This window comes from Myotis yumanensis, unplaced genomic scaffold, assembly GCF_028538775.1.
Source record: "Myotis yumanensis isolate MYYU_CA2020_CCGP unplaced genomic scaffold, mMyoYum1.0.hap1 SCAF_16, whole genome shotgun sequence".
NCBI classification, from domain to species: domain Eukaryota; kingdom Metazoa; phylum Chordata; class Mammalia; order Chiroptera; family Vespertilionidae; genus Myotis; species Myotis yumanensis.
The window spans coordinates 52,809,306-52,870,253 of NW_027223767.1; the positions used below are offsets into that span (position 1 = coordinate 52,809,306).

General features: G+C 63.9%; 4 protein-coding genes across 6 annotated transcripts; 1 reads left to right on the forward strand and 3 right to left on the reverse strand.

Annotated features, from left to right (window-relative positions):
* Positions 1-3,037: 3,037 nt before the first annotated feature.
* Positions 3,038-5,695, reverse strand: ACTG1 (actin gamma 1). The gene is made up of 5 exons (XM_070395524.1): positions 5,603-5,695; positions 4,901-5,269; positions 4,185-4,623; positions 3,924-4,105; positions 3,038-3,832 (listed from the first exon to the last, which is right to left on the reverse strand). Exons 2-5 carry the CDS (start codon positions 5,261-5,263, stop codon positions 3,689-3,691), a joined length of 1,128 nt encoding a protein of 375 aa, XP_070251625.1. The 5' UTR covers positions 5,264-5,269; positions 5,603-5,695; the 3' UTR covers positions 3,038-3,688.
* Positions 5,696-17,013: 11,318 nt separating this feature from the next.
* Positions 17,014-21,871, forward strand: FSCN2 (fascin actin-bundling protein 2, retinal). Of its 2 annotated transcripts, none has more exons than XM_070393977.1 (5): positions 17,014-17,857; positions 20,025-20,181; positions 20,777-20,914; positions 21,157-21,386; positions 21,669-21,871. In XM_070393977.1, the coding sequence occupies exons 1-5, from the start codon at positions 17,032-17,034 to the stop codon at positions 21,869-21,871; spliced, it is 1,554 nt and encodes a 517-aa protein (XP_070250078.1). In that variant the 5' UTR covers positions 17,014-17,031. The 2 variants fall into 2 exon arrangements, with proteins under 2 accessions (XP_070250078.1, XP_070250079.1); XM_070393978.1 differs by having other exon boundaries at positions 20,777-20,898; positions 21,219-21,386.
* A 1,584-nt stretch (positions 21,872-23,455) lies between these two features.
* On the reverse strand, positions 23,456-29,335 carry FAAP100 (FA core complex associated protein 100). 2 transcript variants are annotated; one of them, XM_070395601.1, is made up of 10 exons: positions 29,122-29,335; positions 28,840-28,958; positions 27,828-28,759; positions 26,969-27,125; positions 25,727-26,490; positions 25,470-25,606; positions 25,071-25,187; positions 24,729-24,815; positions 24,255-24,390; positions 23,456-23,872 (listed from the first exon to the last, which is right to left on the reverse strand). In XM_070395601.1, the coding sequence occupies exons 1-9, from the start codon at positions 29,284-29,286 to the stop codon at positions 24,259-24,261; spliced, it is 2,610 nt and encodes an 869-aa protein (XP_070251702.1). In that variant the 5' UTR covers positions 29,287-29,335; the 3' UTR covers positions 23,456-23,872; positions 24,255-24,258. The 2 variants fall into 2 exon arrangements, with proteins under 2 accessions (XP_070251702.1, XP_070251701.1); XM_070395600.1 differs by having other exon boundaries at positions 23,456-23,955.
* A 2,590-nt stretch (positions 29,336-31,925) lies between these two features.
* On the reverse strand, positions 31,926-60,710 carry NPLOC4 (NPL4 homolog, ubiquitin recognition factor). The gene is made up of 17 exons (XM_070394939.1): positions 60,597-60,710; positions 57,939-58,019; positions 54,814-54,926; positions 53,260-53,436; positions 51,822-51,870; positions 51,073-51,167; positions 49,263-49,386; positions 47,757-47,936; positions 44,950-45,036; positions 43,252-43,323; positions 42,979-43,105; positions 41,394-41,554; positions 37,762-37,833; positions 35,369-35,464; positions 35,054-35,170; positions 33,973-34,075; positions 31,926-33,706 (listed from the first exon to the last, which is right to left on the reverse strand). Exons 1-17 carry the CDS (start codon positions 60,609-60,611, stop codon positions 33,549-33,551), a joined length of 1,827 nt encoding a protein of 608 aa, XP_070251040.1. The 5' UTR covers positions 60,612-60,710; the 3' UTR covers positions 31,926-33,548.
* Between the last annotated feature and the right edge of the window lie 238 nt (positions 60,711-60,948).

Here is a 60,948-nt window from a genome sequence, read left to right on the forward strand (position 1 = left end):
AAGAGAGAGGGAAAGACAGAGAGAAACATCAGTGTGAGAGGAACACATCGATGGGTTGCCTCCTGCACACGTCCCGACCAGGGCCGGGGCTGGGGAGGAGCCTGCAACCGAGGTGCCTGCCCTCGACCGGAATCAAACCCGGGACCCTTCGGTCCGCAAGCCGACGCTCCATCCACTGAGCCACCCTCTCCCTCCCTCTCTATCTAAAAATCAATAAAAACATATTTAGTAAAAATCAATTTAAAGAAAAGAAGCAACAGGAAAACACACACGATCTTCTCAACGATGCAGACAAAAATGTGACAACATTTGACACCCATTTATGATTTTTAAAAAAACTCTCAGCAAAATAGAAACAGAAGGACACGCCCTGACCCTGAGAAGGAGCCTGGAACCGCCACACCCGCCGCACTGCACGCCAGGCTGCCGGCCCGTCCAGCCGCGCCCGAGACGCCGGTACCAGGCCAACCCGAGGCCGACGTCAAAGGCAGATACAGGAGAGAAAGGAACGCGTTTCCGATTCACAGGTGTGATCCCGCCTGTGGAACACCTGCTTCTAGAAACTCGGCCGTGGAGACACCGGGGAAACACCCCGAGCCAGGTGACCGGGGCGCTGCACCAGGAGTCAGGCTGAGAACGTGACCCTTGACCTGACCGATGAGCCGGGCACTTTGCCTTCCTGGTTTTCCTCCCCCAAACCCAGGAGGCCAGATGACGAGAGAAACAAAGGTCACACAGACCCAGCAGAGGGCCAGTCTGCACACTCCCCGCCCAGCCCTCGGCACCGTCAAGGTCACCCCGGACCAGGGCAGGGAGAGGCGGCCACAGCCTGAGGGGCCTGCGGAGACTCCGGAGCAGAAAAGGAGCAGAGGTTAAAGCTGCGGAAAGGAAGTGCGGGCGGGGTGGTCGCAGGCGGAGCTGTAACCGCGGCACCTGCTCTGGGGGTGGCCGGGAGGCCTGGGAGCCCGGCTTGATGGGACTCTGTGCACCATCTTTGCAACTTTTCCAGAAACCCAACTGTTCTGAAATAAGATTGAGAAGAGAAGAGAGGAAGGCAGGGAGGGAGGGGAGGGAGGAAGAAGAAAGCGGTGTGAACCCCGGAGCACGGAGCGCAGGGAAAACGAAGCGGTTACCGCGGGCCACGGCCTGACCTGGGTGGCCCCGACCCTCCTTCCCCCACCTGCCCGTCTTCTCCGCGGCCCTTTGCCGGCAGACGCGATGCGCTGTTTTTTTCGTTTTATGTTTTTAAATATTTTTACTGATTTCAGAGAGGAAGAGAGAGATAGAAACATCGATGAAGAGAGAGAAGCATGGATGGGCTGCCTCCTGCACACCTCCCACGGGGGGCCTGTGCCCTGCCCGGGAATCGACCCCTGACCTCCTGGTTCCTAGGTCGAGCCCAGCGGCCAGCGGGATTTCCTTCTTGCTCAGGCCGCATCCGCCCAGCCTGCACTGATGCCCCTCAGGCCGCCGGCTGGAGGGCTGAGCCCGTCGTGAACGGTGTGGTCCCTGGGCAGAGGGAAGGCACGGTCCCCTCCTACTTCATGGTCTAAACCGCGTCCCAGGGCCCACCCACCGTGCCCCATGGTGGTCTCCCTGGAGGGCCCTGGGAGGGCCCCAGCAGGAGCTGAAAGGGAGAGAAGCCCCCGGGAAAGGTGGGAGGACTCAGAGCTGCACCACTGAACACTGCCCCCCTCGCCTGGGGGCTCCAGCTGCCTGTTGGTGGGCTGCTGGCCGAGTGACCCTCACTCACCCCACCATGGGGGTGGCTGGTGGCCGTGGGGGAGGTAGAGACCCCAGTACCCAGGACAGGCACAGCTCAGCAGAGGCACGGCTTCCGGAAGCTTCCGTGGGCTAAGCTAAGGGGAATTTGTGACGCTGGCAGCCTCTGAGGTCTCGTCTGCGTACGCTGTCGGTCTGCTTTCCTGTCACTTGGCCACAGTTTCCCGTTTCTTGACCTTCGGTTCTTAGTCTGAGGCCCAAACCGGTTTCCCGTGTGGCTGTGGGGGCTGCGCCCAGCAGAGGAGCGGCCACACGAGCTAGGTCGTGAGCAAGTTGTTTCCAAGTCATGGTGGCTCCGGCTGGTCTTTTTTGTTTAATATGTTTTTGTTGATTTCAGAGAGGATGGGAGAGGGAGATAGAAACCTCCATGATGAGAATCATGGATCAGCTGCCTCCCCCACGCCCCGCACTGGGCATCAGCCCGTAACCAGGCAGATGCCCTGACTCCCGGCATGTGCCCTGACAGAATTGAACTCTGACCTCCTGGTTCAGGGGTCAATACCCAACCCCTGAGCCACGCCCCATCTCCTGGTCCAGGCTCAGCGTTTGAGACAGGGCTGAGCTGCTGGGATGGGTGAGGTTTCCTGCAGGGCTGGGCTCCAGGGGTCACTGCGGGGCCTCCTTCTGGCAGCAAAGCCTTTGGCGGCCACAGGCCCAGGGCCAGGTGAGGCCTGGAGCAGCGCCTGGCACGGTGCCCACCACGCAGTGATTGGCTTTTGACATCTGCTGACTGTCCCAGGAGCCACAGGAAGGGCCAGTGTCTTCCTGCTACCACAGAAGTGGGGGGAGGGCTGTGTGACCCCTACATGTGCAGGCCTCAGTGACTCAGAGTCCAAGGTCCCTGTGGACACACCCACCAGCCCCAGCGCAGGGAAGGGTGGAGACAGGGCCCCCTGCACACACCCTGGCTCAGTCCAGGGCAGAGGGGAGCCTGAGCTGGGCAGGGTCCGCTTTCTGTGCAGAGGACTCTCCACACCCTCCCACCAAGGGCAGGGCGGCGGCTGGAAACCAGGCCTGCGGGGCAGCTCCCCACCCAGCCACCTTCACTTAAAACCTCCAAATCCTTGAGCTTTCCCACCTCCCTGAGCCCAGCCTGCCAGCCACACCCACCACTCAACCCCCTGGGCCTGAAGGCAGAACCTGCACCCCCCCACCCCACCCCCACCCCCACCCCCGGGGCCGACCCAGTGCAGCCAGCACCCAGGACCGGACAGACTGACTGCGGCGCTGGCCGGGAGAAACGAGGCAGCGGCACTTCTTACTGCAGCACTTTTATTTTCCTCACATTGACGTGTTGCTGGGGCCTAATATTCTCACATGACAGTAGAAAACCAAAATTTGTCATTTCTGAAAGAATCGCGTACAAAAACCTTACATAAATTAAAAGGACGAAGATTTACAGGTGGAAATGCAGACCGTTTTCCAACTCAAGGCAAGTAACAGCCCAGGAGTTCTGGCAGGAACATCAACTAAGAAAGGAAAGTGGGCCCCACCGCTCGGACCCTCGGTAGCGGGCAGGGCGCGGGCCACACTCAGAGCTCCTGGAAAGGGCAGCTCCCACAGGCCAGTGCCCCGCACCCACGAGGCCCTGCGGGGCCACTGTATTTTTCCTGCAGAAGAAACATGTTCTCGTCTCGGCCATCAGTGACCGACGCGTGTACAGGGGTTTAAATGAAAGGTATGTACAGGGCGTTAAACATGTACCAAGGGAACAGGTAACTTGAATACAGGTCAACATCAGCAACCAGGCCTACAATCCAGTGCTGAGCTCAGGTACAGGCTTCAAGGACAATTCTTTTTGAAGGCGTGTTCCAGTTTCGGGGCCAGCACGAGGCGTGCACCTGCCAGGGCAAACGGAGGCTCAGCCACTCGTGCAGCAAATGCTACACATCTGCCCGCAGTCCGTTTAGAAGCACTTGCGGTGGACGATGGAGGGGCCCGACTCGTCGTACTCCTGTTTGCTGATCCACATCTGCTGGAAGGTGGACAGCGAGGCCAGGATGGAGCCGCCGATCCACACCGAGTACTTGCGCTCCGGTGGGGCGATGATCTGCAAGAGGACAAGTGGCCTTAGCTCCTGCCACCACCTTCCCAGCAAAGCCTGCCCAGGCCCAGCCCAGGCCCAGCCCCACGGGACTCACCTTGATCTTCATCGTGCTGGGCGCCAGGGCGGTGATCTCCTTCTGCATCCTGTCGGCGATGCCCGGGTACATGGTGGTGCCGCCAGACAGCACCGTGTTGGCGTACAGGTCCTTCCGGATGTCCACGTCACACTTCATGATGGAGTTGAAGGTGGTCTCGTGGATGCCGCAGGACTCCATGCCTAAGGGACAAAGCTCGGTCAGCCCGGGCCTCCGGCTGGAGGTCAAGGGCCCCGCCTCCGCCGGGCGGCGGCCACCTACCCAGGAAGGAGGGCTGGAAGAGGGCCTCCGGACACCGGAACCGCTCGTTGCCGATGGTGATCACCTGCCCGTCGGGCAGCTCGTAGCTCTTCTCCAGGGAGGAGGAGGAGGCGGCCGTGGCCATCTCCTGCTCGAAGTCCAGGGCGACGTAGCACAGCTTCTCCTTGATGTCGCGCACGATCTCGCGCTCGGCCGTGGTGGTGAAGCTGTAGCCACGCTCGGTGAGGATCTTCATGAGGTAGTCGGTCAGGTCCCGGCCCGCCAGGTCCAGACGCAGGATGGCGTGGGGGAGGGCGTAGCCCTCGTAGATGGGCACCGTGTGCGTGACCCCGTCCCCAGAGTCCATGACGATGCCCGTGGTGCGGCCAGAGGCGTACAGGGACAGCACGGCCTGGATGGCCACGTACATGGCGGGAGTGTTGAAGGTCTCGAACATGATCTGGACGAGAGGCAAGGGCTCCCCTCAGAGGCGGGCGGGGGACCCAGGGCCCCCCCATGCTCACACCCGCATGCCAGCATGCCACAAATGTGATGTGTGGAGAAAGAAAAGAAAGCAGGCAAAAACACAACGAGAAACCTTGAGACTTCAGGGAGGAAATGCCAGGAGAGGAACAGAACCCTGGAAACATCGAAAGAAATACTTGAATTTCAGAAAACAAAGCTGAACAGAAAATGACTTGGGCGGCGGCGGGGAGGGCGGAGGCGCCGGCACTCACCTGAGTCATCTTCTCACGGTTGGCCTTGGGGTTCAGGGGGGCCTCGGTCAGCAGCACCGGGTGCTCCTCGGGGGCCACGCGCAGCTCGTTGTAGAAGGTGTGATGCCAGATCTTCTCCATGTCGTCCCAGTTGGTGACGATGCCGTGCTCGATGGGGTACTTGAGGGTCAGGATGCCGCGCTTGCTCTGGGCCTCGTCGCCCACGTAGCTGTCCTTCTGCCCCATGCCCACCATGACACCCTGGTGCCGGGGGCGCCCAACGATGGACGGGAACACGGCCCGGGGGGCGTCGTCCCCAGCGAAGCCGGCCTTGCACATGCCGGAGCCATTGTCGATGACCAGGGCGGCGATCTCTTCTTCCATGGCGACCTGCGTGCAGAGGCGACCGGCTCAGGCGGGCCCCGGAGCCCAGACAGGCCTCAGCGTCCAGTCCCGCCTGCCCCGGCGCCACCGGAGCAACCGCCTGGAACCCCGCCGGGCTCTGCAGTAACGACCCCCAGGGTCCCCCGCGGCAGCGCGGCCCGGACTCCCCGCACTGCGGCCGGCCCCGCCCTGCTCCCCTCCCCCCACCTCGGCGCCGGCCCGGCCGCCCTTTGTTCCGGGGACGCCGCGCCGGGGCTTCCCGAGCCGGGAGCGCCTAGGCCCGCAGGCAGGGCGCGGGGTCTCGGAGCGGGGCCGGGGCGCGTAGAGCCCACCGTTTACCTGGGAGGGCGGCGGGGCGCAGAGAGCAAGAGCGAGCTGAGCGGAGAGGAGCGGGGAGCTGGCGGCTGCAGCGACTGAGACCGAGCGCGGCCTCCCCCGCCGCTATTTAAGCGGAGCGGGGCGCGCGCGTGGGGCGGCGGCGCGCGCGGCCCCAGAACATGTCCATATATGGCGATCTTTCCGAACGCCGGGCGCCCATTGGCCGGCCTGGCAGGGGCACGTGGGGTCCCCGGCCGGGCCCCGCCCCCCGCCCGCACCGCCCCCAACGGCCCCGCCCGCGCCCGCTCGGCTCGCGGGACCCCGCGCCTGAAACCCCCTCGCCGCCCGCTCGGGTGGGGCTGGCGGGAGCCCCCGGGGCTGCCAGGGGTTGGGGGGGAGGATCCCGAGGGGCCCACCGGCCGGCCCCGCCCCGGGACTGCCGCGCGTCGTGGAGGAGGGCCCGGCTGCACCCCGAAACTGCCTGGCCCGGGGCGGGGTTGCGCCCCAAGTCGTGGTGTGTCACCCTAGTCTGGCCCCGCGCGCCCCTGCGAGTTCCCACGGAGGCTGGGCCGCGATGGCGGTTCCGGAGCCGGGGTCGGGCTGGGGAGGGGGGTCCCCAAAGGCCGCCCTATGGCCCGCGGCCCGGGCACCTCGGGGAGCCGTGAGCTCGCCGCTGTCACCGTCCCACCGGCAGCTGGGGCCGCGCAGGTCCCTCCGCCCGAGGAGGGGCGCCCTGCAGGGCCCCGGGGTGCACGGCGCAGGCCGAGCCCGCGCTTCCCACACGACACATCCGCCCCAAACCGCAGCCCTGATTGTCCCCAATCGCGGCTCCGCTCCGGATCTGCCCCCCGCGCCCGCTAGGGGGTGCGGGCTTTGTCTCCGCTCAGCCACCCGCGGGCATTACCGGGACACGGGCAGGGACGGGGTGACCTCCCCGCTGGACCGAGGGGCACCTGTGCGCTGGGAGAGGCCGGGCCTGGGGGTCCGAGCGCCCCGCCCCGGGAGCCGGCGCCGGGAGGCCTGTGGGCCCGGCCGCACCTGCCGGTGCCCGGGCTCGGGGGTTCGGCCCTGGGCCTCCTCCCGGCTGATGTGTGGCTCTGGAGCCGCCCGTGTGAGACCAGGCGCGAGGGCGCCCTTGGGAGGCAGGCAGGGCATTGTCCCCACATCAGCCGGACGGGCAGGTGCCTGAGGGCGGGGGGCGGGCGCCCCAGGAGCCTGGAAGGGCAGCTGGTGACACAGCTGCGCTCGCCTGCGGCTGCGGACCCCAGTGCTGAGGCCTGGCCCCCCCAGGGCCTCGCTAGGTCACCCCCCAGACTTCCCAGGTGCGGGAAGGCTGCTGTCCGTCAGGCACCTGCCCCCCGCGGGGTAACGGGGCGCCTGCACCCTCACTCACCCCGCGGGGCGGGTGGAGGCGGAGGAGGGGGACAGTTTCTAAGCCCTTCACCCGGGCCCCTGACTTGGGGGCGCGCCTGCCACCCACTCCCTCCCGCCCTCCTTTGTCTGGTGTTGCGGGAGGGGGTGCACCCGGCTGCGTTGGGGACGGACCGAGGGAGCCGGGCGCCGGCCCGTCTGCGCCTCCCGCCTCCTTTCTCCACCTGGGCCGCCAGGTGCGCGGCCGGAGTCGCGGGGAGGTGGCGGGGGGACCGGGATTCCGGGCCCCCCCCCCCTCGGTGGGTCGCGGATCCCGCACCCGCAGGGCTGGGATGCGGGGGGCAGGGGGGCGGGTTCCCTGCCCGCGGCTGTGCCCCCGGCGGGGGCGGGGCGGGGGTCCAGGTGCGGCCGCAGGTGGGCGGCGGGCGGGGCACCTGCGGGCGCGGATCGGCCTTATTTGGCGATTTCGGCGCCGCCCGGGAAACCGCGTCCCGGCCGCCCCGTCCCCGCCCGCCGCCGCCGGCCTGAGTCACTGGCCGGGAGGGGACGGAAGTAACGGACGGGGCGCCGGGCGCGCTCCTCGCCTTATTTAGTCACGGAGGCCGCCGATTGGCCTGCGGACCGAGGGGCGGTGGCGGGCGGGCGGCCGGCTGGCGGGGGCGGGGCCGGGGAGCCGCAGCTCCGGGCCGGGCCGAGGGGCCGGAGGGGTGTCTGACCCCTGGGGTCAGGGGGCCGCGGGTGGGGAGGTGCGGAGCCGGGAGGAGGGGACGCGACGGGCCGGGCGGCGGAGCGAGGCCCTGGGAGCGGCGGGAGCACCGCCTTCGGCACCGAGACTGTTCGTTCCGCAGCCGCGAGGCCTCGCCCAAGACCGCGGAGCGCTGCGGGCCGGCTCGGGGCCCCCTCTGGCGGGTGTGATCTCGGGGCCTCCTTCCGCCTCCATCCACATAAAGGCGGAGGAGCTGCGGCCCAGGGAGGTGGGCCCCTGGCGGGCGGGGAGCCGAGGCCTGTTTGGGGTCCTGGGCACCGCCCGGCTGCCCAGTCAGGGTCCTGCCCTTCTTCCTCCCTCGGACACCACGTCGTCACCCCGCTCCAGCCTCGGGGGCGCTCCCGATCTGGGTAACCACCTCCCCACCCCCTCCCTCCGGGAGGCCCCCCTGGCCTGTGCCGCTCCCACGCCACCTGCCAGCAGTGCCTTCCTCCCCCTGGGTGGGTCCTGGGACAGAAGACAGGCCGAGAGTGGACGAGCAGGCCAAGGCGGGAGGTGGTCCCCGAGTGACCGCCGCCGCCCCGATGAGGTTGCTGGGGGTGTGGACGAAAGGGGCCACATGCTGACCTGACAGGCTCAGGGGAGGCCTGCATGGCCGTCTTGCAAACTCGGAGACCTAAAGTCACCACAAAGGATGGTCTGACATTAAACTTTAACTAAAGCAGTGATGGTGGGCAGTTACGTCCTGGGCCAGTATCTTCACTGACAAAGGTCAACCTTTACCGTAACTGAGCCTGTCTGTCTTTTTGCATCTATGACAACACACCCTTGAAATGTCTGGGTAACTTGTAACCTCCCTTTTTCTGGAGCCCCTGGGGCACAACCAGGTGTGCTGGGTCCCAGGACAGAGACCACAGATTCCTTCATCATCATGTTAATTGTTCCTGCACCCACCTAAGTGTGTGTCCATCATTTTACTTTTTATCCAATCCCAGGGGTTTCCCTGCTTTGCTTTATCCCTCCTCCTTAGTCTGTCACCAATGAATTTCATGTAACCCACCTATGTTCCTCCTTTGATCGGATGTATAAATACAGATGTAACCCCGCCATTCTCCAGAGCACTATCTCAATTCGTTGAGGTTCTGCATCCCAGCCTATGTGGACAGTTTGGCTCAAATAAACTCACAAAAATTCTTTACAGGTTTCAATGGTTTTTTTTTAAATTTAATATATTTTATTGATTTTCTACAGAGAGGAAGGGAGAGAGATAGAGAGTTAGAAACATCGATGAGAGAGAAACATCAATCAGCCGCCCAGGCACATGCCCTTGACCGGAATCGAACCTGGGACCCCTCAGTCCGCAGGCCGACGCTCTATCCACTGAGCCAAACCGGTCTTGGCATTCAATGGTTTTTTACGTTAACAGGCGGAAGCTGCAGGTCTGAAGTCCTCTGGTCAAGACTTTATCTCAGGCCCCGGCCCTCAGCCACCGCCCTGTCTCCCTGGCCCAGGGCAGGTGCGATGCCCCCTAAGCCCCTCCGGGGTGTGGCTGTCTGCAGTGGCGACCCTGAGGGCCTCCCCGGCCCGGGGAGTCAGGGCCAGGCACCCCCACCCCAGCGTGGCCTGCCGGCCTCGGTTTCAGGTCAGAGGACAAGGTCAGGGCCACACGCTTCTGTCTCTGGTCTGGGGCCCTGTGGGGACTTGTTCTCCAGCTCAGCTCAGCCTGGGGCACAGGAGCCCACTGTTGGGGTCCACTGTCGGGGCTCGAGCCCCTCCCCTCGCCCAGCCCCTGGCGCTGTGGGCCCACTGTGCGTCACTGTGCTGAGTGAGGCGGTGCCTGGTCTTGGGCCAGCGTGCGGTGGCGGAACCTCGTGTGGTCCAGGTCTCACTGCCCTGGGACACGCAGGACCACGCCACTTCACAACAGGGAAACTGAGGCTCACTGTGCACCCCCATGTGAAGTTTGGGGGGTCAGGTGCACAGAGACCCAGGTCCAGGGTCCCGGAGCCCCTCCCCTCCTGCCCTCTGCCCATCACGGGGGGCTCAGGCCAGTGGAGGTTGGGCCCTGTGGGAGTTTGTGGGGTTCCCACGTCCCGACTGTGGGGCAGCAGGTCCCAGGGAGGCCCTGGAAGAGCACTGGGCAGGGAGTCAGGCCCCAGCCCCCAACTCCCCGTCCAAGCCCAGCTCAGTGAGGGCCGCGGCCCAGCAGAGGCTCCGAGGCTGGTGGCCCCGCACTGGACCGGAGGCCATGGGCTGGCCCAGCGACCCTTTCCTCCCAGCCTCACCCTGAGGGTTCCAGGCCTCTGGCCTCGCTCACCCAGCCCAGCCCCAGGGTCAGCTTCCTGGGAGGACTCCCAGGCCACACCCTCTGGCAGCTTGACAGCCACTGCCTGGGGTTGGCCTTGCGTTCCCCTCCCCTCAGTGGTTCTCGTCCACAGTCCTGTGCCTCCACGCGTGGCCAAAGCCAGAGCCAGGGTGCCCACCAGGCCTCAGCCCGCCCGGCACACCCTGGCCTGCTGTGGGGTCCCCCCCTCGTCCACCCACCTCCTGCCTCCCCACAATTGCTCCTAGTGCCACCCACGGCCTTGGCCTCGGATGGAGCCTGGGCCCCTTGCCTGGGCCTGTGGGTCTCTGGCCGGACCCTCCACCTCTGCAGCCTGTGGCCCTGCCTCCGGCCGCAGGCCAGCACCTGGCGGCCCTTGGCCTGGAAAGCTGCCTCCTCCAGGAAGGGTTCCAGGCCACCCTCTTCCCACCTGAATACTGTCAGGCTCCCCAGCGTGATGGGGAAGCCCAGGTCCCTGGGGCAGCGCCTGGGACCAACACCCCCAGAAAGCGTGGAGGGAGGTGGGGGGCGGAGAGGGAGGAGCCGCTGGGAGGCAGAATGGGGACAGGGGAAAGGCCGTCCGCTGTCACCCATCCCTGACCCCAGCGAGCCAAGGGGGACAGGCCCTAGGGCCAGAGGGGAGGAGCCCCACCGCCCAGGGACCCTCTCCCCACGCAGCTCAGGGCGGGACAGGAAGGTCCTAGAGGCGGCCCCTGGCAGGTGCACAGCACCCCCGCCTGCGCCTCCCACTCGGGCCGGACTGTGGGGAGGGCAGCCAGCCGTTCCGGGGCCAGAGGAGGTCTGGGGCCTGTGACCGCCACCGAGTCCCACGCAGAGGGCAGGAGGCGGTCCGAGAGGGGTACGGCCTGAGGCTGCTTCTCTGGGCGCTCTGTCCCCGCCCCCCCCCCCCCCTCGCGCCCGTGGGGTCCTGACCGGTCATCCGGTCATCCGGGCCTCAGCTGCCCTCCTTCCCGGGCGCAGACTCCGCGGGAAGGTGCCCCTCGGGCGCGTCTGCGCTCGGCCCCGCCCGGTCCCTGCAGGTCGGGAGTGAACCGCCCGGGGAGCGGGGCGCGGAGTGAACCCCGCGGGGCACCCCTCCCGGGCCCGGCCCAGGGCAGCGCGTCCCCATTGGGTCCGTACACCCAGCGGCGCCCCCACCCGCGGGAACCCGTCCCAGCGCGGGCTCGCCCTGCGCCCTTTGGGGACCGCGCCGGCCTCCGGGAGGGATGGGGTCCCGGGAGACGGGGTGGGCCCCGGCGGCGAAACCAGCTGGCGGCCCCCAAGCAGCACACCCTGGGGCCGGAGCCCGGGGACGCCCTGCCCCCCGCGGCCATTCTGCGCCCCCAATGTCAGCGGGTTCCAGACCCGGCGCCAGCGCCCCCTGCCCCCACCGCACCCCCATCTCCTCTGCCCCGCCGGGCACGGCCAGCGCGCGCCTCCCCGCCGGCACCGGGCAGCGACCTTGGCGGCCTGGCCGGGAGGGGGCGCCCTGGCCGGAGAGGCCGGTGCCGTGCCCACGTGGGCCGCCAGGGGGTCGCGCGGCCACCGGGCCCAGCCGGGAGTCCGGCCGCACCTGCCCGCCCCCCACCCCCACCCCGAACTCGGGGGGGGGGGGCCCTGGGTCTGGGGAGGTGCCGGCCGCCGCCTCCGGTGAGTCACCGCCCCCCGAGGTGACGCAGGCGGCCTGGGCGTGGCCGGTGACCTCGGCGGCGCTGACGCAGGAGCGAAGGCGGGACCCAGTCCAGCCCGCACTCAGGGCCACTGACCGAGAGCCAGCCCCCCACTGTGTGCAACCCCTTCTGTGCAGGGCGGACTGCACGCCGAGCTGGGGCTGCTCCTGGACTGATGTGTGTCTGGCCAGGACCCGGCAGCGCCCCAGTAATTCAGAGAAGGAAAGGGGGCTCAGAGAGGTCGGGCGGCTCCCAGGTCGCACAGCGGGAAGGTGCAGCAGAGGTGGGGGTGGGACTGTGAACACCCCCGCACCCCGGCTGTGCAACCCCCCCCCCCCCGGCTGTGGGGTGCAGGGTCGGGGACAGAGGGGCGTGGGCACCGTCAGAGTAGCCTCCGGGGTCTGCAGTCTTGCAGGGTCTTGGGGGCCTTGGGAGGCCCTGGGGGGCTGGGGAGAGGAGCAGAGGGCAGGAGGCAGGCGGGGCGGAGGGGCGGGGTCCTGCTGAGGAAGGACAGGAGACGCCCGTGGGCAGGTGGCCAGGCCGCACCTCCACCTGGGTGACAGGTGAGTCACCTCCGCCGTGTGTCCACCGGGGACTGTGGGCTGAGTCAGCACAGGGAGCGACCCAGGAGCAGCAGCACCTCCCCCTGGGCCGGCTGAGTGGCCGGGGGGGGGGGGGGGGCATCCAGCTGGGGAGGACAGGCTGGGCTGTCAGCAGGATTTAAAAAAATATATATATTTTATTGATTTTTTACAGAGAGGAATAGAGAGGGATAGAGAGTTAGAAACATTGATGAGAGAGAAACACCGATCAGCTGCCTCCTGCACGCCCCCCACTGGAGATGTGCCCGCAACCAGGGTACATGCCCCTGACCAGAATCAAACCTGGGACCCTTCAGTCCGCAGGCCGACGCTCTATCCACTGAGCCAAACCGGTTAGGGCAAGGATTTTTAAATATATTTTTATTATTGATTTCAGGGAGGAAGGGAGAGGGAGAGAGAGAGAAACATCCATGATGAGAGAGAATCATGGGTCGGCTGCCTCCTGCACGACCCCCACTGGGGATCAAGCCCACAATCCGGCCTGTGCCCTGAGGCATTCCCGTGTCCTAGGTATGTGCAAAGGTCCTGGGGTTTGGGTGTGAGCGATCTCGGATTGCTGGGGCCTCAGGCCTGGCCTCCTGTCTTTCGTGTCTTTCGGAGCCTCTGGCCTCACTGTCACCTACAAGGTGCCCCTCCTGATGGTTCTACAGGAGACAAAGCTGTGAACCTGCCCACCTTCCCACCCTGACAGCCCCGGCCGCCTCCTGCCCAGCACAGCTCTGTCTGTGTTTAGGCAGGAGGATCCACAAAAGCCAATATTTCAAGGGGCTGCCCTGCCGAGTCCAGGGAAGGGGGTGGGACATAGGGTCCTGGGGGTGGGGGTGGGGGTGAACGGGCATAGGGGGCAGAGGGTGGGCGAGGGGAGGGTCTTGGAGGTGGGGGTGGGGGTGGGTTTTCACGTGGAGCAGACAGGAGGTGCAGGCTGGGAACCCCCAGGGTTTGTGCCCATTGAGGCCTGGGGCCCCTCCCCACACAGCTCATCTCAGCACTGCCCCCCGCCTGCCGAGGGGAGCTGTTACCCTAAACCGCCCGCAGGCCTCCGTAAACCAACCCCCCAGGCTGGAGTAAGAGAAGGCGCCCCGCCCGCGTGTAAGTGGAACGAGCTCGCCATGAAAAAATCATGAGGTAACCCAGCAGGCCGCGCAGGAACAATGCAGGAGGCGGGGCCTGGGCGCCCGCCAGGGGGGACCCCGGGAGCAGGCCATGGCCCAGCACCCAGGCCAGCAGGGCAAAGGCCCCGGCCTCGGGGCAGAGGCACAGGGGTGTAGGTCGGGAGGCCTGGCCTGGGGGGCAGAGAGTCGGGCAGGGCAGCACCCAAGTGCCCGGAGCAGCAGGGGCCGGGGCCGGGGCCGGGGCCGAGGGGCTCTGGAAAGGGGGGTGGCGTTGGGCTTGTGCTGGTGGTGGCACCCAGATCGGGGCCACGACCCGGGTCAGGGACGCTGTGACCGTGGAGGCCCTTCAGCCTGTGGCCGCGGGGCTCTGTCCTGGGCCCCTTCCCAGTTTCCAGGGCCCCGGGCCAGCCGAGGCGGGAACCCCCACCGCCCGCCCCCACCCGCACACCCAGGCCTGTGCCAGCTCACACCACCGGCATCAGCGTTGCCCGGGCACCCGGCCTAGCGCACGCGCCGGTCGCCATGGCAGCAAGCAGCATGCTGGCAGGAGCCCAGGCTGGCGCTGGCATCCAGGGCGGGTGGTCTAGACCGCCCAAGGCAGGGGTCCTTTCTCTGGTGGCCAGAAGGGCCTGCCTGGGGGGAGCAGGAGAGGGACCTTCTGGGGGGCCAGGCCTGCACATCCCCCCGCTTCCCGGGAAAGGAGCTGTTTCCCCAGCACGGCCCTGTCTGCTCCGGCCCATTGGGTGCTCCTGAGAGGGGCTGGGGCCGAGGGCCAGCCCGGCCTTGTCTGCTGGGGCTCCCAGCAGCTGAGAGAACCCCTGCCTCCGGGCGCAGGGTGGCCATGGGGGTCCCCCGGCCGTGTCCATCCACCGTGGTCACTCCCTGGGGCAGGGGCCAGGGTGCTGCTCACTAGACAGCCTCTCGGGGCCTCGGGGCCTGAGGTCCGGCCCAGCAGCTGAGGGGGCAGCCCGGGCAGTGGGCACACGCTGGTTACACGCCAGGCCCCGGGAGGGGACTGTCAGCTCAGCGGTCAGCGGGGCTGGGTGAATGGACTCCCGGGGGGGCAGGTGGACAGGACGCGGGCGGCATGTTTGTGCGCCCGAGGGAGCGGCTATGTGGGCCCCTGGGTCAGAGCCAGGGCTCCCACAGGTCCCACGAGTGGATGCTGCACGTGGCCTCGGAGATGGGAGGGGCGGGGGCGGCCCCAGCCTGGGAAGCAGGTGCCTCGGGGGCCCTGAGCAGCCCCCCTAGTGCGGTGCACGGCCTGTCCGTGTGTATTCACACAGGCATGTACACACGCATGCACATGTACACACGGGTACACACACGCACATGTACACACACATGCACACCCGGGCACACGCACACACGTGCACACACGCACGCACGTGTACACAAGGTACACACGCACATGTACACACACAAACACACATGTACATATGGGCACACACATGTACACACGGGCACACATGTACACGCGGGTACACACACATATACACACGGGTACACACGCGCACGCTAAGGCGGCCATCCTTGGGGACCTGTGGGGCCCAGCCCATCACACAAGAACCTCCCCATCAAACATTCACAGGGACTTACTAAGCACCTACTATGTGCCAGAACCTTGGAGGTCCAGGTAAGGGGTCCCAGGCAGCTGGGCTAGGGCCTCCGGTCCCGAGGGAGAGGCCCCCCTCCCAGAGTCCCCGGGGCCCGAAAGGCCACCCCAGGAGCCGCCCGCCTCCGCCCGGGACTGGGGGCCCAGGAGGGAGAGGCCGCCCGGAGCCAGGCCCGCTTAGCGCCTGGCAGCCGCTCCCTCCCAAGCACCTGCTGCCTCGGCACCTGCCAGCGCCAGTCACGCTAATGAGCCTCCTGCTCTCAGGTGCCCCTCCCGCGCCTGGCGGGGGTCAGGGTACGAGGAGCGGCCGCGGGCACCGCTACCCCGCGGGCCCCACGCACAGACTGGGGTGCGGACAGCACCACGGCCTGTACCCACGGCCCAGGGGCCTCTCTCTGCACGAGGCCTGGCTGGGTCCCTGGTCTGCTCCCCAGTCTGCATGTGCCAGGCTTGATGGCTGCCAAAAGCTGGGAGATGGAGGGAGGACTCCTGACCCTGGTCCACTCCTGACGGTGCCCCCTGTGCCCCCTGCCCGCCCCCCTGGGCTCACACATGCTCAGCCCAAGTCCATGTCGATCCGCTGGACCCCTGCCGGGGGCCCGTCACGGCCTGGGGAGGGGGCAGGCCTCAGGCCCCGAGAGGGAGCGAGACTCCAGAGCCGTGGCTGGAAGTGCCCCTGGTCCCGGGCGGGTCCTGGGGAGCCTGCGGGTCACACGCTGGGAAGGGGAAGAGGACGCCGGCTGGCCCAGGCCCAGGCCGGGCAGCTCTGGTTTCCCTCCTTGGCTCCCAGCCCCCGAGGCAGGTGCAGGAGACAGACAGGCACGGCCGGCCCGGCGCGCAGGCCCTGCAGGTCCCCCAGGACGCCGGGGGCTCCCAGGGAGGGGTGCAGGGGAGGCCTGGCCGCTGGCACTGGGAGGTGCCGGGTGTGGGGTGCCCTCTTGTGGCTCATCCCGATATGGCCCCCTGCACCGGGCCCACCAAGACCCCATTGTCAGGCCAGTTTCTCTGGCTGCGTGGGTGGCAGCTCGGGGGCCCCCAGGCCTCCCAGCAAGGCTGGCCGGAGCTGAGCTCCCCACGGAAGCGGGACGAGGGGGAGCCCGGGGCCCCTGAAGCGCTCGGGGCGCAGAGTCAGCTGGGAGCTGGGCCCCTGACCCGGGTCCCCCCTGCCGCCTCCCGTGTCCGCTCCCCTGTGCAGCCTCTAGCAGGTGTCGCTGCCTCCGTCACAGATGCCATTGCCCCTGGGACAGCGAGCAGCTGCCTCGGGTCTGGGTGCCTCGGGTCTGGGTGCCTCCGGTGCCAGGACGGGCGCCCGGCCTGCTCACGGCACCGACACCCCCACCTGCCACTCTCCAGCCGGCCCCCCACGGGAAGCACCAGGCCGCAGGCTGCAGGCCCGGCTGAGGGGCGGCCCTGGGGCACCTGACCGACGCAGGCTGCCGAGCGGGGGGCCTCGGGCTCCTGGCAGTGGGAATCAGAGAAGCGGTAACTGGATCTGCGGGCGCTGGCGGCGGCTCTGATCGGGTTGCCACTGCGCCGTTTTCCACCCGCGGCCTTTTCTACGCAGGGAACGAGCTGTGCTGGGCGGCGAGGCCGTGCTGGGGGTCTGGGGCCTGAGGTGGGGCTGCGAGGGGAGAGGCCACGAGGCGGGACACAGGGCCCGAGCCCGGGCCCCAGCAGCCCCGGGAAGAGGGGGGGCACGAAGGTGGTCAGGGCTTTGGCGGGGGCACCCCCGGCCCCGGGGCCCCGCTCCAGCCCCTGCAGCCCGGGAGTGGCTGAAATCCAAGCTGGGTAGCGACAGGCAGCCGCTGTCCCTAAGCCGGCCCAGCTCCGATCCGCCTCCCACCCGCCCTCTGCTGCCCGCTGGCCATGTAAGAGCGCCCGGGCCCACGGCCACGGGTCAGAGGCAGCACCTGAGCCGGCAGCGGGTCCATGACGCTGGCAGGGCCTGAGGGCCGCGGGCCAGCCCAGCCGTGCCGGGCACCCGGGGGCCGTCGGGGTTCGTGAACACAGAGCGCGCCGCCCAGGCTCCTGGCCGGCCGTCCCCCTCCGAGATGCCCACCAACGGCCTCCACCAGGTGCTGAAGATCCAGTTTGGTCTCCTCAACGACACCGACCGCTACCTGACGGCCGAGAGCTTCGGCTTCAAGGTCAACGCCTCGGCGCCCAGCCTCAAGCGGAAGCAGATCTGGGTGCTGGAGCCGGACCCCGGCCAGGGCCCCGCCGTGCTGTTCCGCAGCAGCCACCTGGGCCGCTACCTGTCGGCCGAGGAGGACGGGCGCGTGGCCTGCGAGGCGGAGCGGCCGGGCCGCGACTGCCGCTTCCTGGTCCTGCCGCAGCCCGACGGGCGCTGGGCGCTGCAGTCGGAGCCGCACGGCCGCTTCTTCGGCGGCACCGAGGACCAGCTGTCCTGCTTCGCCACCGCCGTCTCCCCGGCCGAGCTGTGGACCGTGCACCTGGCCATCCACCCGCAGGCCCACCTGCTGAGCGTGAGCCGGCGGCGCTACGTGCACCTGTGCCCGCAGGAGGACGAGATGGCGGCCGACAGCAACACGCCGTGGGGCGTGGACGCCCTCGTCACCCTCATCTTCCAGAACCGGCGCTACTGCCTCCGGGCCTGTGACGGCCGCTACCTGCGCAGCGACGGCCGCCTGGTCTGGGAGCCCGAGGCCCGCGCCCGCTACACGCTGGAGTTCAAGGCGGGCAAGCTGGCCTTCAAGGACTGCGACGGCCGCTACCTGGCGCCCGTGGGGCCCACGGGCATGCTCAGGGCCGGGCGCAACACGCGGCCGGGCAAGGACGAGCTGTTCGACCTGGAGGAGAGTCACCCGCAGGTGGTGCTGGTGGCTGCCAACCGCCGCTACGTGTCCGTGCGGCAAGGTGAGGCGCCTCCGCGAGAGGGTCGTGCGGTGGGGGGTGGGGGGGGGGCTCGTGTCTGGTGGTGAACACGTGTGTGGTGGTGCACGGGCTGTGGGCCACGTGTGGGGTCCCCGTGGAGGGCTGCTGGCTTTGGGGTCAGAAGGAAGGGGCTCTGGCCGGGCCAGCGCGGCTCAGGGGCTGAGCGTCCACCTATGACCCCGGAGGTCAGGGTTCGATCCCCGGTCAGGGCACAGGCCCGGGTTGCGGGCTCCATCCCCAGTGGGGGGCGTGCAGGAGGCAGCCGGTCCATGATTCTCTCATCGTTGATGTTTCTCTCTCTCTCTCCCTTCCTCTCGGAATCAGTAAAAATATAGAAAATACATATTAAAAGAAGCCAGAGGCTCTGCCTCCAGACAGCTGGGCGGCTGCTGAGAGCCACACGGGCAGTGCCCAGCGGGGTGTGGGCAAGGCCCCTGACCACTCACCACCCCACTTTCTGAACTTTAAAGGAGGTTGGGGAGGGGCCTCGGCCAGGGCAGGGAGCCAGCAGGACCAGAGTGAGGCAGAGCAGCGGTTCCCATGCCCCCGTGTGGCTGACCCGGGTCCTTGTCCAGCCCCAGGAGTGGGGAGGGGAGGGAGCCTGGGGTCCTTCCCGTCTGGGGGACGCAGGGAGCAGATGGTCCCTCCTGGCCTGTGCTCGTCGGGGGAAGGCACTGTCTGCCTGGTCGGTGTGGCCGGGCCCCGCGTGCCTCCTGAGCCTTGGCCACTGGCCTCATGTGAGGCCTTCCTCATGCCACCCCTGCCTGTGGTGGACGCTGAGGTCCTCGAGGGGCCCACGCTGCTCAGGCCCCCGGGCCCGGCCCCAGGCCAGCGGTCTCAGCTGCCTCCCCTGGGTTGGGCTCCTGGCTCTGTGCACCCAGGAGTGGCCGACACACCCTGACCTGGCACAATGCCACCCCCGTCCGGAGGGCAGAAGTCCAGCATGAGCGCCGGGAGGGTGCCCACTCGGGCTATAGGGGACCTGCCTGTAGTCAGGGCCCTCAGCCCATCCAGTGGGGGGAAGGCAGGGGATCCCGCAAACACCCTGTCACGGGTCCTGGCAGCGGCGGGTCCTGGCTCCAGCGGAGGGTGCACAGCCCTGTCCTGCCCAGCACAGGTCTGTGGTCCAGCTCCCCCGGCATCCGGCCTGGGCCAGGCCCCGGTGCTTGGTTTGTCAGCGAAATGCAGGTTAGAATGAGGAAAAGCTGCTTCTGGGTCAAAGGAGATGGTGGGCACAGCACCTGTGCATGTCCAGCTGTGAGCAGCCTCGTGGGGCGTGGGAGACGAGGTGGCCGCGCTGGTGGTGAGGGTGGCCGTGGTGACAGAGATGGTGCTGGGGGTCCTACCAGCAATTCTGGTGGTGTTGGTGTTAATAGTGATGATGGCGTTGGTGGTGATGATGGTGGTGGTGGTGTTGGTAGTGATGATGGTGTTGATGGTGGTGGTGTTGATGATGGCGTGGATGGTGGGGGGGTTGTTGGTGTTAATAGTGATGATGGCGTTGATGGTGGTGGGGTTGGTAGTGATGGTGGTGATGATGGTGGTGGTGGTGGTGTTGGTGTTGATGAGGTTGGCAGTGGTGTTGGTTTGGAGATGGTGAGGATGATGGTGGTGAGGAGTGGGCTGTATGGACCATTTTTCATTCACTGGCCACCCTTGATCTGAACCCCAGGCAGTGCTGTGGGTAGCCTTGCCCTCCCCTGGGACTCCTGGGAGACCCCACATGTGAGTGGGAGGCTGGGGAGGTGACACAGGTTCAGCCGCTGCCCAGTGAACCCCAGGCCTTGGCTGTGGCACTGGGAAGGGCAGGGACCTCAAGGGCTCGCATAGCAGCTTAAGGCCGAGATGTAAATAGAGGCGGGTGTGAGTGCTGGGCCGAGGGGGACGCAGATCACCTGCTGACTAGCCAGGCCCAGGATTTGCCGGCGGAAGGGCCTGGCTCCTGGGCTGCGGTCGGAGGTGTGTGGGCTCCACGTGCCCCTGTGGCCCTGGGGCAGAGCTCTCAGACCCTGGAGAGGTGCCTTCTGAACCCCCTCAGGTTCTCGATGAGCCGCTCTGGCTTCGGGGTTGCCCAGGAGCACGCTTCCCCACGTCTGCTCCCCGCCCGCCCAGGGAGAGGCGTGAGGGGCTTCCCATCTCCTCCCTGCAGGGGTCAACGTCTCAGCCAACCAAGATGAAGAGCTGGACCACGAGACCTTCCTGATGCAAATTGACCGGGAGACAAAGAAGTGCACCTTCTATTCCAGCACCGGGGGCTACTGGACCCTGGTCACCCATGGGGGCATCCAGGCCACAGCCACACAAGTGTGAGGGCACCATCCCCACCCCCACGTCCACCCCCACCTTCACTTCCATCTCTTCCACCTCCATCACCACTTCCTCCTCCACCTCCATCACCACCACCTCTACCTCCACCACCACCTCTACCTCCACCACCTCTACCTCCATCACCTCTACCTCCATCACCTCTACCTCCATCACTTCCACCTCCACTACCATCACCACCTCCATCACCTCCATCTCCACTACCATCACCACCTCCATCACCACCACCATCTCCACCTCCATCACCACCACCTCTACCTCCACCACCACCTCTACCTCCACCACCTCTACCTCCATCACCTCTACCTCCATCACCTCTACCTCCATCACTTCCACCTCCACTACCATCACCACCTCCATCACCTCCACCATCTCCACCTCCATCACCACCATCTCCATCACCAGGATATTGTGGCAGCCCAGACAGGGAGGAATGCCTACTGGGGTGGGGGACAGCTCTTCATGGAATGGGGTGGGCATCAGTGGAAGGCAAATGCCTGTCCCTCCCCTGGGGGGTGGTACTGGACTTGAGGGGGCTGGGAGCCCTGGCCCTGAGCCCCGTGTCCTGCCCCTCAGTTCGGCCAGCACCATGTTCGAGGTGGAGTGGCGAGGCCGGCGGGTGGCCCTCAAGGCCAGCAATGGGCGCTACGTGTGCATGAAGAAGAACGGACAGCTGGCGGCCATCAGCGACTTCGTGGGTGAGCGCTCCCCCGTGCTGGGACGCCGGGCTGGGCCCTCTGCCTGGGACAGTGCCTGCCCAGGGGCCCTGTGTCCACCATGAGCCCGCCTCCCCTCCCCGAGGGCGGGTGCTGTCCCTGGCACCTGCCACCCCTGCTGGCCCACATCATGGCTGCTGACGTCACAGCGCCCTTACCCCCCTGCACCCGCGGGAAGCCCAGGGCGCGGGCCCCTCGCCAGGTCACGTGGGACAGCAGGTCTGGGCCCACAAATCGGAGCCGAGTCTGCTGGGGGAGCCCTTCCGCCCGCGGCCAGGCCAGGACCGGACGGCTCCCCGCAGGCCAGGACGAGGAGTTCGTCCTCAAGCTCATCAACCGGCCCATCCTGGTGCTGCGCGGCCTGGACGGCTTCGTGTGCCACCGGCGCGGCTCCAGCCAGCTGGACACCAACCGCTCTGTCTACGACGTCTTCCACCTGAGCTTCAGCGACGGCGCCTACCAGATCCGAGGTGTGGGCCCGGGCGGGCGGGGCCTGCGAGCGCGTGAGGCTGGATTTGGGGGAGCCCGAGGGGCATGGGGGGCGCGTGGCCCCGGAGCCAGGGGAGCCCGAGGGGCGTGGGGGGCGCGCGGCCCCGGAGCCGGGGGAGCCCGAGGGGCGTGGGGGGCGCGCGGCCCCGGAGCCGGGGGAGCCCGAGGGGCGTGGGGGCGCGTGGCCCCGGAGCCGGGGGAGCCCGAGGGGCGTGGGGGGCGCGTGGCCCCGGAGCGCCCCACCCACGCGCGCTCGCCCGCAGGCCGCGGCGGGTTCTGGCGCACCGGCAGCCACGGCACCGTGTGCAGCGACGGCGAGCGGCCCGAGGACTTCCTCTTCGAGCTCCGCGAGCGCGGCCGCCTGGCCATCCGCGCCCGGAGCGGCAAGTACCTGCGCGGTGGCGCCTCGGGGCTGCTGCGCGCGGACGCGGACGCGCCTGTGGGGTTCGCACTCTGGGAGTACTGAGCTCTGGGGGTGCTGAGCTCTGGGAGTACTGAGCTCTGGGGGTGCTGGCACGCCCGCGTCCCATTAAACCGTCTGTCCAGCGGCTGGTGGCTCGAGGCAGCGGCGCGGATGGGCGGGAGGGTCTGCCCGGGGTGCCGGAAGCGGGGTCTGGGCCTCCTCCGTCCAGGATAAGGGTCCAGCCGGCACCCACCCCATCCTGCACAACCACAGCCCGGGGTCTCCTCTTGTCCCCAAACCCCGGGTAGAAGCCGCCCTCGGGTCTGAGGCCGCTGGGAGGCGCCGACAGGCAGGCCAGTGAGGGGCGGGGTGAGTGTGTCTCCAGCATCACTGCGCCCAGGCTGCGCAGGGTCTTGGGGATCCCGGAAACATCTGATGGACAAGCGACACCCACCCTCCCGCACTGCTGTTCCGGAAGCTCCCTCATTGCCACCCAGTCACCCCAACCCAGGAAAGGGGCTCTCGGGCCAAGCCCGTCCCACCTGTGCAGAAACCCCCGCCTGCTTCGCCCCGCACCTGGCTGCCCTGTGGCCCAGGGGGGTGACCCACGCCCGCCTGTGTGCCCCCCCAGCAGCTGTCGCCCAGAGCCCCCAGCTCACAAGGACACCACCCCCCCAGCCTTTGCCTGGGTGACATGGGACTTCCGAGGTGGGTCAGGTGGGAGGCTTGCCCCCGGGGTTGGTCAGGACCTTGAGGATGGGCGATGGGGGGTTGGGGGGCAGCCTGAGGCATGGCCCAGAGCCCAGAGGGAGGACAAGACCCCGGCAGGTGTCTTCACCTGAGATGCTCTCGCTGCCCTTCCCCTGGGGGACGGGGTAGAGTGGGTGCCGGGAGGTCAGACACATGGCCAGGGAGAAGGGAAGGACAGGGCGGGCTGGGAGGAGTCCTGGGGACAGAGGACCTGCTAGGTCACCCCCAGCCCCTACCCAAGGACCCTCTGGGCCCACTTCCCCCGTTAGGCCCGTTAACTAAGGGGGGGGACAGACTGTGCCCAGCTGCAGCCTGTGCTGCCCCCTGGTGGTGCTGGGAGGAGGCTGGGCCCACTGGCCAGAGCCTGGTGGCCTGGGAGAAGGTGGCACTAGGCCCGGACCCGTGTGCCACCCGCCTCGGCTGCAGACAATCGTAGAGGGGCCCCCGGCCTGGCTTCCCTGGGAGGAGGCTGGGACGGGGTGGAGACGCGAGGGCTGGGGCAGGAGCTGCAGGCAGGGCCTCAGCCACTCCGAGTGGAGGCCACAGTGGCCCAGGCAGGGGAGGGCTCGGTGCAGGTGGCTCCTGAGCAGCGTCCCCCTTCCTGGCTGTGCGGCCGCACCACCCTGCACTGGGCCCTCCGGGTGGTCCTGACCGGCAGGTCCTGTTCACGAGCTCACACGTCAATGTGGCTTGTGCCCATTTGTCCCGAGTGTCCTGCCTCTTCTCAGACGCGTTGTTTCTCCCCTTTATCCCACGTGTAGCTTGACCTCAGCCCCAGGGCACAAAGAGGCCAGGGCCGGGCTCACCGGGTGCGGAACGAGGGGTGGCAAGACCCGGGTCAGAGCCCCACCCGACGCGGGGGTGGGGGTGGAGGGTAACAAAGGGGCGGAGTCGAGGGCTCACAGGAAGGCCTGTTGTGGCCACAGAGAAGCACCAATGACATCTGGAGTCACCTCCCCACTGAGCATGCCCGCACCGGCCGGGCCCCCACCCACAGCCCGGGAGTGCGGAGCTGGGCGCTGGGCGGCCCCAGCCAGGGGCGCCGGGTGATGGGTGTCCAGGCGACCGGCCACCTGGGAGCACCCCCAGTCTTTGTGCTTTGGTCACAGGGAGCCCCCCCGGGGACTCCAGCGGTGCCGGGGCAGGGCCAAGGCTCCCGGGTGGGCGACGAGGCAGGTGGACGGGCAGTGCCCCCAGGAACAGCGACAGCCAGGGGGTCCCGCCCGGCCTGGTCCCGAGCCGGTTCCGTGGCCTCCAATAGCCGCTCAGGCAACGGCGCTCCTGCGCTGGGCCGGCCCTCGTCCTGTGCTGGACCTGAGTGGAGGGGACGAAGCTGACCCAGCCCCCGAGTCTGGGGAGGCTGCCAGCAGTGAAGGCTGAGGGCAAGCCCGCGGCAGCTGTGGAGGGAGAGGATGGATGGGCCGAGGCGCTGAACCCAGGACAGGACGGGCCGGGCTGGCGGGGGGCAGCCAGCAGGGGCGGGGCCAGCGTCCAGCTCGGCTAACCTGAGAAGGCGCTCTCTGACCCCTTCTCCCAGCACCTGCAGAGGCCAGGTGGCCATCGGGCAGGTGTCTGCGCCCTGCTGTCGGCAGCCGAGCCCACCCTGGCCTTCCACAGCCACAGGCAGCCGGCACCTGCGCCAGCTCAGGAGCTGGAAGCAGCCTTTTGTGGGTGGGAGGGGCGGGGCGGGGCCCACCTGCTCACAGCAGGAGGAGGCTGGGGCTGCGGAGCTGCTGGTACACCTGCAGGAGACGCTCGGCTGTGGCCTGGGAGCTGGCCTCGTCCTCCGTGCACAGCCGGTCCCGCAGGGCCTGCACCTCCCGCAGCAGCGTCTGCAATGGGGCCGGGGGGGGGGGGGCGCGGGATGAGTGACAACAGCTAGGCCCCCACGCTCCTGCCTGCCCGCCCCCAGGTCACCCACAGACCCCACTGGAGACGTGGGGGGCAGCCCAGGAAAACTCCTCTGTGGCCTCTAAGTGTGGGACAACCTGCCTCAGGACAGGAGGGCACAGCTGGGCTGAAGGGGGACCAGCCCCCAGGTGACAGGAGGGTCCTGGCCCACAGGTCGGAGCCGGGCCAGGGGCAGGAGGCCCGAGCCCACTCTGCCTCTGCGGGTCCTGAGGGCTGGGAGGCCCTGCAGGTCACACACTCGCCTGCCCAGAGGGCTCACCTCGTGGTTGGCCTGGATCTGGTGGAGGTACTGCACGCGGAGGTCCGGTGGGCTGGAGCCCCGGGCGGCCTGCTCCACCACCATCCTCTGGGGGACACGGGCAGTAAAGAAACCAGCTGCCTCGCAGGTGGTAAGAGGGGTGTCTCCCCTTAACCTCCTGGCCAGGCGGGTCCTGGGTGCCCACCAGGGGCCGCCGGAGGGTCAGCAGCAGGCCCCCCACCCCCCCACCCCCGGCTCACCTGCAAGACACGTGCGCTTGGAGGCAGAGAGGAGGTGGGGACTGGCCTGCCACCCCCATCAGGGAGCCCCAGACCCCGGGCGCGTCCCCCAGAGCGGACGCACCTGCATGCGCCCGACGACAGCGTGGTGGGCCCTGCACATGTTGGCCAGCGACGAACTCTCCACCTGGATCTCCACGGCCTGGACGGGCCCCGCCGGGCACAGGTCGGCCACCGCCACCTGCAGCACAGGAGGGATCTCGTGCCAGCTCTGGGCCGGCTGCCCCCCACCCTCCTGGGCAAAGCGGGTCTCTGCCCACCGGCAACTCCCCCCAAGAACCGGCCACCGACCAACAGCGTCTGCTCCCTGCTGGGGAAGAACCTGCTCCTGGGGCACTCGCTCTAGAACGAGGTGACGGCCGTGGCCTTGCCTGACACCCGCGCGGCCCACACGGGACAACCCAGGCCACCAGGGCACCCAGCGAGGCGGCTCCCCGGAGACAGGAGGGCCGGCTCTGCTTGCCTCGTGGACGATGAGGCGGATCTCGGTGCCGTCCGGGGCCACGGCCTGGACAGAGGTCAGGGCTCGGGCCCGCACAGCGTCCACGGCGGCGTTCTGGGCCAGCAGCCACTGCAGGGTGGCACAGCACAGGGACACGCCTGAGGGACAGAGGTGCCGGCCGTGAGTGTGGACGTGCCCTGGGGCAGTGAGGAGCCACGTCCACAGCCTGTGTGTCCACGGGGCCCCGAGGCCAGAGCCAAGTCACCAGCGCCACCAACCTGAGTAACTGTCCCCCAGGGCAGCTCTGAGCAGCTCTGCCGACACCCGGATGGCGGCCACGGACGGCGGCAGGTACTTGGCGCGCAGGGACTCGGGCCCCACTGGCTCGCTGCCCGGCCGCCAGCAGGTTTCCAGGAAGGTGCTCACGGGGTCGCCGGGAGGGTGGCAGGGCGCGGGGGCCTGCACGGGGGGCGCAGCCAGGCCCGGGAAGCGCAGGCCCTGCAGCATGTCCACTGTGTGCTCGCTCAGGGGCAGGCAGATGCCCCCCTGCTCCGGCAGGACGTCGGGGGGGCACCCGTCCAAGGAGGGGTCCTTGAAAGGGTCCGAGGGGGCCAGGGCCCCGCCCACGACCTCCCTGAGGCTGAGGAAGAGCGCGCAGGACACGGTCACGGGCAGGTCTAGCGCGCCGTCCGCCCCAGGGCCCAGGAGCAGCGTCACCTCCCGCCGATCGCCGGGGCCCAGCTGGTCCACGGGGACGGTGTAGGTCACGGCCGAGCCCGAGTCCGAGGCGTGGGAGCCGGGCAGCACCTGGACGCACAAGGCCCAGCCGCGGTCCAGGCGGAAGCCGCTGCTGTTCTCCAGCAGGCAGGTGGCGGTCAGCACGTCCTGCAGCTCCCGGCGGCTCCAGGCTGTGGTCGTGGTGCACGAGACGGGCCGGGCGCCCTCCCGGCTGGCCAGCAGGGCACAGCTCACGTTCATGGCCTCGTTCAGGCACGTCAGGGCCCTGTTGCGCTGGTCCACGGCCTTCTTCAGGGAGGACACTCTGGGGAGGGCCGACGGGCACCAGGGGGGAGTGGGGAGCGGGGAGCAGGGTCAGAAGGGACCAGGACTCTGTTCCTACAACCAATCGCGGAGCCCCGCCTCCTCGGGGAGCAACTTGCTTGTCCCGCCACGCTGTCCCGTCGTCCGGGCCTTGCCCACCAGGCCAGGGAGCCTGCCCGCCCCCCCGCCCCCAGGGAGGCCCAGCACTACGGACGGGCCCTGGTCCACAAGGGTCCGCAGCCTAGGGACGCGCCGGCGGGCACAGGAGGGCAGGTGAGGGCTCGGCCAGAGGAAAGGCTGCTGGTGGCCTCACTGAGCACGGAGTGGAGGGGTCTCCCACATCCCCTCCAGGGAAGAGGGGGGCAGTCTGAGAAAATGGTGGGGAGGAAGCCCCCTTTTCAGGTAGCTCTACATCTGGGGCTCTCGCTGGGACCACTGGCCACACCAGGCCGCGTCTCCCGGACACAGCCTCTGCTCACCTCTCAGAGACGGTGCCGATCCCACAGAGCAGGTCCTTGATCTTCCGGCCCGTGTCCGCTGCGGTCACCCGGGTGGGCCGAGGGGGCTCAGGGCTCAGGTCCAAGCGGCAGGTCATCAGGCGGCCTTTGGCCGACAGGGCCAGGAGCTCGGTGCCCCCTGCAGATGGACATGGGCCGGGCCCAGTCAGCAGGAGAGGGCGGCTGCTGGGGCAGCTCCCCCAGACCCCAGACAAGCGCCGGCAACAAGCCAGCAGCGAATGAGGACCCAGGACGACTGGAGAGCCGGGCCCGCGCCAGGGACCAACGCTCCTGCCTGTGTTCACGTGCACACATTGCACAGGGCCCTCCCCGGGAGGCACGGAGGTGGCAGCGCGGGGGCACAGGGTATGGGGACCGGACTACACGGGGCCAAACCAGGACCCTCCTGGTCACCATGTCTGTCGGGCCCCCCGTGGCCCGCTTTCCCTGCGTGGACAATGGCCTTTCCCCGTCAAAGCGTCTCTTTCACGTTAGAACACTGTGCGACAGGCCTCAGGCCGACACGTGAGCCACCAAACAGGAACACACCCCGGGCAGACTGCTGTCCCCCAACACGGGACAGAACCCGTGCAGAGCGGGCTCGCAGACCCCCCCCCCAGGCAGGGCAGCACCTCCCACTCCTAACCCCCAGACGCACGGGCAGCCCCTGACACCAAGAAAGGGCCGTCCCCACGAAGCTGCCCAGCGGGACGAGCCACCTGCAGGGTTCCGGCAGCTGGGGGGCAGGCAGGGAGGGGGGGGGCCGGCTCCCGGGGAGAAGCCTGCCATGGGGGGCCCCATCCCCTAGGATCCGGTGTTCGGGTTCCCACGGCGCTCGTACCTGCAGGCGACCTAGACGACACTGAGAGGGTGACGACGCTGCAGACACCCAGGCTGGTGGGACACAGCAGAGGGGGCAGGCCTCCGGGGCCGTCGGACTGCACGGGGTCCTCGGGGGGGCCCCCTCGAGCCAGGTCCACCACGCAGAGGCCGGAGGGGGTGCTGTGGTAGACGTGGCTGTCCCCGCTGCAGGCCGCGCAGAGCACGGGCCCCGGCAGGCAGTACTCGCGCAGCTCTGGCACCAGACTCCCTGCCTCGTCCCAGCTGGCCTTGATGGCCAGGGTCCGGCCGTGGTGACCGAGCGCCACCAGGCAGTCCAAGTCCGCGTCCTCTGGGCCCTCAGCCGAGGGCTCCGTCCTCAAGGCCCCGATGAAGGCGACGGGCTCTTCCAGGTGATGGAGGATCCTGACAAGGGCCTTGGGGTCCCCAGGGGCCGACCGGGAGGTGACCAGGGTCTTCAGGACCACAGAGCAGAGCTGGCCGTCGGGGAGTCCACAGAGGATCACAGGCGATTCCAGGAGGGCGGCATCGGCTCCAAAGAGGAGCCCGAAGAGGGGCCCCTCCAGCGTGAAGGCCCTGGGGCCCTGTGGGGGGCTGTGCCGAGCCCTGGAGCTGGGTAGGGACACACAGCACAGCACCGGGCGGAAGTGGGGGGCTTGGGATTTCCCGGGGCTCCCCGCTGGGGGCGTGTGGGTAGATAGCTCCACCTCCCCGACCTGGCCTCTGGGCCCGGGGTCCTCCCCGGGACTCGGACACTCGAACAGCTGCACCTTCCACTGGGCGGGGCCCTGAGCCAGCGCGATGAGCAGGTCGCCCAGCACCGTGAACGCGCACAGCGCGGCGTCGGGGAGCACACAGGTGTCTGGGTCCACAGGGGTCACGGGGGCGGCGGCCTCGCTGTCCTCGTCGTCCCCATCACTCTGGCTCACAGACCTTGGGGAACCCAGGGAAGTGTCACCACCGAGAGGCACGTGCTGTCTCCATGGCAACCTGCCACAGCGACCCCTCCTTACCTGCGGGCCCGGTCCAGAGACAAGCAGTAGATGCCCCTCCGCGCGCACAGAACGAGGAGCGCCCGGCGAAGGGCCAGCGCCTCCAGGTGCCACACCGGCCCCGGGAACCTGTACACCGCCTGGCCGGCGGGGCGGGGCGGGAGGGCGGAGGCTCCAGCTCCCAACCAGCTCCGAACCAGCTCCTCGGGCGCGCCCCCCGCCCCCCGCCCCCGCCCCCGCCGACCCGGAGCCCCGCCCCCTGCGCGCAGCCCCTCGGGCCGGGACCCCGCCCCCGCGGCTCACGGTCAGCTGCCGCGCCTCCCGGTCGTAGACGTAGACCAGCTCCCTCCCGGCGGCCAGGAAGACCTCCGCGCCGAGGTGCAGCACGCGGGGCCCGCCCGCCGTCAGGCCCCCGGCCGGGCAGCTGAAGCCCGCCAGGTAGTGCACGCGCGGCGCCAGGCCGGCCATGGTGCGGGCCGCCGCCCGGGAGCGCGGGAGCGCGGGGGAGGCCGGCTGAGGAGGCGGCGGGGGCGCTGTACGGCCGCCCACGTTGCGGCGCGGCCTCCGCCGTAAAACGGCGCGGCGGGGGCGTGGCCAAGACGGACCGGGGCGTGGCCAACACAGGGGCGGGGCCGGGCCCAGGGGACTCCGAGCAGCTTGGCCAACGCGGGAAACCCCGCGGCCCGCCCTCGCCCATCCCGCCCCTCCTCTGCGCAGCCCGAGGCGCTTCTTGGGGGTGCCCTGCGGGCCCGCCGCACCCCCCTCGCCCGGCAGGGCCACGCGGTCTGGCACCAAGCCCGGCCCCCTCGTGCGCCCTGGAGCCAGGCCAGCGCCCCCCGCCCCCCTCCGGGCTCCACTCCTCCAGCCATTTGCTAGGGTTTGGGGAGCGCCTGGATGCTGCGGGGCCCGGGAGCGGGCGGGCCGTGCCAGCTCCTGCTGCTTCCACAGCCAGAGGCTCTGGGCCTAGGGTGGCTCCCATCCCTCTGACCTGCTGAGCCAAACGTGGACAGACATGCCCCCTCCGTGCCTGGACACGAACCGGGTGTGGGTGTGTGGGTTTGCAGGACAGTGGGGTAAGCCAGAGGAATTCTGGGTTGGGGGCAGGGCCGTAGAGAAAATGAGGGGGATCACCAGCAATCATCCTGGGGGTGAGTGGAGGGAGGGCAGGCAGCTCTGCCCCCACAGGGCTGCCCTCATCCTCCAGGACTGGGGAGAAGTGCTGACCCGGGGGCGCCCGGAGACCAGAGCACCCCTGAAGGTGCCTGCAGGCCACACCCGTCTCCTCTGAGCCAATGGGCCCAGCCAGCCTGGCTCAGTGGTTGCGTGTTGACCTAGGAACCAGGAGGTCACAGTTCGATCCCCGGTCAGGGCACAGGCCCAGGTTGTGGGCTTGATCCCCAGTGTGGGGCGTGCAGGAGGCAGCCGATCCCTGAGTCTCTCATGATTGATGTTTCTATCCCTCTCCCCCTTTCTCTCTGAAATAAACTATATATTTTTTAAAAAGCCAACGGGACAGTCTCCAAGGCCACCCATGAGAGGCATGTGGGGGGCACCGCAGGCATGGCATGCTGAAGGGGCCCAGCTGCCAAGTGTTCTCTGGCTTGGAGTTAAGCTGGCACCAGGGAGGCTGGTGATCCTGCCAAAACAGAACCAGCAGCAGCAAACGTTCTCACTGCCCTTGAGGTGGAGGCGGGCACTCATCCCCGGGCAGCAGCCAGCCACTGTCCTCCTCTCTGGTGCTGGGTGGACAGTGGGAGCATGGCATTGGCAGTGCTTGCCCCCTTCTGTCCTGGACGCTGGGAGGCAGCCACCAGGCACAAGGAAGACCTTCTCATTGTGCCATGCCCCTTTCTAAAGCCCCCCCCCCCCCCCCCACACACACACACGTGTTCTGAGCTGCCCTGATCAGCAAACTTGCAAGTTTTCAACACTGTTCAGTGGGCAGCCCCTCCGGCCCACCACCTTCTGCTCGGCTAGCAGGCTCCTGGCTCCGAGCCCAGGCTGGCTGCACCTGTGACGCGCGGATTGATGAGCATCACCTGCCCGTCAAACACCAAGGGGGCCTGGAGTGCTGATCGTGGAGGTGGGGCACGAGCAAAGGGCTATGGTCAGCTCAGACCGAGGGGGACAGAGGGGCCTCCCTGCTCCCGGACCGAAGCCTGGCGGCCAGTGGTCTCTGTGCCAAATCTGGAGGCAGTGTCACCTTCCTAAGGACAGATCACGGCTTCAGGCTGTGCCAGGCGCTGCTCACAAGCAGCACAGCCGTGATGGGGCGCACATGCAGGGTAGGAGGGCGGCCCCAAGATTGTTGCCAAGTAGTGCACTCCACCTGCTGGATCACTTGGGGGAGGTCCGAGAACCTTCCCCCTTCCAGAACCAAGCTCAGCAGCCTCAGGTGCCCTCGGCCAGCACAGCGGCCACCCTGGGCGTGGGAGCTGTCGGCGGTGCGAGCCATGCTGGTGATAGCCTGTCTCAGGGAGGGGCCTGGGCGGCCTGAGGGCCTGCCCACCAGCCCTGGTGTCTGTGCCTGTTCCGGGAGCAGTCACCGAGTGTGCTGAACGGTGCATGCAGGCTGGCACCGAACCCAGAGGGCAGGTCACTCAGGCCAGCAGCGTGTCCCTCTGGCCTTGTTCCCTGCAGCTGAGGGGCTCCTGAGCTGCCTCCTTCACCTGCTGCCTGGCCACACGCACCTGTCCCAGCACGCAGGCCCTGGAGTGACACCCCAGGGAGGCCAGGCTCCCCTCTTCCTCCCCCACCTCCCACCTGCTGGGAGCAGAGCCCTGGAGCCAGGCAGGGCAGAGGTCCCTACCCTGCAGCGGTGCCCACCTGACACGGCCATGTGAACTGGCCCTGCGGGCAGGGAAAGCGCGCTGCAGGGCTGTGGGAGCACGGATGGGGAGGCGGCCGGCAGCCAGCCGAGTTCACTCCGTCACCCCTCCGCTGTGGGGCCTGGGAGCAGAAGAGGGTTGTGCTCACACGAGGGCAGGTGGACGCAGGGGGCTGGGCCCTCCCTGTGCCGGAGGAGGTGGCTGAGCTGCCTGAGCTCTGACTCTTTGGACAATAAAAGAAAGTGCATTACTGAACAAAGAGCGACTCAAAACCAGAAGCAGAGAATCACAACGCTTTTTCTTTCGCTAAAAGACACAGAACAAGTGGATTCCGGATGCCAGACTGAGTGAGAATGCTGGTGAGAAGCTAGCTGGGCAGGCGGAGGCCCTGGGGCAGCGAGGTCTGAGTGAGGGCGGGCGCAGGCCCACCTGCAGCCTCCATCTGGCCGCGGGGACCACAGACCAGGGCTGCTGGGAGGGCGACCGACGGTCTGTGCAGGTGGCTGTGCTCTGGGCGGCTACTCTGCCCCTCCTGCCCCCAGACCAGCCCTCTGCCCCGGCCGGACCCCTGATCAGCCCCCGCCGACGAGCAGACGAGTCTGTGCGGTGCACCTGGAGGTGCCAGGCAGGGCTGTTCCCACCACAGCCAACACCGAGCACCTTCCTTACACTGGGAGGTGGGGAGGGCCCCCAGGCCGGCCCCCCCAGGGCAGATTGGGGTTCCTAAGCAGCTGTGCCTGGGCTGGCCTCCCCAGTGGGTGCAGAGCAGCTCAGAGTCAGCAGCTCTTATTAAGGCAAAGAGGCATCAGTGCCCGCAGGATCCTGGGCAGGGCCCGGCCACAGCCCAGCCACAGCGGATGTGCGGGGACCCCAGAGCACACGTGGGATGGCCCAGACCTCGCACCACCAGCAGCCTTCCAGTGCCCTTGGCAGATGCACGCGGTTTCATAACAGGCCAGGCCCTGTCCTCCCCCAGGCCTGTCTCAATGGCCACGCCACTGTGTCAGAGGCCAGAGCCGGGCGAGGGCCCAGGAAGGAACTGTATGGGGGCAAAGGGGACCAGAGCTTCCAGTCCTGGGCAACCCAGTTCACCCAGCAGCCTGGTCAGCTGCCTCGCGTCTGGAGGGGCCCTGCCTGGTGGGAGCCCGCTGTGCCCCTGCTCGGAGGGCCGGGTCTCCGCTGCCGCAGGCGGGCACCCAGCAGAAGTCTCAGGCACTGAGGTTTACTTCCAAGGAGAACTGACTGCGGGTCCCCGTCCGCACTCACCACCCTGCACGCTCCCACAGGGACTCCCTGGAGGGAAGGAAGTGGAAACTAGTCTCTCTCACTCCCCTTTTATGCAGTTTTTATCTTTAAAAAAATAAATAAAAGTCTTCTGGGCAGGAATTACTGATAACTGTTATTACGACCAATGCCAACTTTAAAATCCCACCTGGAGGTCGGGTGAGAGCGGGAGAAGGGGTGGGCAGCAAAGTGACCTGCGGACCAAGCAGAAGGGAGGCCTCGAGCCCGTGGCCACTTGGTTTCCACCAGACAATGGCTCCCGGGTCGGGGAGAAGCGGCCCCCACAGCAGGGTCTGCCCAGAGAACAGGCTACAGAGGCCAGCAAGAGCCCAGCCACGACCGGGGGGCAGAGCAAACAGCGCCCAGAGGACGGGAAGCTGGCAGCAAGCACGCCGTCCTGTGCAGGCGCAGCTGTCGGGGCGCCAGTCCTCCCCCGAGAGGTGAGGCGTCCGCGCACCTGCCCCCCGCTGGGAGGGGCTCCATCTTCCGGGAAGGCTGGTGCCCAGAGGCTTCGTGGGGGAGACCCCGGGGCAGCCCCCCGCCCTCCATGAAGAGTGGCCGTCTCCACGTCCAGCTTCAGGGCGGGCGGGGCCCAGTCCTGCCGGCAGGGCCGAAGCCCTAGGTCCTGGGGAGGCTGCACATCTCGCAGTGGCTGGTGCCCGGCTGGTTCACGAAGGTGCAGTGCTCACAGGCCCACATGGCGGCCGCGGCGGCATGCGAGGAGCTCCCGACGGCTCCGTACTCCTGGAGGCCCGGAAGCTGCACCCCAACGGTGCCTGCAGAGGGGAGAAGCGGCTCGTCATTCTCACAGGGAGGACGTCCCACCGGCTAAGCTCGACCTTCATTGCCCATCAGAGTCCACGTGGACCGTGAGCAACTGCTCCGGAGTCTGGACAGCTGAGCAGCTCACCACGCGCACTCAGCCCGAGAGCCGTGTGCCCAGCAGAGGCCCCTTCGGCCAGGCTGCTGGGGCCTCAGGAGCTGGGAGCGCTGGTCCCGGGAGCCCGAGGGGTGTCCTGGGGTGAAGAGAGGGAGCACTTACTGCAGAGCTGCTCGATGGTGGCCCACTGCTCCGACTTCTTCCAGGTCTGGGCGAGCTCCTCGTTCCGGGTCCGCACGGCCTCCAGCAGCAAGCTGATGCTGTCCTGCAGAGCCAACAGGAGGGTCCGTGCGCGCCTGCGGGGGACGGCTCCTACCTGCCGGCTTCTCCCCCAGCATCACACACTCTGGAGGGGATGCGGAACCCTCACAGGCCGTCACTTCGAAACGCACTGCCACACACTCCCGTGTAGGCACAAGTGCCAAACTGAGCCAGCACCCAGATGACAGGCTCCTGGGCTGAGGTGGACGGGCAGGAGTCAAGGTCCTGCGTCCACCCCTCTCTCCTCAGGTTCCTTACCTTCTCAATCCCACCTTCCAATACACACAGCCCAGGTCCCGGGGCCAAAGGGCAGAGAATTCAACTGCTTTATAGGAGAGACCGGGGCTCGGTCCCTGCAGAAAGTGATGTCTGGCAGTGACGCCGACGGTCCCTGCTGCCCCACAGGAGCCCTGACGGGAATGGCCCGGCCCGGCCCCACCCCTCCCACCGGACGGCGGCAGCTGAACCTGGGCCCGGAGCTGCACCTCTCTGGGTGTCTTGGTGCCTGGTGTGAAATGGCAGGCAAAGCCAGTAAAATACAAGAGCAGCCACAGGCCAGCCGACAGAAAAGCCTGGGCTCCGAGAGCACCTGCACCAGGCAATCGCCCTCTCCTCCCTCCATGTCCCACAGGCGCCAACTGCAGCTGTGCGGGGCCTGGGTGCCCGTTCACCCGCCCACCGACGGCCACAGCAGCTGGCTCGGGAGGGAAGACAGGGAAGGAGCGGCTGTGGTTCTGGAGCTGCCGGGACAGGGCTCAGCCGAGGACCGAGCTAACCGCCTTGTGTCCCTCGTGGTTCGCTCACACAAAGCAGACTGCCCCCACCTAGACGCTTCTGTATGCAGACGCCGAGGGTGAGTCACCTCTCCATCAATAAGCACAGGGTGCAGGGGACTGGCCCGCCTGCTCCACAGGAAGAGGAAGAGGGTGCCCTGTGCCCAGCCCCCAGCACACCGCCGGCTCACGGCACACTCGCTCCCCACCTGCAGAGGCATGACTTCATTGGTGACCAGGAAGAGCAGGAGGTGGAAATCCGAGATGGTGTCCAAGAACATGGCGGAGGTATTCTGCGACAGGTAGGTGGCCAAACTGTGGAAGTCCTGGACCGGCGGGCGGAAGGGAGACATGAACACACATCGTTCCAGGCCCAGAAGCCCTCCCTCCTGAGACCTCCTGAGACCTCCCAGGCCGACAGACATCCCTCTCCCGCTGCCTGTCCACTGCAGGGACCAGGAACCTGGCCCTACACAAACAGGCAGCAGGTACTTCAAATTCGGTTTCTAAAGCCAAGAGCTTACCTGTGTTTCCCCTAACACGTCCCGGTTTTCAATAGGAAATGGATTTTGTGAAATAGAAAAAGTATAAACTGGATCCTTGGGGAACGTTGTCGTGATCTAAGGAACAGAAAGACAAACCCGCGTCAGTGAACTGTGTGAACAGGGTGTGGGCGACCCTCCGGACAAAGCAGCCCGAGCCTCGAGCACTCACAGAGCCAGAGGCCTCCCTGCCCACGAGGACAGGCACCACTGGGCCACCCTGAGCGGAACTCCGAACCTGACCCTGGGAAGCGTGCTGAGAACCGTTTCCAGTAGCTTCCAAGACGGCCCCGCCCCCAGGCAGCTGCTGCCTGCCGCCTTTGGGATACAATGCAGCCCCCCTGGCTCAGCCGAGGGGTGGCTTCCCTCCGACGAGCCCCCGCCCGCGCCCCCGCTCCTCTCCGTGGCCCTGGACGACCTCAAGGGTGAACCATGGGCACAGCCCGGAGGCCGAGGAGGCACCTCAGGAGCAGACTCTGTTCCATCTCTGGGTCCGAGGGCCCTGCAGACCAGCCTGGTCGGAGAGCCGCGCGAGCCCTGAAGTCCATGGGCTGCTCCAGAGCCAGGTGCGTCAGGGCGGGAAGGGAATCAGGGCCTGAGGTGGGGCACAGCTCTCTGTTGTCCCCCCAGAACAGCTGGAGTCAAGAGCCTGTGTCCAAAGGGAGCCGCACCCTCATTCGGCCCAGACATGCTCTGGTGATGACGAGGGCACGTGAGACCCAGCGGAGGTGCCCACGGGAGCCGCGTGGCCATGCCTGCCTGCCCCTTCCGGTGGCCAAAGCGTTCCCGCTGCAGTTCAGCACCAGCGGCAGCAGCCTGTGGGCCAGACTCAGGCAGCTCTTCTGGGTCCTCGGGCTGTTTCTAAAAGGTCAGGACGGGGGCAGCTGTGCCTCGCTGACCAGATGGGCGGGTCACGGCGGAGGGCGTGGACCCGAGCCACTGGCCCATCCCAGCGCTGTGGCTTGTGGGCCACACAACCTCAGCCTCTCTGCTCATCTGCAAGATGAGGCTGACCCGGCGCCTGCACCTGAGACTGCTCAGAGGATTAAATGCTCAGACACGTCGAGCCCTCAGGATGGCCACACACACACACACACACACACACACACACACAAACACACACACGGGACTCAGTTTTAGCCGCTGTCACGGTTCGAAAGACAATGGCAGGGCGGCCCCTGCTGCTGAGACAAAGCCCGTGGACAGCTCGGTCCCTCCCTTTGGGAAGCAGAGCACCTGCTAGTGAGTGAGAGTGGAGCGAAGGGAAGTGCTTGTTCGACGTGCACTTGCCCTGGAGAGCCCAGGACTAATCGGGGTGCCCGGGGGCAGGCACAGGCCCCAGGCACCAGGTCCTCTGCTTCAACCCTCTCCCTCCCGGCCCTTCTCGGGGCCGACTGGCCGATGCGTGGGCCCCTCTGACAACCTCCACAGGAGCCTGAAACATTGGCCCAGTCACAAGGTTTCAGACACCAGATGGCCCTCGTCAGGCCTGGACCTGGGGGCGAGGAGCTAGTACTTGTCTGGCACCTGCTGCCCGGGAACTTCTTCCACAGGAACTGGGGTGTCACAGGGACCGTGCTCCCTCCTCTACCAAACACAACCGGAACCATGCGCGAGGCAAGAACTCAGGGCGGGCGGGCAGGTGGGCGGCCTCTGGGGGAGACCTTAGGAAGCTGCTTCACAGCGCCGACTGCGCCTGAGAGTGTACCCGCGACCTGTCTGCCTCTGTCTGCCTCTGCGTCACACCCAGGTGGTCTGAACCCAGATGCCTGCGGCCTGAGTAACCGCTTTGTTCTTGGGAGCTGTCGACTGGATGCAGCACCGACGGGCGAGCTCCTGGGCCCGCCCTCCAATGCCAGGCCGGCCTCACATGCCGTCCCAAGCCCAGCACAGCCCCACAGGTCCCAGCAGTCAGAGCACTGCCTGCTGCTGTCGGGCTATCGTCAGGTAAGTCACCGCCTTGGTCTGTGGCCTCATCTGTGACCAGAGCCTGAGGCCAGAGCAGAGCTGAGACCCTGGGCAGATGCACGGGAGCAGGTACCCTCTCGGCTCTTGGAGCTCCACCCAGGAAACCCTACTGCCCCCACCTCGAGGCCATGACGGCTGGTCCCCGAGGACCGGCTGTGGCAGCAGCTGTGACCAGGGCAGCACCTGCACCCGCCACGCATGGACCGGTTGGTGGTCCTTTGTTGCACTTCAGTTCGGGAGAAGTTAACACCTAATTGTTTTTAAGGGGAAAAAACTAAAAGAAAAAGCTCTTAAAATTGAGGGCTCCTCAGGGAAGCCAGGAGCCCTCCCAGGCCTTGGCCTGCACCAGCCACTCTCCCCCCGCAGCCCTGGCTCCAGCGCTCCTGGGGCCTGGGGCACTCACTTACATCTATGATCAGATACTCCACGGGCAGCGGGCGGGCCAGCTGGGTGATCTCGTTGCCAAACTTGTCTATGTCCTGAAAGGGAAACAATGGTGAGTGGAGGTTTGCTGACCTTTCTCCCCTCGAGAGCTGTCTCCCCTGGTAAATGGTGACAGTTCTTGCTGAGGTGTGTGAAAAGCAGGAAGGAAAGTGAGCCTTTTCCTGCAGGGCCCGCCTTCCATCCCTAAGAGCTCTTTGTGCCGCCTCCATGGGGAACTCTTCACGGGGAACTCGCTGGGCAGAAGGACTCCCCGGAGCCCGCCCCCACGGCCGCCTCTCCTCCACAAGCTCTCTCACCTCAGAAACCCCACTTGATGGAACTGAATACTCACACGTTTCTAAGAAAATGCGCACATGAGCCACATGCACACAAGGACACAGACACGGAAACCCACCGCCAATCTGTCAAAGTCCACACAGTTTTGCTTTGTCAGATGCAGAACATAAAGTTTAATTATGGGGGAAATGGCCAGCATATGGTCATTAATCATAAAATGACAATTAAACCTGATTTATGTCAAACATGCTGTGTTCAAACAGGGCCCTGGAAATAAACTCCTGAGACCGATGCTTCTCATTAGAGATTCTGCAGGGGGGTCACCACTTCGCATGATGTAAATCACTCGTGGAGCCGTATCGGTTAGACACCCGTACTTCCCCATGACGGGGTCTGACCTAAACGTTTCTCTTTCCTAAAGCTCTTGGACCCACCTGGGTGCGAGCATGGCCACCCTCCCAGGACGCAGAGCCCTCGGTCAGACCAAGCCCACTGCCCCCTCCAGCCTCGCTCCTTTTGTTTAGAAACTGAAATTCCTGCTGCAACTCATCTCGCCAGTATCCACACCTTCCTCACCTCTGTTCACAACCGACAGAGCTGCCAACAAGCACTTGTCCCCCTGAGCTCCACCTGACCAGCTCCCTACACTGGGCATCGGCCCGTCAGAGGACACCTTCCTAGAGACCACACACAGCTGTCTGTCTGTCTGTCTGCGCACCATGAAGCCGAATGACTCTCCCCTCGGCTGGAGGGGACGGAGGGAGTGCCCTGCGCTGGTTTCCTCGGGGGTCAAGCTGGCCCAGCTCACCGGCAGCCAGAGGTGGGAGCCTGCTGGGGGCCCCAGGGGCCCCAGAAGTGGCAGTTTCTCGGTGAAGGAGACGAGGAGGCAGGAGTCAAATCCAATCCAACTAAATCACCATTTCCAACAATGCACGCTCGCCCTACGAGCCCTAACCTGCAGCGACTCACACGTAAGCGCCCATCGGAACTCATCTTCACACTGAATGGAGCTCCGACTGCAGAAGCAGTCCCAGCACCTGCTCGCTGTGAGCCCTCCCGGGGCTCTTGTTAAAGCTGCTCTCTGTCTTGCTGTTCTCTCTCAAACTTCACTCCCCAACCACACTCTCTGCTCCCCAGAAGACAGAGGTGCTGCAGGCCCCTCTTCCTGGGGGAAGAGCAGGCAATGCCCCCCCCATCTCACAGGCAGTCACTTCCACAGCGTCAGCAATGTCAGTGCAGGAGCTGGAGGAGAGCCTTCATTCTACGTTAGGCAGCTGCCAAAGTGTCAGCAGTTTTAGCTCCTCCTTGAGCAAGACACTAAGTCAAAGACCGTGGTCCCTCCTGCCTCCCTCCCGCCACGGCCACATCTGGACCCTGCGCACCAGCACGGAGACAGCGGAGAGGCCCAGGGCCCCTGCCTGCGTGAGCGTTTAGGGCGCCGGGCCTGGTGCTGGGACAGCAGCAAACGCCACCCATCGGGCACCACCTGCTCTGGAAAGGCGGGTGAAACCCTGAATGCACTGCTTTTCCCTAAGAACAGCCAAGAGGCAGCACACGGCATGAGCAGCTTCACCTGCGACCTCACAGGCTGCAGTGGGAAGTTCTCACCAGGGCTCCTCAGACCAACGCTGCAGCACGGCCGCTCACAAGCAGGCGAAAGCTGACCCAGCGCCCCAGGACAGTGGCTTCCACGCCCGTCTTCAGTCTCCACCCTCCGGGGCTACAAACACGCAGCTAACAACCCACGGGAACAGCGCGAGACCAAGGCAGGAGCACAGGCCTGTGCCACGTGCCAGCAGCACACAGCACGACCCGGGAAAGCACCCTGCCCACCTGGCAGAATTAACCACCACCCACAGCCACCTCAGGGTAATGACGAAATCCCGAAAGCAGGACAAGAGCGTGGGCTCTGGGTGCTGCCCCGGAAGCCTGGCCCCACGAGGATGGGCAGGGGGTGGGGGGTACGGGGTGCGGTCCTGGAAACCCCAACAGGACCCTCATGGGAATTAAGGGGCAGAAACAGCAAAGATGCTCGATACAAAAGTGTACCAGCTTCCAGCAGCAGCAGTTTGGGAACTTGCTTTTAGAAGGGGTTCTTTAGAACATGTGGGAATTACAATATGTACGTGTAGACCCCACAAGACAGGGCTGTGCAGGTGTAACGAAGGTTACTACCCAGCTGACCTCAAGATCGGGAGATGACCTGGGTCACCTGGACGCCCAGTGGAATGACAGGAGCCCCTCAAGGCCGTGCTGGCCTGAGACAGATGCTCCTGCGGGCCAGGCTGGGAGCCGCCCGGGGGGGAACCGGGAGCCGGCGCTCCCACCTCGGCTGTGGCCGGGACGGCCTGGAGCAGGTGCACGGAGCAGTCAGGGGGTCACACGTGTTGTGTGTCACCACAACCCAGCTGCAGCCGTGTCAGGGCAGCAACAGAAATTAACACAAGGGCCCAAACGACAGCATCCACCCACAGACCCAGCAGCTCAACAAACCCCAGACAGGACACGCGTGCCAGGGCCCGGGCACATCCCGATCAGACCACAAAACCCTGACACGGAGGACGGCTCAGCAGCGGGAAGAGCCGCGCTATGGACAGAGGGACCCGCGAGGGTGACAGCGACCTCCTGGGGAAACCTGTGGGTCAGGTGACCGTGGCGCACGCCTTCAGCCCTGTCTACCCAGTGAAACAGCCTTGAAAAATGAAGACAAAGTCCTTCCAGACATAAAGGCGGCCCCGCTCTCCGAGAAAGACAAAGTCCTGCGGCCGCAGGCGGTGCCAGTGAGCCCTAAGCGGCCCAGTGTGGGGGCAGGCAGGGACCTCAGTCACGACCAGGGACAAGTCCGAGCTGAGCATGAGATGGGGTCTCTGGTCCCACCAGGAAGCACAGGACTCGTCATGGGCGACACGGACAGCGCTTCTCAATAAGAACAGTTTTTACAGCTTTCACGAGAAACCAAGACTTAGAAGGGACAGTCACTTGTCTAAAGCGTCAGCGGGAACCTCGGCAGCTTCAGGAGGGCCCGTCACTGACCTCAGCTCCGTCTTTACTCCGGGGGAGGCCCTGACACGCACGTCTCCTTGTTTTTAGAGACCGAGCTTGTTGTGTTGCACGGTTTGATTTGGTGTCTAAACGCCAGACGCAGTGAAGCCACGTCCACTTCCGGTTACAGGCCCTACCGAGCCTTCATCCACAGCTGAGACTAAACCACTGCAGCTGACCAATGGCCCAGGTGGCCAGAAAGCACCAGAACCAGGCGGGGCCCAGGCAGGCCAGGGTCCAACGGCCTCCGTCCTCTGGAAGCCCGCCGTGTGTTTACCTTATAAAACACATCGGGCACGTACTGCTCACTGCTGGACTCCTTGACGTAGCCGAGCTCGGGCGCGTCCTTGCAGGGCAGCAGGCACTCGTCCCGCACCAGCGCCATGCACTGGTTGGACACCTGGTACCCTTCAAAGTGGACCTGGTTGTCTGGACCGCCTGCAAGAGAGACCTTCCGTGAGCATCCACAGGACATGCAGACAAGCCCGCATCTGCTCCTCTTCAGACCAGCAGAGCAGACAAGCCGACAGGAGCCTGTTGTAGCGGAGATTTCAAACACATCCAACAGCATCTTTCCGAGCGGCTTGAGCACCAGGCCTTGAGCACAGGGCAGGGAGCCGCCACAGCAGCCCCTCAAGCAGCCCCACCCAGGGCAGGGCACCCTCTCTCAGAATCCGGGAAACAAGACGGTAAACATTCTCCACTATCCGCCCAAACTCAGCTCAGAGTCAAGTCCTGGGCTACTGGTTTGGAGCCTGCCTGCCAGCAAGCTTTCGTTCCAGTGAGGGGGATGCATGTGGAGGCAGGAGGTGGGAGTGGGCGAGAGGAGCAGGACAGAGCCATGGCAGTGAGAGCCACGATAGCACCTGCATCACACCCGCAGCCTCTGCCTTGGAGAAACCTGCTTGGCCACCGACGCTGCAGCGTGGCCGCCCAGGGCGCCGCTCTCCCTGCACCTGCACGGCCCCCACGCGTCCCTTTATGTCCCTCGATCCCCATCCGTAAACCTCCAGTGAAAGTTACAGTGACGGCTGAGGCCGAGTGCCAGAGCTGCTGAGTGGGGTGAGGGGCCAGGGGGACCAAGAGGAGCCCGTCATCCTGAAAACATGCCTGTGGCCACCGAGACACTCCCTACAGAAACAGTAATTAAAGGGGCAGGTTGCCCCGAGCCAGTGGGAGCTGAAAACAGCAGATGGGGGGAGGTGTCTGAAAATCTGGAAGGTGCTGTTGCTCAGCAGTGGGGAAGGGCTAGCGGCTGTAGCCAAATGTAGTAAAGACGGCAGGCACTGCAGAGTTCGGGCGAGTCCCACACAACCAACAGGTATTCACAGCCAAGGGCCCTGAGTGGACCTGCACACTCAGGTGAGTAAAAGCCGTTTTGTTGTTAGCCCTCACCCGAGGGTATTTTTCCATTGATTTTTAGAGAAGGTTGAAGGGAGGGGGAAAGAGGGGGAGAGGGAGAGGGGGAGAGAGAGAGAGAGAGAGACACATCAATTAGTTGCCTCCCCGATGGGCCCTGACCAGGAACCAGGGATTGATCCTGCAACTGAGGTACGTGCCCTTGACAGAATCGAACCCAAGACCCTTCAGTCCGCAGGCCGACGCTCTATCCACTGAGCCACACCAGCCAGGTGACACCCCCGTTTTGATGACGGGATTCAGGTCGAGGGGGTCTCTGTGTAGCTGCAGAAGCAAGCATGCAGCCTCCATCCAGGACAAGGCCCCAGGAGGACGACGTGTGACCTGAGGGAGGGCCCCTCTCAGCTCAGAGCTTCACACAGTCACTTCGCGTCTCAGGAAACTGTAAGTGAAGGACGCCAAGTGAACAAGTGACGTTCACAACGAAATGGTCTTGACAATACCTGTGGCCACGGCAGTAACGAACTTGGACCCGAAGTGCCCGTCCGGGGAGAGCCGGCACATGTTGGGGTGCTTGTTCTGGAAGTCCCCCGCCGTGATGCACTCCTCTGCGCTCAAGAAGTAGGTGTCCTGAGGAGAGAGCACGTCATGGGAGCCTCCACGGCCCAGGAGACACTTCGGCCTGAACTGCAGCTCGTCGGGAACTGGGGCGAAACCAACGCCCACGACCTCCTATGAACCAGCACGACCAGCCGCCCCAGCCGAGAGCCCCTCACCTTGTTCCGACTGTATCGGACGGTGCCCTTGCGGGTGTCTTCCGAGACGAGGTCTGTGAATATCCAGCCGACCTGCGGACCGCGGACAGAGCCTGAGCCTCTCCCCCAGCAGCCAGGCCACACCTGGACCCCAACCTGCTCAGCTCAAGGCGGCCACCCTCCTGGTGCAAACAAGCCAAACTCACTGACCCGCCAGCCAAGTTCACGCCCAGCCCTGTGCCAGGTGCAGGGACCCCACGGTCAACAAAAGGAACAGACTGCCCACGGAAACAGCACCTGTGCCACCGAGAGGAAGCACAGGGCGCGTGTCTAGGTGCTGGTAAGAGCCCAGGCCTGGAGAGGGCAGCACAGGGACAGCACCTCGGGGACTGCGGCTGAAGGGAGCACCTGAGGTGCAGGGCGAGAACCTCCCGGCGCCAAGGCACCCCCAGCCAGTCCCCGAGTCCTCGCAGTGGTGGCCTCCGAGGTGTGTCCTGCTACCGTGACGGTCTGTGCGCTCCGTGCCGCTGGCCCTCCCCTGCCCGCGAGCCTCCAGCCTTCCTGAAGCCGACGGGATGGGCGTCCACGGGCTGGATCGAGGCTCACACCCACTCCCGCGCCCTGGAGGAGCGAGCTGGTGCCCAGCCGCTCGCCTGCACAACCCTGACACAGAACTCTTCAAATCCGGCTGCTGCACACACAACCAGGCAAATTCGGAGACCGTCATTTTCCTCTAAAATGCCCAGATGAATGCAGAACACAGGAGGGTGGCAATGAAGAAAAGGAGACTTAGAGGACAGGTGTGAGTAAGCAGTAGGGAGGACACAGCCACAACCAGCCTGAGCTGAATAGGCTGGGGAGACTGTCGGGAGAAAGGCACTTAGGTAACTGCAAATCCTCCATGGTAGTCACGGTTACCAGGAACTACACGCGTGTAACAAATACAGGTCAAAAAATTATACCGAGGAAAACTTCCAGGACTAAAACAGAAACGTGACCCTGAACGGAGATGCTGAGCCGTCAGAAACGAAGGGACATCTTTCTTACGACAGTGAAGTGCCTTCGCCCTGACACCCCTGCGTGGAAAGCACGTTTCCCGTCGTCACCGGAGGGAACGTGCCGTCTACACGGGCCTGCAGGAAAGGCACTGGCAGCGAGCGCTAAGCTGTGCTCAGACCCACAGGTAGCTGTGGACCCACCTGCGAGGTCCCGGCAGCCTCACACGGATGTGATGAGACAAACCAGGCCCACAGGCTCAGCAGGCAGCTCCCGCCTCCCAAGTGCTTCCCACCCGCACTGACCAGGGCGCTCAGTGCCCAGGAGGAGGACACACCTGCGCCAGCCCCATGTGGAACGTGAGCACCTGGCGGGCCTCGGCCAGAGGAACTCCCGCCTGAGGTGTGCGCAGCAGGGCAGGAGGACACGGCCTGGCAGGAGGACGGGTCCCCCCATGAAGCAGTCCCCAAGAAGTGTGGCTGGCGAATTTCAGTGTCATAGCCCTGGGCTGGGGTCGTACATTCTATGCTCAGGGACATGTTCGCACTGAGCGCTGAATCAGAGAAACATAAAAGCGATCGGCACCCAGTCAACACAGCGAGGCTTCACAGCGGCTGCCTGCACCGACGGCGTACTGCTGGCGCGAGCAGCTGAGGGCTCCGTCCGGCCTGGGCCTGGCCACGCTCCCTCCCGATGACCCTACAGAGCCCGGCTCCACGGTACCTTCCTCAGGCCGAGTTTGGCAGCGATTTCATCCACCACCTCGGCTTTTGGGTCTTCAAGTAGCTCCAAGCTGTTCTGTGTCCCAATCTGTCGGGCATTGAAGGGAGAGAGGGTTCAGAGGATGGCTCAGAAGAGCGCGGGCCCCCAGCTCCACCCTGGCTTCGCAGTCACAAGGAGCGCTGGGCGCCCCTGGCCTAGAGGAGGGTGACAGCAGCGGAGAGAACGCAAGGCCGGCGGAGAACACACACAGCCCAGGCCGCTTCCGCGCGTCCCTCGGCTGCATGTGCTTTCAGTCAAGACTCAGAACACGGAGACCTGATGCCGCAGCTGAGCCGCCAGTGTGGGCTGTCGGGGCTCAGGAGGGCACTCCACGGGTTAAGGTCCTCGTGGGGAAGAGGCTAGTTTCCAAGCGCTCCTGATAAACAGGTTCACTCTGGCTGGCTCCCGCCCAGCCTGCTGGCCCGGCCCCAGCTGCCTGCAGGAGGCGATGCTCGGCCGGCCTTGAACCCGCCCTGGAAGGCAGCTGTGGGTCAGCAGTAAGAAGTGTCGTGCTGAGCAGAGGCACAGGCCGCAGAGCCAGGACAGCGCGCAAGCCCAGCCCGAGCTTCCTGCCGGCACCTGCCCACCTGCCACACCTGGAGAGCCACAGAGCTGCCTCCTGCTGGCATCCCCATCTGGGACCATTAATCCTTCAGAGCAGAGACCAAGTCACACTCAGGACAAACCTGAGGACCCTGCTCCCACCACGTGCAGCATGAGCTTCAACACCTAACGAGCTGGAGGTGCAGGGTCCGCGAGCACCTCCAGGACCCAGGGGGCTGAGGATGCTGGGAGCAGTCTGGGCGCCAGAGGGTTCTGTCCCGATCCCTTGCTCAGTCTCACTCGAACGGAACGGAACGTGGGGATCCTCCACAATAAGACTCCCTCACACTGAGCCGAGCCCAGTACGGGGACACGGACACACACACACACACACACACACACTCCTCATCAGGGAAGCACACAAAGGCGTGGCCACGCACCTCATGGCAGCTCTCAGTAAACGCTGCGAACGCCAACAGGAAGGAGGGAGACTGCACGCAAACCTACTCACAGGCACAGGCACAGCCAGGGAGGCACTGGCACTGTGGGCAGCCCAGGCCTGCACACCAGCCACGGCCACGCGCCTGCATCAACCCTGGTTCAGGCAGAAAAGAGGCGGTCCTGGCGCGCTCTCCAGGGCAGGTGTGCCCAGTGTGAGCAGACCCACAGGACCGAAGGCTGGGGACAGTGAGCGCCCGTGTGTGTCTGCTTACATGAAAACAGGCAGACTGCGGCAACCTAGACTAGAAACTGTTACAGGTGGCACCACCTGCAGGGGAGGGAGGGCACAGGAGAAGAAAATGCCTTGTTTGCAGGTCTGACGTTAGAAATGTGCAATTTCCCCCCCAAAATATATAGCAAAGCCACCAGAACGTTACACAGCGCACCGTGTACCAGCACCCAGCTCAGCTGCCAATGTCTGCCGTGCTCCACCACCCCGCGCCCTAGCCACCCCCAGTCCGTCTTATTTCTGTCACAGCTCATGCATGACCCAGTGCCGACACGAGTACACTGCCCCCATGTCAGCGGGCACTGCTCCCTGGAACTCATGTCCACGATATGGAAAAGCAACCCTTCAGCACTCAAACTAGAACACAGCCGATGAGCACGAGCCATACCTGACTGGTAGCATCGTCGTACGGAAGGATCTTCACAGTAACTTTACTTTTCTTTTTTAATTTTAATTATTACTTATTTTTTAAACCTTCACCCGAAGACATGCTTATTGACTTTAGAGAGGGGAAGGGAAACATCCATGTGAGAGAGAAACACTAATCAGTTTCCTTTCCACACCCACCTCGACCAGGGATCAAACCGCAACCTCGGTACGTGGCCTGACAGGGAATCAAACCTTTCAGTGTATGGACGACACTCCAACGAACTCAGCCACACCGGCCAGGGCCCAAGTAACTGCAAAGCAGAGTGACAGCCCCGGCCGGTGTGGCTCAGTGAGCTGGGCATCATCCCCTGAACCAACAGATTGCTAGTTCGATTCCTGGTCAGGGCACATGCCTGGATTGAGGGCTCCATCCCCAACAGGGGCATGCAGGAGGCACCAATTGAGGTTTCTCTCTCACATCAATATTTTCGCTCTCCAAAAATCAAAACCTTAAAAAACTAACACACGTAATAACAGGGGTACCCTAGGGACCCTCCCCTCCCACCAAAAAAGCCTGATCCTCTTTCCAGTCCATACCAGCGGCCATGCCGGGGCCGTGATCTGAGCCGTGTGTGTGGGACCGGGGGGAAGACCGCGTGGCTGTTTCCGCTATGCCTGGAAGAGCTCAGCCAGGGAGGACACACGGGGTAAGAGGAGAGGGAAGGACTGCGGACACTTTGAGCGCAGCTGCTGAGAGTGGACTGCAGCTGGCAGGTGAGAGGCGAATACGGTGTCGACGTCCAATTTACTTATGTTGACAAACGTACTTGTCACGGAAGAGAATGTGCTGACACTCTCTTATGTCCATCGGGGAAACACACACTGAAGTATTTAGGAGCCACGATCTTCCTCTCCAATAATTCAGAAAGTAAGTATCGCGTGTGCGTGTGTGAGTGTGAGTGTGTGTGCGTGTGTGTGTGAGTGTGCGCGCGCGCGCGCGCGTGTGTGTGTGTGCGTGAGTGCGTGAGTGCGTGTGTGTGTGTGTGCACCCGCGCGCAGAAACAGACACAGGGCAGAGGAGCTGCCATCTGAGCCCACGCAGCCTCACGAGGAAACGCAGACCCACCTGAGGAGGCTCGTAAATGGCAGCCACCTCGGCCCGGATGCCCAGGGGGATGTCCTTGTGCTCCGTGTACCGCCCGTACAAGTACCCGAAGTGCTGGTTCCCCGTCTTCCTCCAGAAGTCCAGGAAGCGGTCAGCAACTGTGTGATTCTCAAACATGATATTGTCCACATGTCTGTATTTCTGTAGAGTTAACAACATGGGGCTAAGTAAAAGCATCCATAAGAAATAAGTAGCCTTTTTAAAATTAAATTTATTGGGGTGACAATGGTTAATAAAATTACATAGGTAAACATAAATAGCTTTTACCTGGCTCTTCACACACACACACACACACACACACACACACACACACGCCCGCCAACCTTTCGGACCTCGTGGACCCCTGGCTGGCGACCGCGGCTTTAGAATGTGCTCTGCCCTTAGGACCACTTCAGACTGTAGTGCAGCGGTTCTCCACCTTCTGGCCCTTTAAATACAGTTCCTCACGTTGTGACCCAACCACAAAATTATTTTTGTTGCTACTTCATAACTGTAACGTTGCCACTGTTATGAATCGTCATGTAAATATCTGATATGCAGGGTGGTCTTAGGCGACCCCTGTGAAAGGGTCGTTAGACCACCAAAGGGGTCGCGACCCACAGGTTGAGAGCCGCTGTTCTAGTGGGTACGTGGGGGAGAGGGGTTCCTACATAAGTTAATTCAAATGAACCTTACTGGGATTTCACCTAAAAGGGAGGTGGTCAAAGTCTCAGAGCAGCGGTTCTCAACCTGTGGGTCGCGACCATTGGAAAACACGTACAGCATATCAGATATTTACATGACGATTCATAACAGTAGCAACATGACAGCTATAAAGTAGCAACGAAAATAGTTTTATGGTTGGGGGTCACCACAACATGAGGAACTGTATTTAAAGGGTTGCGGCATTAGGAAGGTTGAGAACCGCTGCTCTAGAGGAAAGAGTAGTTCTCAAAAAGAAAGAGAACGGGAAGAGAGCAGGAAGGAGAGGAGGAGGAGGAGGAGGAACAACAACGGTTTCCAGATGGACGGGGGTTCCCTGAGGAGCAAGTGTGGCCGCAGCGGCAGGAACACGGTGGGCTGTTCTTGGGGGCAGGCAGGGCCCCAGTGGCAAAGGCCAGAAGAACCCCAGTTTTCCTGGTTCTTTCCCTCTTGCTTCAGCCTCGCTGCCCCGAGCTCCGGGCAGGCACCCCGAGCTGGTCCAGGACACGCTTCCCGAGGCTCCAGAGACGCGAGGCGAGGTCTCACGAGGCCGAGCTACAGGCACGGAGGTCGGCACAGCCACGGGGAGTTTTGCCTCCACACAAGCTGACAAACAGGAAGCTGACGCCCACCCCTGCTGGCACGAGCTTCGGGGTGCGATTCCACCGGGGCCCTCCTCTGCCAGCACTGCTGGGATCTGCTGCGTGTGACACTCCGAGAGCGGCAGCTCCCCTCCAGGGCAGCGTCCCCCCTCAGCCCCGGAGCCCGCTCCGCGCTGTCACTCACCTGTCGGTTGAGCGTGATGGCGCTGGGCTGGCACTTGGTGCAGATCCCGTTGGGCCACGGGAGGTGTCCCTCACACCCCGATTTAATCTTGCAGCTGATGTTCTCCAGGGCGACAAACTTCCCCCTGAACGAGAGCCAACGTCATCAGACGTGACAACAGGAAACGCTCGCGGAGACCGGCAACAACACTCAAATACCATCCACTCTCAACAGTTCCGCGGGGCGGGGCGGGGCGAGCCGAGGAGGCGCAGCAGGGAGAGTGGCGGCCGCTCCTGTGCACTGGACTCCAGGCCCGCCTCGCTGTTCCCACGTAAACCCTTTGATTGTCCCCGTCCCGCTCTAACGTCCGCGATGGTTGTCAAGAACACTGGTGAGCCCTGGCCGGCGCGGCTCAGCGGGCGGAGCCTCATCCCCTGCACAGAAAGGTTCAGGCTCGATCCCTAGTGAGGGGCATGCAGAAGGCAGCCAATCAATGATTCTCTCATCACTGATGTTTCTATTTCTCTTTCCCTCTCCCTTCCTCTCTGAAATCAATAAAAAAATTTTAAAAGATTAATAAAAAATATATTTTTTAAAAGAATACTGTTGAATATCTATTGATCTAACCTGTATCCCTGAGGGAAATGCAGTGCTTTTTAAGTTTCATTAATTTATCAGCGACATTCACAGGGTGAGACACATACCTAGAGGTGTGTAAAAATTGCTTTTTCTCAGGAAAAACTGATTAGGATACACAACAAAGACATCTTCACTCTGCTTTTGGCCAAAACAAAAACTGTGGCCACAAGCCTGCCAGCGAGGAAGCACGGGCCCTGCTCAGAACATTGGGGCGAACCCTCTGCCAGCGTCCTGCCCACAAAATGGCCCCAACACTCGGCCTCATCTCACAGGCCCCCGGCCTCCGCTCGGAGGGCGTGTGGAGCGCTCGGCGGTCGCAGGTCGGTGACAGGTACAAATGTGCCCCCGGAACCCAAGGTCCTGGACCCAGAGGGAAGAAAGGCTGACAAATTCATGCCCCTGGTCCAGAAACTTCCATAGCTTATCCCACTGACAGGCAAGAATGGGTGTCTGGTGGGATTTTTTTTCTCCCGGCCAAACATTTTTAAAAGTCATTTTAGGATGTCAGCGGCTGTCAGAGCAGAACGACCATCAGGCCCCACGATGTGCTGACTCGGGCGGGAGGGAGAAATCACAGGGATGTGGCCGACAGAAGGCTCACACAGGCAAGGACTTGACATGGCTGAAAAGACATCAAAATGGTCTGTCTCCGGCCACCATCCCGGCCTACACTCACGGGAAGAGCCGCCCGCTGCCGCCGCCCGTGCCCGCCTGGCTGACCCTGCCGACACGGCCAGCCCGTGCCAGCGCCACTGCTCCAGACCCACAGGGCTGCTACACACCAGGCTCCGGGCGGGGGGCTGATGGAGGCGGTCCGACGTGGCCACGGGGTGGTTCTGTTTGTCCAGAAAGCAGAGCAAAACTCAGACGCCAGCCACAACTGGCCACCATCACGCCTCATCTCATCCACCTTCAGCACCAAGTGGCCAGGGCACTGCCTACCCAGGAAAGTTTGGGAAGTCCCTGGGGGCCTCCACAGTGGCATCGCCAGCCTGGCATCTGCCCCACTCCAGGCTCCGGGCATCAGTTTCCACCCACCGGTTTCTTTTCTACAATCAGGCAAACCCATGAGTCCAAGTGCTTCGGGCCCAGATGCCATCTTTGCTTTTCTTATTTATCTGCCCTGTGGCTTCAGCCACCACCTACCAACACACAGCAAACTGTGCCGCCCGCCCGCCCGCAGGTCACTTACTTGTCAGCGCCCCCGGTCAGCTTCCGGATGTAGGCGTGGAAGGACATGTGCTTCACGGGCGGCTCGAGGTGGTTTAGGTAATCCTCGTCGAATGGCTGCCGAGACACAGAGCGGTCACACACCTGCGGTCCCACCTGCTGGGGCTGCAGGCTGGCGCGCGCGGATCAGTGCGGCAGAAAGGGCCAGGCCCACGGCCAAGGGGGGCTGGGGCTGGCTCTCTCTACCACTCTAGGTCAGAACCCACCTTTTGTTTGGGTGCCTATCTTTTCAAGATGGAAATGGAAATGGATCTCCATTAAATAGAAAATGCCCTAAGTCAAATAAGATTGGGAAAATTTTCCCCCAAAAAGTCACAAGAAGCCTCGTGGTGATGGGGCTGCCTCTGCCGTAACTCAGCCTAGCCGGTTGCCGTCAGCATTATCACGGCAACTCTCATTCTCACCGGACAGATCAGCAGGCGTGGGACTCAGGGCGAAGCAAATCTAAAAGACGAGGAGCACAGAAGTGCCTGGCGCAGCTGAGTGTCAGGGTTAAAGGATGGCCCAGGAGCCCCGGCAAGCACGGCCCTTCATCACAGCAACACAAACGCTGAGCCATCCACAATGCACCTAGAAGGCCGCCGCCATAAATAAGGGCTGCCTCTGTGCCTCTGTGCGGCGGGCCCTGGAGGAACGACGAGGTCCTCTAACCCCGAGGGCAGTGCAGGGCGAGCCTAGCGGCTGGGGAAGCAGGAACTGCTCTAGACTCACCTCTAGAGGAACACAGTGCACGCACTTCCCCAGCGGCCCGTGGCGGCACCTGAGAAGAGCGCGGGGCAAAGAAACACAGTGGTTAGCACGCCTGTTCCCTCCTGCGCCTCCCGGCGCTGCTGACACTCACAAAAATCACAGGGAATGGGTTTAAAGTCATTTAAGTAAATAAAAATCTTAAGCAAATACTAGAAAGGGGTCCATGGATACGGCAGAACCCCGACAGAGGTAGGTAAACAACTCTAGTTTGAAAAAAGCCCATAAAGGATGCCTGGCTCGGGTGCAGTCACTTCGGGCAGAGAAACCTCGGAGCTGAGCGCACAAGCCACAGTGGACATGCACCCGGCACGAGGAGGACGAGGAGGACGGGCTGGCTGAAAGCCCAGTGGTCCCTCCCGGCTCAAACAGTTCTTTTTTTTTTTTTTGTAAATCCTTACCTGAGGGTATTTTCCATTGCCTTTTCAGAGACAATGGAAGGGAGGGAGGGAGAGGGGAAGGGAGAGAGAGAAACATCAATGTGACACATCATTGCTTGGGCCTGTCCGCCCCAGGCAGGGTGCCCCTGAAAGCTAAATAGGAGGTTTCCACTCTCAAAGGAGATAGAACCCTCCTCTCTGGTCTCTCCCACTGCAGCTTGGGGAGGTCAGCAGCAGGGTTTCTGCAACAGCGCTTCCCTTCCCTTCCCACTGAGACTGGTTCCGGCTGGCGCTCTGAGCGCTGAGCCACGCGGCCAGAGCTCAGTCAGGGCCCTTTCCAAATGGGGCATGCTCTTAGGTGCCGCGAGCTTGACATTTCTGAGGAGAGGGCTGGTCTCCTACAGGCAGGCTCTATGGCTAGACGAGAGGTCAGCTTGCACATGCACACTCGGCTCCTGAAGCCTCAAGGCACCGAAGGGGAGCGGGCAGCGGCCGCCAGGAGGAAAGGACGTGGCAGAGGCTCTGTGCCGACAGCAGCAGAGCACCGCTCGGGCTCTTGGATCCGAGACCGACAAGCCGCCAAGGCAGCGTCTGGGGCCCCAGAGTCTGGGTGTTGGCACCTCCACGCCCAGGGAGGATGCAGTTAGCAAGACTCCGCTGCAGGCAGGCACCTTCCCTCAGGCAGCCCTGCTCCCCGAGCGCAGACTCAGGTGTTTCTAACTGCTTTCCTTAAAAGGAATTGAAAAATCTAAACAAAAGCACACGTCACAGGCATTTATCTGGTTCGAAGGGGCACTGTCTTCAGCAAACAAGGTGTTCACTGAAGAACAGAAGCAAGTCCGTGCGTGTGATGCTGGAGCGGCTCCACCTTCACTACACGGGGCGGCAGGGACGAGCCCCCCACAGGCGCGCACCCAGGTGTCACCCCTCCTCCCCCCCTGCACGGAGCACTCAGGTCTCTCTGGGCACATCAGGGTCAACCTGGGTTGGTTCTTCCTCGGACCCTCGCTACCAGCACTCACAGCTGCGGGTCGCGGCTCCGGTAGATCTTCCCGTCCTGCCGGCTCAGGTACTGGTCGATCTCATCCTCCACCACGTTGGGAGCCCCAAGAGCCTTCAACGCCACCGTGGCGGACGTCTCCATTTCTGACGAGGGTCCGGCCAGGCTCGAGGGAAACAGGAACAACAAATCGCCATGCCTGTTCAACGACAAACAGTCCAGGCCCATCCTTCTGGCACCTGAGCTGCACAGACACCACCTGGATGGGAGGGTCTGACTTCTGCCAAAGCCCAGGCCGACCAGGCTGAAAGCTCAACACGAGGCGGCCACTCTCAACAGAGACCAGACGGCTCTTCTCCCGTCTCCCTTCTGCTTCCATCTTAGAAAGAGCAGCAGCAGGGTCTCTGCAACGGTGCCTCCTGCCACCTGCATGCGAGCACTGATGACACACGTCCACGTGCCTCTCTAGCTTCACAGAGGGACACCCGGCCGACCCGGGAACGCGGGTTAGGGCCACCCTCACACACGATGGCTCTGACCCTCGGTTTCCAGCTGCGGACTGAAAATACTGTGTGTTTACTGGGACGTATCTGCGTAGGAGTGGGCCTGCGCAGCTCAGACCCGCATGGGTCAAGGGCCAGCTGGAGTCACAACACAGACTGGGGGGCAGGCAGCTTCTCCCGCCACCTCATTCTCTGCTTGGCCCCCACTTCCCTTCATTCGCTCCTAAGCCCCCTATTCAGCCCCCCCCCCCCATCCTATCTGCTTTGGACACATCCTTCCATTTCTTTCTCCTTGTTCCTGCACACGCGTGGGCACGCACACACGTCACTGCTGGATGAAAACGAGTCTCAAAGACATACTGTCTGCATTTGTTTTTTCTTAAATCCTCACCCGAGGATATTTTTCCATTGCTTTTTAGAGAGAAGGGAAGAAAGTGGGAAAAACAGAGAGAAATATCTGTGAGAGAAACACATCGATTCATTTCCTCCTGCATGAGCCCCCATCAGGGCCCAGGAGGGGGAGGAGCCTGCAACCAAGGTATGTGCCCGACTGGACTCAAACCTGGGACCCTTTGGTTGCAAGTCAACACTCTATCCCCTGAGCCAAACGGGCCAGGCATGCTTTTTTTTTTTTTGTCAGGAATTTCTGCCTAGGCCCCAGGTTGTTTTTCTTTTTTAAAATATATTTTCATTGATTTCAGAGAGAGGAAGGGAAAGGGAGAGAGACATCAATGAGAAAGAATCATCGACCAGCTGCCTCCTGCACACGCCTGACCAAGAATCAAACCCTGACGTCCTGGTCCATAGGTCGATGCTCAACCACTGAGCCACACGGCTGGGCTGCACTTGCTGTTCTCATGCGACCACACTTCGCGAAATCCACCCAAACAGTCTTGTCTAACCAGCACTTCTGGCGGCTGCACGAGGCTCCCAGTGAAGCGCCTCAGGACGCATCTGGGGCGCCCACGCTGACAGCGTGCCGCTGTGGCCCCTGCCACCCGGACGCCAGAGGAAAATGCTCAAGACAAGCAGCCCCCAGGGCCTCCCCCGCGGCTCCTCACAGTGGTACCCACTTGATCTTCAGCAGGTTGAGGGACTTGTTGGATGATGCCGTGATCTCTCCGGTCTTGTTTCTATTGATGTAAACCGAGAAGCCATTATTCTGGAAGCCAAACTCCTTTGCGACCTGAAAGAGCCAACAACAGATTTCATGAAACAGCTCAGTGGCAGTGCTGACTGCGTGCACGCAGGCGTTATGGGGACTCTCACTCAATTCAGAAGCTGCTCCTTGGTAACCAAATTTCTCCCTACTTTCGCTCTCGTGAGGAAATTAGTTCTGCTTACAGATGTCAAGCGAAATGAGAAAAGCGGCCAAAAAGAAGCAAAGCTCCACGTAACACTAAGACTGAGAGGCACATTTCAGAGCCACGACTGTGTCTGGGGATGCAACTTCTGTTGAAGTCAAGTGTAAAGACCCAATTCCAGGAGGGCCTCGTCCACGAGATGTGCAGCACCTGACATGGAACATTCACTGGATGGGTGTCAGCAGAGGGAGATGACAGAAGGAGCCGATTAACATAAAAATAGGTTAATAGAAACGACACGAGAGAAATGAACAGGCCGAGGAACCTGGGACGATGTCAGCTGATCCTCAGGAAAGAGAGCAAGAGCAGAGCTGAGAAACACCTTAAAGAAAACGGTTGAAAACCACAGAATAACCAGCCCAGGGAGCTCAGCAAACCTCAAGGAGGAATAAGAAGGAAGCCGTCCCAGGCACATGGGGGCCACGCTGACGGGCGTCCCGGGGGTGCTCGGGGTCAGGTCTGCCAGCCCTGCACCCGCAGCTGGAAACACCCTCCCACACAGGGGTCGGAGGAGACCGTTCCCAGCAGCCACATGCAGGGGCTGCGGCCAAGGCTCACTGAGGAAGTGCTCCTGGACGCTCTGCAGGCTGCAGAACCACGGACCAGGCAGAACCCAGACCTGAGGAGCCGGAAATGCACGGGAAATGCACACACCTGCCCCGCGGAGCCCCGAGGGAGGCGAGGCAGGTCCCGGGAGACCCGCACACGCCCTTCCCCGCACACGCGCTCTCCTCCCTGGTTCTTTTACCTACGAGTGCTGTGTCCTCTCACATGGGATTGCTGATAGAGCCTCGCATTTAGTTACTATAAGGAAAGAGTTGACTTAATGATTAACTTTATGTACTAACCTATTTTCTACTGATTTTAAAAAATGGATTAAAACTAGCTCCAAATCACCTTGTCATTCTGAAATTCTCAAAGTGATCAAAATGATCTTTAAGACAAAGTTAGGATTTTATATCAGATATACTGAAATAAGCATTTGGTACCATGTATTTTTTTCCCAAGCTAAAAGTGGTATTATAAAATTAAGCATCAGGAAATTAAGACTGAAATTTTGTGTCCCCAAGTACAAAAAAATTAGGACTCAAGACTAAAAATAATAGCTTTAATTTGACTCTTCTCTGAAACGGCTTCGATATAAACTGAAATTAACTGTGGTATTTCACCAATTCTGCAAAAACTATGCTTCCTGTAGACAAAGCACTGCAAGCTACCCCAGGAATGAGCACTCCTCCGCAGGATGTTAGCTGTAGGGACGGTAAATACTCCCAGACGTAAACACTCCGAGGGGAGCCACGAGACCAGCCCTCGGAGTGAAGGAGGCTGCGGACGGACGAGCACACCACGGCGTCCTGGTCCTGTCAGCACGGACGCAGCGATGCCCAAGTGGACAGCGGCAGCAGCCCCGCCCATGAGCTGGCCCCGGGGAGGCGTGGAGTCCCGGTGTGTTCCCAGGGCTCCTGTGGAGCCACTGCCTCTGGAGAGTGTGAGCTCTGCACCTGAAGATGCCGGCGACACCCAACGTGAGGCGGGCCTTGGGCACAAGCTCGCAGAGCCTCACAGCGCCTCCCGCCTCCTCCACCCCAGCCCGCGGGTCAGGAGAGGGTGCCGGGGTGGAGGAGGCGGAAGGCTGCCCAGTGGCGGCCGGAACGCTGGCACCACCGCCACTGTGACCTGGGCCTTTGCTTCATCGTTTTTCAAGCATCTCTCAGTACGTATCTTATTTCATGGTTTTAAAAAAAGTTTCCAAGTGTTAAAAGAAGGGACTGTGTCACATGCCGCTGAAAGGCCAATTATGACCAGACTAGGAACCGCCCCCGAGAAAGAACAGGTCGGACCTGGGGTGACTCAACAGGGGCCGCAGAAGGCCGACAGGACGCGAGTGTGGCCTGAGGAACTGCCTGGGGTACGCCTGAGAGGGAGCTGAGGGAGGAGCAGGAACCAAGGCCTGAGGTTCTGTGAGGCACTTGCAATGCACATGATGGCAGCGCTCCTGCCAACCTCCATTCCAGTGGTTCTCCACCTTCTGGCCCTTTAAACACAGCTCCTCATGTGGTGACCCAACCATAAAACTATGTTCGTTGCTACTTCATAACTGTCATGTTGCTCCTGCTATGAATCGTCATGTAAATATCTGATACGCAGGATGGTCTTAGGCGACCCCTGTGAAAGAATCGTTGGACCACCAAAGGGGTGGCGACCCACAGGTTGAGAACCGCTGCTCCATTCCCTTACAGGCGTACGCCACATGTCAACAAGGACCAAGGCCACCAACTGTGGGGACAGCAAGCTGGAGCCAGCAGTGCCACACTGGACGACACACACTCTACAGGCAAGTTTGTGAGGGCAGAAGGCCATTCCAATGCCCCCTATAGGACACCTAGGTACAGCCCAATTATTCACTGTTAAAAATGAATACAGCCCTGTGCCTGGCTAGTGTGCTCAGTGGTTGGAGCACTGGCCTGTGTACCAAATGGCCTCAGGTTCCATTTCTGGACAAGGGCAAATACCTGGGCTGCAGGTTCAATCCAGGCCCCGGTTGGGACATGTTTCTGGGGGCAACCGACCAATGTGTCTCTCTCACATCAGTGTCTCTCCCTCTCTCTCTCTCTCAATTCCTTGGGACTTTGGTCCTACAACTGTACGCTGTGCCCGCTGTGCCACAATCTGATCCTGTATCAATCCAACCAGTCACAACAGGAAACACAGAGCAGGAGACTGGCCCGGGAGTGGGAGGGACCAGGAAGTGAGGAGAGGAGAGAAGGCAGAGCACAAAAGGGAGTCACCGTGGAGGACCGAGAACCTCAGAGGTCAGAGCAAAACACAGGTACCTTTTTCAGAAACGCTGCCGCTGTCTCCCTCTTTGTCGCTGTGATCCGCTTTACCCCGTCCGGGGACTGAACGCGGATGATCTGTTGTAAATAAAACAAGACGGTCACTACCGGCTAGGAACCGGCTCTATCCCCAGGGACGGGTGCAGTCTCTTGCGCCCCCTCCCCCTGGCAGTGCCCACCAATGTGCCCAGGTGAAGCACAGGGCGAAGTTCGCTGATTCTCAGCTTTCTGCTTCACTCAGAAACACACCGCTCCAATTCTTAGCCGTCACTCATAGAGTGTATCTGAAACACTGACATTTTTATCCTCAGATTCCAAAAAAGGGAAGGATAAAGCCCACCATGAATCATGAATGACTGGGTTCCTCAAAAAGACCAAACTTTGTTTCAGGATCTATACACACACATTAGACTGATTTAAAAGCACCAGCCCTGGCTGGTTTGGCTCAGTGGATAGAGCATCAGCCTGTGGACTGAAGGGTCCCGGGTTCGATTCCCGGTCAGGGCACCTGCCTGGGTTGCGGGCTTGATCCCCAGCGGGGGGCATGCAGGAGGCAGCCAATCAATAATTCTCTCTCACCATTGATGTTTCTATCTCTCCCTCTCCCCTCTGCTCTGAAGTCAATAAAAAGATATTTTTTTTCAAAAGTACCAGAGGAAATCTAGCTTGTCATTTACCTTCCCCACCTCCTTGGGGTGCAGGGGCAGGGCTGTCATTTACTTGTAGTAAAGATGAAAAGAAATGTGCGTAATACAGTGATAACACTTAGCAGGATTTTAAGAAAATGTAAAACGGCATCATTTCCAGGACTTGATTTCATGCTGATCAAAGCCTTCGGAAGGTGAGTGACTACCTGGCAACTGCGGGGGCAGGAGACAGCAATGCCTGCCACCAGACAGGTGACCTCCAACCACCTGGGGGGAGGCGGTGCCAGACAGAATATGCCGGAACGCTCCCCGCAGCAACCGCAGCACTGTACTGTCTGAAACACTTTACGGGTGAAAAGTGCCACAAGCCCTTGTTTTAAAAAAAGATTCACCGACAGACAAAATGCCACAGCAGCTTCAATCTACGCTCTGCTCTCATCAAACCAAGAATCACCCAGCTTTTCCTAAAACAGCTCGGCTATCCGCTTTCACTGGCCTGAAGAGGCTTTGCCCCACGTTCCCCTCCATTTTTACGGTTGTTTTCAAAGCTCCCTGTGACACCGCTGTCGGGAGCATGACTATCCTCCTCCTTCTTGCTGCCTGGCTGCCTGTGTAGCTTCCTCCCTCGTCCGTCGGCAGCAAACAGAGGCTTCGGCTTTCAGCTGCCTCCACCTTGGAGCCTGCTCTGCTGGGGCAGTGCCTCCCTGTGACCCTCCCGTGTGAGGAGCCCAAGGCCGGGCTCGGGGGGGGTGGGGACAGTAGGGACAGCGCTGAGCCTAAGAGTCACTCCACTGCAGGGCTACCGGTACCGGTACCGCAGGGCGTGTGCCTGGCCCCGCCTCTACCGCGGCCACAGAGACAACCCACACCCAGGGCGGACCTGCAAGGGGACACAGCCCGGGTGGCGGGGCTCCCCTGCTTCTGAGTAAATGGCTGAGAGCTCCGCGGGGAGTCTACGAACTACCGAGAGGAACAGGGGCGATGCCCACACGAGTTCTGAGAAGGCTGCTCTCGGCTTTGACAACCACCACCTGCCGGCCGCGGGGCTCCGGGCTGAGCATCGACCTGTGAACCAGGAGGTCCCGGTTCCATTCGGGTCAGGGCACAGGCGGGGGCTGCAGGCTCCATCCCCAGGGTGGGGCGTGCAGGAGGCGGCCAGTCCCTGACTCTCTCTCATCATGGATGTCCCTCTCTCTCTTCCTCTCTGAGATCAATAAAAATATTAAAAAACAAAAAACTTTGGAATCAGTTTCAGAAAAAGGAAGGCCACCCCTGTCGGTCGTCCCCCACAACCCGGGGAGCTGGCCCCACACACGGGCAGGAGCACGGGCCGCCCCTGCGGGGAAGGGCAGGGCTGCGGGAGGCCGCGCCCCCGGGAACCTGCTTCCCAGGAGTCGGATGCTTGGGCCTCAGGGCTGGGCCCCGCGGGGACCCCCACGTCCCTGGAGGCCCGGGGTCCCTCTGTCCACCTGCCATGTTGACTTTGGAGGAAACTTTCCCCGAGTGACCGCGGGGCGGTTTCTGATTATCAGTGGCTTTCTTGGTCCTTTAAGGGGTAGAACCAGAGGGTGCGGAGCCCCAACTTCAGGAAACCGACTCCCACACGGCCCTGCGCGGACGGGGGCCGTCACCCCCTCCCGCCAGCGGAGCAGGGGCCGGGCTCCCGGGGAGGGTCGGCCAGGCCCCGCGTGGAGGCAGCGCCTGCCTCCGTGAGTCGTGACACGGCCCCGGCCGGGCGGGTGCGGGGCGGGACGGGGCGACGAGAGGTGAGCGAAGGGCAGCGCCCCGCCTGGCCGGCCCGGCAGCCCCGCCGCGGGGAGACCCCCGCCTTCCCCGGCCCGCGGGTGAGGGCGAGGGTCGGGGACCCGGAGGGGCCGAGGGGAAGGCCGGGCCCGCCCCGCAGCCAGCCCGGCGCGGTGGGCGGGCGGGCCGCGGGGGCCTCCGCAGGCCGCGCCGGCAAATCTGCTGCCTCATCCCGGCGCCCGCTCCCGCCCGGCGCCCGACTCACGATGCTCTCGGCCATAGCGGCCGCTCCCGCCTCCGGGCTCGACGCCCGGGCCGCCGCCGCCTGCCGCCCCGCGGGCCTCGCAGCCCCAGCCCCGGCCTCAGCCCCGGCCCCGGCCTCCCGCCGCCGCCGCCACCGCCGCTCCAGCTTCGCCGCCGCCGGACAGCCACCGCCGAGACGTCCGGTGCCTCGCGGAACGCGCTCCCCGGACCGCGCAGCCCCGAAGCTGGGTTCCGGGCGCACCAACGGCCGCGCATGCGCACGGCGGCCCTGCGGAGCCCCACCCCCTCTCGGCGCCCCGCCCCCTAGGCCCGGCCCGGCCCGCCCCTCGCTGCGCCCCGCCCCGGCGAAAGCG

Excerpts from the sequence above, each read along its gene's own strand:
- ACTG1 (XM_070395524.1), bottom strand. The coding sequence starts at position 5,263 with ATGGAAGAAGAGATCGCCGCCCTGGTCATCGACAATGGCTCCGGCATG. Across the intron at positions 4,624-4,900 it reads ACCGTGAGAAGATGACTCAG|ATCATGTTCGAGACCTTCAA; the intron begins GTGAGTGCCGGC and ends CCTCTCGTCCAG. Across the intron at positions 3,833-3,923 it reads CCAGCACGATGAAGATCAAG|ATCATCGCCCCACCGGAGCG; the intron begins GTGAGTCCCGTG and ends GTCCTCTTGCAG.
- FSCN2 (XM_070393977.1), top strand. The coding sequence starts at position 17,032 with ATGCCCACCAACGGCCTCCACCAGGTGCTGAAGATCCAGTTTGGTCTC. Across the intron at positions 20,915-21,156 it reads GTGGGTGAGCGCTCCCCCGT|CCGAGTCTGCTGGGGGAGCC; the intron begins GCTGGGACGCCG and ends CACAAATCGGAG. Across the intron at positions 21,387-21,668 it reads CGGCGCCTACCAGATCCGAG|GCCGCGGCGGGTTCTGGCGC; the intron begins GTGTGGGCCCGG and ends GCTCGCCCGCAG.
- FAAP100 (XM_070395601.1), bottom strand. The coding sequence starts at position 29,286 with ATGGCCGGCCTGGCGCCGCGCGTGCACTACCTGGCGGGCTTCAGCTGC. Across the intron at positions 28,959-29,121 it reads GGGAGGCGCGGCAGCTGACC|GCGGTGTACAGGTTCCCGGG; the intron begins GTGAGCCGCGGG and ends CCCGCCGGCCAG. Across the intron at positions 25,188-25,469 it reads TCCGCCTCATCGTCCACGAG|GTGGCGGTGGCCGACCTGTG; the intron begins GCAAGCAGAGCC and ends CCTGTGCTGCAG.
- NPLOC4 (XM_070394939.1), bottom strand. Across the intron at positions 45,037-47,756 it reads CCATTTACGAGCCTCCTCAG|ATTGGGACACAGAACAGCTT; the intron begins GTGGGTCTGCGT and ends AATGCCCGACAG. Across the intron at positions 37,834-41,393 it reads TGCCCGATGTGTTTTATAAG|GACATAGACAAGTTTGGCAA; the intron begins GTAAACACACGG and ends TTTCCCTTTCAG.